This window comes from Sphaeramia orbicularis, chromosome 3 (genome assembly GCF_902148855.1).
Source record: "Sphaeramia orbicularis chromosome 3, fSphaOr1.1, whole genome shotgun sequence".
NCBI classification, from domain to species: domain Eukaryota; kingdom Metazoa; phylum Chordata; class Actinopteri; order Kurtiformes; family Apogonidae; genus Sphaeramia; species Sphaeramia orbicularis.
Window position 1 is genome coordinate 12,869,685 of NC_043959.1, and position 72,089 is coordinate 12,941,773.

At 38.4% G+C, this 72,089-nt stretch overlaps 1 long non-coding RNA gene across 1 annotated transcript; it reads right to left on the bottom strand.

Annotated features, from left to right (window-relative positions):
* Positions 1–40,288: 40,288 nt before the first annotated feature.
* On the bottom strand, positions 40,289–54,839 carry LOC115437403 (uncharacterized). The gene is made up of 5 exons (XR_003937935.1): positions 54,829–54,839; positions 53,956–53,961; positions 45,371–45,636; positions 41,701–41,710; positions 40,289–40,299 (listed from the first exon to the last, which is right to left on the bottom strand). It is a non-coding gene; the product is annotated as an uncharacterized LOC115437403 (long non-coding RNA).
* Between the last annotated feature and the right edge of the window lie 17,250 nt (positions 54,840–72,089).

Sequence of the window (72,089 nt, forward strand, 5' to 3'; positions counted from 1 at the left end):
ATTGCAGTTGTGGCACCAGACTATGACTGGAAGGGCCCAAAGATCAGTAGTCTGCAGTTTTACAAACACATAGCCCATGGTACTGCAGCATTAGCTTTCAGGAAGAAAACTGTGCATTCACAGATTCATTCTATTATTCATACACACAAACGCATCTGAGCGTTAGTGCAGATTTTTGTGTTTGTAGAACAGAGTATGGGCTTTTGGATGGACGTACTATCAGTGATCAGTAGGAACTATACTGATATTTCAAACCATTTCCATGACATAAACTATAAAAATATGGAGCATTAGAAGTAAAGGCAAATTTGTCTTCAATTACAAAATAAAAATGTCTCAAAACTAGGGTTGTTAGAAAATATCGGTTCTGCAATATATCATGATATTTCATTTCACAATACTGTCATGTCGGCTCCCAGACAGTGTCTGGATTTCTGTCTTGTCTGTCTTTTATGTTGTCTGTCATTTCCTGTTTTATTTTGTTAAGTTTCCCTCATGTGTCATGTCTGCTGTCTTTACTTCCTCTCCTTGATTGTTTCACCTGCTCCTGATTACCTGACTCCACCCTGATGTGTTCCACCTGTGTCTAACTGTCTTCCCTCCCTCTTGTGTATTTAAACCCTGTGTCTTCCCCTGTTTCTGTGCTACCCTGTGTGCTTACTCACCAGCGTTTTTGGATCCTGTCTGCCCGTTGTGACCCGTTTTGTCTACCGACCACCGATTCTGCCTGTTCCTGTTCTGCCTGCTCGTCTGTTGTGACCTGGTTCGTTTACCCGACTTCTGATTCTGCCTACTCCCTGTGATACCTCAGCCTCCAACGTTACCTGTGTATTTTGACCCTCGCCTGGATTTTGACCGTGAGTAGCCTTTCCCTCATGTCCCGTTGCCTTCTGTTTTGCTCTCCCGTGTATGACCTGGCCTGTTTTTTGACATCCCTCTGTTTTGCCCTAGTCTGGTTGCTGTTGGGATTACTCCGGCTCGGCCGTGCTGACCGTCCGCTGACCCCGCTCACAGCCTGGACGTCGAGTCCAGATACCCACGCCTTCACAGATGTGTTAACTATTCTGTGTTGTATATTTTCCCCTGTGATTGTGTTTAATAAACACTCAACTTTTCATCTGTTTGCTGGTCTTGCATTTGGGTTCAGGCTTTGTACTCAGTCCGTTACAAATACTGTATTGATATTAAAGAGTACTGTATCGATATTTTTAGGTATTTATTCAAATGCAGATATTATGGAAGTTCATTTTATTTTTTATTACCTCCGCCAAGGAGGTTATGTTTTTGCCAGGGTTTGTTTGTTTGTCTGTCCGTTAGTGTGCAACATAACTCAAAAAGTTATGGACAGATTTGGATGAAATTTTCAGGGTTTGTTGGAAATGGGATAAGGAAGAAATGATTAAATTTTGGTGGTGATCGGGGGTGGGGGGGGCCACTGATCAGCCTTAGCGGAGGTCTGCACTTTCCGAGTACTTCTAGTTTTTGTTTGTTTCTATTTTATTTATTATTTAACACTGTTTTACTCAATGTTTGTTCCTTTGTTGGGATTGAACTAAAATACTGTTCTGATGTTAGTTCTGAACTAACAGAATTTGAACATGCTCTGAAACTGTAATGTCTGTAAAATAGAATTTCAGTTTTAACACAGTTAAATTTTGTGATATAGCATTAGATCCTGTTCTGATCAAAAAAACGTGTTCAGTATTTGTGCAGATTTCTGGCGTAATTCAGTTCTTCCAGGAAATAATCATTTTACAAAAACAAACAAAAAATTGCCTTTTTAACAGTATCATGGTTAGGGATGTAATGATATGAAAATTTTATACTGCAGTTATTGTGACCAAAATTATCACGGTTATCATTATTATCACGGTATTATTGAAATTGTGCTTAAAATGTTCAAAAAATACTTATACACACACTGAAATAATTTAACCAAGTTGTATTTTAATAATGTAAATAACCAATGGAAAACAGATTAAAACTGAAGTATGTTACACATTATTTATTAGTATTTTTTTTTTTTTTTTTTTAAATCAATTACTAGAAATTTCAGGAGACCTCATTTGAATTCCAGGCGACCCCACGTGGGGTCCCAACCCCAAGGTTGAAAAACGCTGATCTAACACAAGAGTTATAAAAAGTGTTCAACATAGAAATAGTCTGCAGATACACTGTAAGCCCAGACTTTGGATTTTCTAAAATGCTTTAATTACAATAAACTTAAATGATTTAACTTTTATTCCATTACTATAAAATGTTCAGTATATTCTAATTTGCAGACATAGTCGAAAGTCTGAATGGAATTGATTTAAATCACTCAGTTTTAATCATGACCACACCTTTTTAATCTGTGCATTGCATTGTGGGTATTGGGCATGTTGTTGTAAATGTGTTCTTTTTCTGTGCAGGGGTTCAGCGGGGTTGTGGTGTTAGTGTTCATTTGGACTGAATGTGTGTATGTCAGTGTTGATTGGCCTTTTTGTGTTTGTTTTTGTGTTTCTGTAGAGCTGCACCATGAGTCAGAGCCAGAGGAAGAATAAAGGATTTACTGTTCATCTGGGATTTGTTCTAGTTTTTTGTAATTCTTCCTGCCTTACCAAATTAAAAGTACTTCCTGTCCTGGCAAATTACACTGAGCTAACTTCCATCCACACTACAATATATAAAGTTGAATAATTATACAAAGCAATTTATATTACACAAGATTTTAATTTAAAACAACTTGGAATTGAGTCCACTGAACTGACGATATTAAGTTAACCCTTTCATGCATAGTGGTCACTAAAGTGGACAATTATTCTACAGCTGTTGTCTTGTTTATTCATGGGTTTTGTTGTTTTATTTACATATCAACCAACACAGTGGACGCTTTCCTGTTCTTGATAAACCTGATCTGCAGTAGGGTCTAAACACGGTATTCGAAATCTCTCTGACGGGACATTTTAGAGACAATTTGACAGATTAGTGTTGCTAAATGACCCACATTTTTACTTTTAAATTAATTTTTGCTTTAGTTGGACCATAAGGGACTACCCAAAACAAGGAGCTACTTTATATTGAAATTAATGTTGGAGTGGCAATCAATTAAAGTTCGCTCTCTGACGGGACATTACTGTGTTTTGACCCAATAACATGTTTGAATGTAAATCAGTTATTACTAATTGTTATTAGTCTGTAATTAACAGTTTTCCCCACACAAAAAGTTTTTGTTTTTTTTTGCATATTATCTCCATGAAGTGAGTAATAACTAGTATCAGAGTATGTTAAAATGTGAGAAAACATCAGATCAACTGCAAGAAAAAATGTTTTTATTTCATAGTTTTCACACAATTTATCACTTTCTGATGATGAGTTTTAAATACATGTTTCTTTGCTTTAAAACTTTAACACACGGTGTCCAAATGAGTAGATATTTTTGTAACTCCATGAAAAACAGGTTAATTTAAAAAAAAATTCAATCACATGGTTTTTTTCATGCCTAAAGAGGAATAAAAATAAAAAATCTTGACTAAGGTTCTCATAATTCATGCATGAAAGGGCTAATAATTATACAAAGGAACTGACATTACAATAAATTTTTGTTAAATTAACTTGGCATTTAGTGTGTTGGACTTAAAATAGCAATTCCATTCAAATCAAGCATTTCAGTTTAATACACTCAAGTCTTCATTACTCATTACTTACATTTTTAAGGCAATGGGTTACCTCAGATTTTTTAAGTAAACTCAACTTATCTGGTCTTACAGTGTGTAAAGTCTTTATAAATATGTATTTAATATGAAACGCGGTTCTTCGTAGGACTCCGTTCTTGTATGTGGGATTTTTTTTTTTTTTTGCCTTTTTTGAGGAGTAGGGGAGTAGGCAGTTAAGACAGATCATCCTACGCCTGCGACTTACACACTCCCAATTCTTTTAATTGGACGGTTAATGGCTCAGACCGCTGCAGCTAATTAAAGTGTGTGTGTTAACATGCATGAAAAATCTAAACTTAGTCCACTGATACTTTATTGGCTGATGTGTCCTGATCTGTGAACTGTCCCACTGCACCTGAATGTCCATCAGTACGTCCAAACACCATGGTGTCACACTATTTATTATGCATTTGTTCTCGCCGCTAATTGTGATGTAAATCTTCAAAGAACAAACAGAGCCGTTATCACATGATCGAGACTGACCGGCCAATTACTTTCAGAGTCATGAGAGGATTAGAGGCACTTCTAAAGCAAACAACAAAACCTCCACATCTAACAGACGAGGAGGATGGAAGTGTGGGGAGAGCTCTAGGAGGAACTCATAGAACAAGGAGAACCTGATAGAAAACAGGTCCGAGGGGCCACATGCACAGGTTCCGGCCTTCTCCAAAACTGCAGAAAAATGGGTGGCAGAGCAGACTGTCCATCACTTAAGCAGCAGCTCTCCCTCTCTCCACGCCATGCAGTTTGGTTTCAGATCCAAGCATTCCACTGAAATGGCTACATGCCTTTTCATTGAGAAAATAAAATCTTTTCTCGATAAGGGTGGAGTTGTAGGGGCGGTGTTTTTGGACCTCAGGAAAGCGTTCGATACAGTAAATCACTCTGTTCTTCTTACCAAGCTCTCTAAATTTAACTTCTCTCACAACGCTGTGAGCTGAATTGAATCTTATCTGCATGATCGAACACAATCTGTATCAGTTAACAACTGCAGATCTGATTCTCTTTAGGCTAACCTCTGGAGTCCCTCAGGGATCAATATTAGGCCCCCTTTTTTTTGTCTTTATATCAATGACTTGCCTACTGTTTGTCCTGATTCTGAATGCTTAATGTATGCAGATGACACAGTTTTCTTTGTTCATGGTCGCTCCAAAGACACTGTTGCTGCTATACTCAGTAAAAAAATGTCCTGTGTTACAACTTGGTTGCAGGGGTGCTGTCTACAGCTAAATGTTTCTAAAACTGTAGGCATGCATTTCACTAAAATAAATAGAGTATCACCTGACCCCGACATACATGTTAATGGAAGAAAAATACAAATTTTCAGCCAATATAAATATCTTGGGTTAGTAATTGATTCACAGCTTTCCTTTAAAGCCCATATTGCCAAATTGTGTAAAAAAAAAAATTAAGTTAAATCTCACCAATTTCCATGCAATTTGAAATGAAATGTCAACTGAAGCAGCAAAAATGTACTTACATTCAATGATTCTCAGTCACTTCAACTATTGCCTAACCAGCTGGTCCCAGGCTGGTCAGAGTGCAAAAAAAACATTGGAAGTTTTGTACAAACAAGCAATTAAAGTTATGGATAAAAAACCTAGGCACTATCATCATTGTGCAATTTAAAACAAAAAAAAAATACAGTCTTTTACACTGGGACAGTCTCCTTACATTTGCAGATTTAAGTTTGTTTTATAAAATACTGCATGATTTGGCTCCAGATCCTCTGGCAGAGTTCATCAGCCAAAGAAACAGCTGTGAGCGTGAGGCTCTGTCAGAGGTGACTGTGTCATTCCTCTGTGCAGGAGCACTTTCAGTAGGTCGGCCTGGTCAGTGAGGAGTACTAGTGAGTGGAACTCAGTACCTGAGGAGGTTCAACTGTTTATAACATACAAGGCCTTCATAAAAAAACTGAAAATGTGGCTTATCAACACCTACAGCTGCCAACACTAAAAGACAAGCCTGTTGTGATGTTTTGATGTTGTGATCAAATGTTGTTGTGATATGTTGTGATGTCTTATTCTCTTTTAATTGTATAGTAAGTGTTCAAATATGTATCTTGTATCATATTGTATAGGTATTGTGTGTTTTGTGCTCCCTTAACAGTCTGTTAAGTATATGTTATTTGTTACATTACTGCCCTATCAAGTGTCTAACCATGTCTTTCTTCTATAAATGTTTTTTTTTTTTTTACTGCCTTTTTAAAACTTGGCCAGGGGACTACAGATGAAAACTAGCCTTCTGGCTAATTCTGGCTTTTTTAACCATGTGTAACCATGTGTTTTATGAAATTGCATTGTCCCCCTTCAAATAAACTAAACTATAAACTATATAAACTATAAACTATAAACATACAAATGTGCACTAAAGATGGCACCTTATGGACATCGTTTGTCCATTTTCCAGATCATGTTTGAATTGTTTTAGTTTCTTTTTCAAAGATAAATAGATAGTCTCTCTCTCTCTCTCTCTCTCTCTCTCTCTCTCTCTCTCTCTCTCTCTCTGTTTTTCAAAGTAATCAAACACGGTTATCATGATAATTAGAATTTAAACGGTAATACTAACCGTCTGCAATTTTACTGTGGTTTATCGTTATACCGGTAATCGTCACATCTCTAGTTCCGACTGTGACCCCATTTTAACATCACAAATGTCTGTCAACCTCAGACATTCAAAACAGACGTTATTTTTTTGCTCAAATTAATTTGTTTTTGATCCTGTAGTAATATTCTATCCTATGTTTCAAATACAGGTGAATTTTAGAGGACTGTAGAAACCAATAACGTAATAACGACCGATAACGTTATAAATTTGCCATTTATTTGCCAGAGAGAGAGAGAGAGAGAGACAGAGAGAGACAGAGAGAGAGACAGAGAGAAAGAGGGAGAAAGAGAGAGACAGAAAGAGAGACAGAGAGAGAAAGAGAGAGAGAGAGAGAGACAGTGACACAGAAAACAAAGGCCAAAGCCTCATACACCGTTGTGCAAATATTGGTGGAGAACATGGAAACTGCGCAAAAACAGAAGATGCAGCTGCAGAAAAGAATGGGAAAATGTTTCTACATGGGTGAAAGGGGTGGGGGATGATTGACAGAGGGTATTCTGCGAACTATGTCCAACTTATTTCTGCTTTGCGCATGAAGGCGAGTATGACCTGAAGCAACACACTGTATGTGATGTTTGGGTAGATTTGATCCAGATTCCCTTTTACTTATTTTTACGTTTGGAGTTTGAACTGAGAAAGTTGAGGTGACAAAATATGCTTTTTGCTTTATTTTTACGAGCAAAAAAAGTTGTTGAAACCTGTGCAAAAAAAAGCAAAAAATAAATGTCCAGTGCAAAAATATGCATATCGTGTGCAACCAAATTAAATTGTTGTTATTCATATTTATAAGCTCAACAATAAGATGCACATTGTTTAAAAATCTAGACTTTGTTTCAGCATTACAGTTACGTGTCCCACATTATCCCAAACAAACATACTCCTTGTCCCACATGTGGCTCATAAGCACCTGGTCAACCCTAAATGGAAAGCAGCATAAAATAAAATAAAAGCACGTGCAACTGGGTTTTGTACTCACACTGTCCGTCCTCAGTTAGCGTGTGGTGTGTGTGGATTAGGGATGTAAGGTATGAAAATTTCATATCGTGGTTATTGTGACCAAAATTATCGCGGTATTGTTGAAATGTGGTCAAAAAGTTCAAAAAGTACTTGTACACACACTGAAATAATAAAAAAAAAACAAAAACAAACAAACAAAACAAATAAAATAATATGCACAATGTACTTTCTGTTGCAGAAACACTCAAATATTAACATGTAAACATCAAAAATACAAATGTGCATTAACGATATGTATTTATGTGTATTTTTGCACATATTTTGTCCACTTTAGTATGTTTTTAGTGTATTTTTGCATATTTTTTGTATACTTTAGTATATTTTTAGTGTATTTTTGCTTTTTTTGTATACTTTACTGTATTTTTGCTTATTTTCAGTATATTTTAGTATGTTTTTAGTGTATTTTTGCATATTTATTGAATACTTTAGTATGTTTTTATTGTATTTTTTGCATATTTTTTGTATACTTTAGTGTATTTTTGCATATTTATTGAATACTTTAGTGTATTTTTGCTTATTTTTAGTATGCTTTAGTATGTTTTTAGTGTATTTTTTTGTATACTTCAGTGTATTTTTGCATATTTATTGTATACTTTTGTATGTTTTAAGTGTATTTTTCCATATTTTTTGTACATTTTAGTATATTTTTGCATATTTATTGAATACTTTAGTGTATTTTTGCTTATTTTTAGTATACTTTAGTATGTTTTTATTGTATTTTTTGCATATTTTTTGCATACTTTAGTGTATTTTTGCATATTTATTGAATACTTTAGTGTATTTTTGCTTATTTTTAGTATGCTTTAGTATGTTTTTATTGTATTTTTTGCATATTTTTTGCATACTTTAGTGTATTTTTGCATATTTATTGAATACTTTAGTGTATTTTTGCTTATTTTTAGTATGCTTTAGTATGTTTTTAGTGTATTTTTTTGTATACTTTAGTGTATTTTTGCATATTTATTGTATACTTTTGTATGTTTTAAGTGTATTTTTCCATATTTTTTGTATATTTTTGCATATTTATTGAATACTTTAGTGTATTTTTGCTTATTTTTAGTATACTTTAGTATGTTTTTAGTGTATTTTTGCATATTCATTGTATACTTTTGTATGTTTTAAGTGTATTTTTCCATATTTTTTGTATATTTTAGTGTGTTTTTGCATATTTTCAGTATAGTTTAGTATATTTTTAGTGTATTTTTGCATATTTGTTGTATACTTTAGTATATTTTTAGTGTATTTTTGCATTTTTTTTATATACTTTTGTATGTTTTAAGTGTATTTTTCCATATTTTTTGTATATTATAGTGTATTTTTTGCATATTTTTAGTGTAGTTTAGTACATTTTTAGTGTATTTTTGCATATTTTTGTATATTTAGTGTATTTTTAGTGTAATGGTGTGAGAAACGTTTGTATTTGTCATTATTTCTAGTTTATTCTGTTCTTATTTGACTGATTCTGATCCACTTTAGCTCATACTGGTCTAAATGTGGAACCTGAACGAACATGAGTCTAAAACAGTGAATACTATGCCAAACATACAAATGTGCATTAAAGATGGCACCTTATCGCCATTGTTGGACCATTTTTCATGTCAAATATGTGTTCAAAATGCGGGATTCAAACACGGTTATCATGATAATTAGAATTTAAACGGCAATACCAACCTTCGGGAGTTTTACCGCGGTTTATCATTATACCAGTAATCGTTACATCCCTAGTGTGGATGATGGGAAAAGGATGAGGAGGTGATGGATGGATGGTGAAGAAAAGAGAAGACCGGAGATCCATGACCGCAACCTTGACACTCTGGCTCGTAGCCGACACGTGCCGCTCACAACTCCGACCAAAACAAGGTTCAAGAAGCGTATGTTGGCCCTGTCCTCTGACAAACACACATACATGTTGTTTAACCCGTCATGTTGACAGTGTCTATGCACTTTCATGAAATCATTCCGAGTTCACATAGCACACCACATTAATACGCATTTAGCAAAACAAGTAGCATGAGGCTACTACAGTTTAGCCTGTGTAAACCACTGTTAGCATGCTAGCATGAGCTAATTCACTAATCGCTAATCCCGTTTAGCTTTACATTACAACATTATCAGCAGTAACACAGTCCGTGATTACCACAATATAAACATTTACCTTCTGTATGCTTTTGTATGACCACGTACCACCGACAAACTCTGCATCCATCCTGGTAGGAGGACAATACTCTGACATTACAGCACAATCACAGGTAGTTTCTCTGACGTTCTCTCAGGCTCTTTTCTACGTCAATCCAACCTGCCTCCCGGATGTCCCGCCCCCATATCTCATGATTGGATGACAGTTAAATGACAACTGAGCAGGAAAACCAATAGAGGGTATGCATGTGACGTCACCACTAGCGGAAGTTAGCGGTTACGCCCACTGAATGGCAGAAAGAAGGACATGAGTAGCGGCTTTGGCTTGAATACTGCGAAAACTTTAGAACAATCTAAACAATGGGGAAGAGCTGTTGTGCCATTGATTGCACAAATAGGTTTAAAAAGCACTCGGAGCTATCGTTTTAGCGGCGACCTAAACCCAAAGACAGAAGAAGCAGATGGATCGCTGCAATTCGTAGAAATAACTGGAATCCAGGCAACGAAACCTGGATTTGTGTCAGGTAACGTTAATTTATGCTGTATTCTTGCGTAAAATCACACCTTAAATTACATATCGTTTTGGCTAACGTTACTTCTTAGTAAAGCTCTTAATGTTAGCATCTGTCATTTAGTTCTATATTTCATACCTGAAACGTTTTTGTCTTCAGTTGTGTGATTCTGAACCTTGTGCTCTACATGATTTGTAAACTAGCTTAAACTGAGGCTAACCTAGTTTTCCAAATAAGGGGGTACTCTAGCACAAAGCTGTTGAATCTGTGTTGGAACAAGTATTTGATGTGAACTCTACTTAAATCTCCACAGTACCAGTAGATCATCCACTCACTTGGGTCAATACTAAGGGTTCAACTCCAGTAAATCAGTAGTGAACTGTGAGCACTACTGCTGGGCCTTTACCTTGGCAATCACCACCAAGAAAATACGTCTGCACTGACAGAAAATCTCCAAAACAATAGTATGTTGAATTAAAGCACTCACCAGCTGTAATCCTCTAATTAACCATGACGAGGATGTCAACAACTCTTTGGCTTTTGTATGCTTTCAGCCTTTGCATTGGGGATTTTCCTGGTGTTGAAATCAGGTTCATATAAATGTAAGGATACGTGATTTCCGTCCACATATCAATGTTCGTAGACCACTTGTTGTTTGGTAGTTGTATGGATCCATGTCCAGTCCAGTTGTCTTTAGTTACATGTTCTATTCCACATTTTTCCCGGTCTCGCTGTAGTTACTGCTATGCTCCGCCATGTTGAGCCGGTTTGTTTTTGCCACTCAGTCTGACTTAGAGGGGCGTGGCCCAGGGGGGAAGTGACGTATGTGCATTCCCTCTATTGACAAGCTTCACAAAATAAATGGCACATCAAAACATTTTCTTACACACGCAAAATCCAACAGACAACATTATTAACCCTTTTATGCATACTGGTCACTACAGTGGACAGTTATTTTACATCTGTTCTCTTGTATATTCATGGGTTTTGTTGTTTTAGTTCCATATCAGCCGACACAGTGGATACTTATGCACCATCCCATACACCGCAATTCATATCATTAATGTGTGTGATAGACTGCAGTGGGACGAATAAGAGTGAATGGTTGGATGTGAAGTAATATTTTATATAGATGGAGTTAGAGAAATGCATTTTTAGGGACCGAGCCCTTACAGGCAGAGGCCCTCTTGTTTTTCGTTCGTTTTATTATTCTTCTCCCTCCGTCACTTTAATCTGGAATTTGACCCCCTAAACATGCTCGAAAACTCACCAAATTTGGCACGTATGTCAGGTCTGGCAAAATTTTTTATAAAATGTAAAAATTAACCCCCTAGGTGTCAAAATTAGCTCTCTAGCGCCCCCTAGAATCACAAAAACGGCCCTAGCGGCCAGTAGGAATCTCATAGAAACATGAAACAAACTCCAAAATTTTCGTCTCATCGAGCCCGACAAATCACGTGTGGACACTCATGACCTAACTCCAACAGGAAGTTTGCAATATGCCTTTCAACAAAAAAAAGCTAAAATACCAACTTCTAGGAGGAATGTCGTAGACACACAAAACCAACGCCAAAACTTTTGTTTAATCTAGCCCAACAAATCACACACCAACACCTATGAGCTAGCTCCAACAGGAAGTTTGCAATATGCCTTTCAAAATAAAATTTCTAAAACTAACTCCTATCACACCATTTGTCATATTGTCTTCTAAATAGTGCCAGAAGATAGAGTGAACCCTTCTCAAAAAAGTGATCTCGCGCTTTTTTGATAACTGTCTTAGTTTTTTTTTTTTTTTAGAAGCCCTGAAAGTTGCGAAGTCTGAAACAGAAAATTCAATTTGTACATTTCCCCCACATATTATATATTGAAGCAATCACAAAACACAGCAGAAGACTCCTGTGAAAAAAATTTTGAGATATGATGTACGGTTTTCGAATGACAGCAATTTATGTGAAAAATGGTGTCTGAGTGAACTGCAGTATTAACTCCATTGAGTCACATGTGTCATCTATAGGAGCCATGTGAGATGAACGTGCGCATGCACACACATGCTGACAGCTGATTGGCTGAAATCTTCCTGCTCAAACAAAGTGGAGACTTTTTTGTGTTTTGGTTTGAAAGTCTAGAAACAACTCATTATAACTCTCATATTTCTGGGGTTACAGGAACAAATTATGCATCAAAATGTAGGAAAATGTCTTTTCTTTCCCAGACTGTTGACATTTGAATCTTAAAGGGTTTAGTTTTTGATCTGTGGGCCTCCAAACACAACAACTGCTGCTTTTTCCCTCCTTCCCTCCTGTGTTCCATTTGTCTCACTCACATGTTTGACTAACTCCACCTTCGTACACTCACTGCTGATTCACTTCAGACTTTGTTTCATCACATTATAGATTCAAATGTTGGTCCAACCTTCCAGAAGTCTGACATGACAGAATTTTTCAGATAGGAGCTACTGTTCTGGATTGACGTCAGTTTGTCTGACAGGTGGTTTTTAGTTCATTTCTCTGAAACTCCTGTCTGCTCTAAAGGTCATTACTGATGATCAGGTGCACCTGCCATGTTTATGCTCCCATAGCAACCATGGAGAGTCCATAGCAACTGAGTGAGTGAGTGAGTGAGTGAGTGAGTGAGACTACTGCTACTACTACTGCTATTACTGATCCAACCTGGATAATATAAAAAACTGATTATAACTGATTCTCTCTCTCTCTCTCTCTCTCTCTCTCTCTCTCACACACACACACACACACACACACACACACACACACACACTGTAGAGTCCATAGCTACCGTGTGTGACACTACTACTACTGCTATTTATACTAATACTACTACTATTACTACAACTACTGCTATTATACTTCTATTACTACTACTATTACTACTACTAGTATTACTGATCCAACTCGCATAATTTAAAAAAAAAAAGATTATAACTGATTCTCTCTCTCTCTCTCTCTCTCTCTCTCTCTCTCTCTCTCTCTCTCTCTCACACACACACACACACACACACACAGAGAGAGAGTAGGGTTTTTCAAAATAAAAGCCTTATTATAAATGGGGAGAAAAAACATAAATCTTCCAAAAAAACAAGAATGGGTGGAGGGAGGTGTAACCGGTAATGGGTGGCGGCATGGGAGGGGGAACCCGGCCAGAGCGCGAGGTCCCGACCAATGCTGCTTGCAGCTTTAATTTTTTACTGTTTTTTAATGTTTTAGTTTTATTAATGTCTTTTTTTTATGACAACATCAGCCTGTCCAGGGACTACATGTGGAAATTAGCACGAGTGCTAGAACCTGGCACACTACATCTGTCCTTTTTAAGGTTAATGTATATTGTGCATTGTCCTTGTCTACATAAATAAATAAAATGGAAAAAAATATAACTTTGCTGTTCTTGATAAACCTGATCTGCAGTAATATGTTTTAGTGTAAACTAATTGCTAATTGTTTTTAGACTGTGATTAACAGTTTTCTTAATCAAAAAGTTTTTTTTTGTTTTGTTTTGTTTTTTTTTTGCATATTAGCACCAGGAACTGAGTAATAACTAGTATTTAGTGTATAATAAAATGTGAGAAAACAGCATTAGTGGCTTTAAAAATATTTTTATTTCATAGTTTTCACACAGTTGATCACTTTCTGATAATGCATTTTAAATACATGTTTCTTTGCTTCAAAAATCAAATGCATGGTGTCCAGCTGAGTGGACATTTTTGTAACTCTATGAAAAATAGGGTCACAAAAAATTTCAGTTGCATTGTTTTTTCATGCCCAAAGAGGGAAAAAAATCACTCAAGAAAAAAATATTGACTAAGGTTCTCATAATTCATGCATGAAAGGGTTAAAGCATTAACATTAATTACTGTCTTATTTTTTCTAAACAAAAACACAAACCAATTCCTTATTACAAATACAGGAATTACAGTCAAATGAACATGTTTTGTTTATACAAACTTAACTTATTTGTTATTTATTCATTTATTGAACAGATTAACTGATTCATATTTATTACTATTTTTTTTAAAGACCAGGCTACATAAGCATTTAGAAAAAAAAAAAAACTAGTAAAAAACTAGCAAACCTGCTCTAAAAACAAATTAAAACTAACTGAATCAGAGAAAAAAGGTCAAAACTAAATAAAACTATAAAACTAAGCTGTAATGAAAAATCCAAAATGATTATAACCTTGGTCTCGAACCCAAGGTAGTAAAACACTGGGTTCCAGGCTCTGTTCTCCTTTGTTATTCTGAGAAATGCTTTTGCTTATGTGGACTTTTACAGATCCAGAATAGACCTCTGTGTCACCACAAAGGTGAGGATTTATAAAGAGGTGCTCCCTCTGCTCAGTTTACATTTGTACGCACTGAAAATTAACAACAGAACGGGTAAAAGCCAAAGCATTTCAGTCCATCTGAAAGCAAAGCCCAGTGATGCAGTATTTCTACACACACATCATCCAAAATAATATGAAAACAACTGAAGCAAATCTTCTTTCAAGTAGCACTAAATCAAACACTGTTCATGTGCGGTGCAGGCTCAGACTGCTGAGCAGGTAACCTCTGATGTGTCATTTTCTGCTCTCCATAATCACATGCTTTGTTTCAGTTTTGCAGAACTCAAATCAAACTGTTCTCATTAACATGTTCCTACTCTTCTTAGACACATGAATGAATCCACAGTAGACACTTGTTCGTTGTGATTCCAGCTGCACCAGGATGTGGAACAGTGAACGGTCACAAAAAGAAGACAAAAACACAGGAAGCTGATTTCTTTGTCTGTTTTCTTTTTATTGTCTTTTTCCTCTGTATACTACAGAGATGAGAAAGGAAATAAGGACAAAGACGGAACAACATCCAACAAAAGGCTCCCACGCCTGGAATCCACTGAGATACTAAACATAATTCAGCACTAAACATGTGCGGGGATAAAAAGGAAGAAAATATTTACAAGATAAGAATGTTCACATCAGTAGATATTGTAAAATAATAATAATAATAATAATAATAACTGGAAAAGTACTTGGAGAGCGCAGACCTCCGCCAAGGCAGATCAGTCCTCCCAGTCAGTGGTAGGATTTAACATCCATCCATCCATCCATCTTCTCCCATATTCGTTACTTACCCTTGTAGTGGATGTTTGCATGACAAAAAAAAAACACACAACATAAACCAATGAATGAATGATAAACCCTAAAGGACCACAGATGCCAGTGTGTTTCTTTCCTTTTAAAATTACAACAGTTAGCTTGAAAACTGGGCACTTCAAGAAATGTCATTAAAAGACTAAATTGACTTTAAATCTGAATATAAAAATGTGAAATCAGAAAACCCTCTGTAACTGGATCAGTGTGACTTACGGAACAGCACCATGAAAACAGACAAAAGTTGAATTTGTAATCTCATTACAGCCTCCAATTTCCCAAATGAAGCCTTCAGCTGATCTCAGACAATACCACATATCTAATGCATTGTGACAGCCAAAAAACAACTGAACGGCAGCTTTATAAAGAAAGACGATAGACTTGCCGACTGAAAGCAGGCTTTCTGCAGCCTTGACGGTGGCCCTGTGTAGCCACATGGAGTTTTGTGAGACCTGTCTAGAGCTCAATTCACAGAGTCTGAGGGTCTTTCATCTCCCTGGGCCTATCACTCTAAGCTGGGAAACAGGAGCTAAGGGACCCTCAGCTCTCAGTACCCCGGCCTGGCTTCCCTGTCCTCAGACCCCTCCCACTTCTGCCCATCGTGCTGGCCCTCTCAAAGGAGTCTTTCAGTATTGTGTTGAGGCCCGGCTCCAGGTCAATAGGAGCCTAGAGAAGGAGAACTGCAGTTTGAGTGGGAACAAATGGATTGTTTAGTGAGCGGTCTAAAGTAGCTTTAGAACGTCCATCAGACTGAAGGCATTGCTGACTTAAGTATTTAGTAATACTGCCACAGAACTAATATGACTGTGATGACAGAGCCACTCGCTCTTGCTTTAAATCCTTTGGCGTGGTCACAAGCAGAGGTTAGGCCTCGGTCCTCATCGAAAGTTCATGTAATCTTTTAGTTTTTTATTGATATCCCAAAACTTATTCAACATTTCAACAAAATGCCACAAAATGTCCGACTTAAATTAAAGCCAGTGACACCTGCTGTGACATTTTCAAAAACACAATTAAAGTGACCTGCGAGGGACTGACATTTCAGAGGAACACATTTACACCCGTCAGTGGAATAACTGTCGCAAATCCGATTTAAGAGACATATGAATATATCCATCACTGAGTAAAGAAACCAAACCAATTAATTTCCAGAGGCGTCAGCGCTCAGACTGGATCAGTATGTGTTTATGGGTGTGTTCATCTGTGCTCTGCAGGAATGCTGGTGCATGTGCAGGGTCGTCTCCTTGTGCGGGGTCGTCTCCTTGTGTGGGGTCGTCTCCTTGTGCAGGGGTCATCTTCTTATACGGGGTCGTCTCCTTCTTGTGCGGGGTCGTCTCCCTCTTGTGCGGGGTCGTCTCCTTCTGCAGGGTCGTCTCCTTGTATGGGGTCATCCCCTTCTTGTGCGGGGTCGTCTCCTTGTGCAGGGTGGTCTCCTTCTTGTCCAGGGTCGTCTCCTTGTGCAGGGTGGTCTCCTTCTTGTCCAGGGTCGTCTCCTTCTTGTGCGGGGTCGTCTCCTTCTACAGGGCCGTCTCCTTGTACGGGGTCATCCCCTTCTTGTGCGGGGTCGTCTCCTTCTTGTCCAGGGTCGTCTCCTTGCGCAGGTCGTCTCCTTGTGCAGGGTCGTCTCCTTCTTGTGCAGGGTCGTCTCCTTGCGCAGGTCGTCTCCTTGTGCAGGGTCGTCTCCTTGTGCGGGGTTGTCTCCTTCTTGTGCGGGGTCGTCTCCTTCTGCAGGGTCGTCTCCTTGCGCAGGTCGTCTCCTTGTGCAGGGTCGTCTCCTTCTTGTGCAGGGTCGTCTCCTTGCGCAGGTCGTCTCCTTGTGCAGGGTCGTCTCCTTGTGCGGGGTCGTCTCCTTCTTGTGCAGGGTCGCCTCCTTGTGCAGGGTTGTCTCCTTGCGCAGGTCATCTCCTTGTGCAGGGTCGTCTCCTTCTTGTGCAGGGTCGTCTCCTTCTTGTGCAGGGTCGTCTCCTTCTTGTGCAGGGTCGTCTCCTTCTTGTGCAGGGTTGTCTCCTTCTTGTGCAGGGTTGTCTCCTTCTTGTGCAGGGTCGTCTCCTTCTTGTGCAGGGTCGTCTCCTTCTTGTGCAGGGTTGTCTCCTTCTTGTGCAGGGTTGTCTCCTTGCGCAGGTCATCTCCTTGTGCAGGTCGTCTCCTTGTGCAGGGTGTTCTCGGTCTTGTCCCCCATCTGCTCAGAGTGCCAGCTCTGCTTCACTTAGGACCCATCCCCTCTCTGCTGTCTCTGCTCAGGCCTCTTTGTGTGAATCTCAGCTGCTGATTGGCCGTATAATGTGACTGATGTTCCCTGGACAATCTGCTGCCGGGACAAGGACGTATTCAGGTGATCCCGGGGCTGATTGGCGCCTGGCACATGTGGAGGACATCCCGACCTCTGAGGCTGTCAGGTGCCAAACCAGCCTGTTAATTATGCACAGACTCCCTCCTGCCTCTGGAACCAGCCCACCCACCGTCTGCACACGTCTAGACATGCACACCACCACAATTCACCAAATTCACAGACTGAACCGGCAAGGTGCATGAGCGCACACGCTGGAAAATATTCAAACATTTGGTCAGAGGATGAGCTATCTGTATGCTTTGTTAGAGTGTTTCTTTCTTTCTGTCTTTCTTTCTTTCTTTCTCAATACATCATGTATTGTGTTGGAACAACGTAAATCTTTGTGATGCTGATCAATAAATATGTTTGACATTACTTTGTCACTGTGTCTTTGAATGTAGAACAAATGCATTGCTCTTGAATTAAAACAAATTCTCGCTTAAAATAAGGAGAAAACATTGGTTGTATATGCTGTAAAACATCGGTGGTATGTGCGGTGAAACATCGGTTGTATATGTGGTAAACACTGGTTGTATATATGGTAAAACATTGGTTGTATATGTGGTAAAACATCGGTTGTATATACGGTAAAACATCGGTTGTATATGCGGTAAAACATTGGTTGTATATGTGGTAAAACATCGGTTGTATACATGGTAAAACATCAGTTGTATATATGGTAAAACATCAGTTGTATATGTGGTAAACATTGGTTGTATATACGGTAAAACATTGGTTGTATATGCGGTAAAACATCAGTTGTATATACGGTAAAACATCGGTTGTATATGCGGTAAAACATTGATTGTATATGTGGTAAACATTGGTTGTATATATGGTAAAACATTGGTTGTATATGCGGTAAAACATTGGTTGTATACATGGTAAAACATCAGTTGTATATATGGTAAAACATCAGTTGTATATGTGGTAAACATTGGTTGTATATACGGTAAAACATTGGTTGTATATGCGGTAAAACATCGCTTGTATATGCACTAAAACATTGGTTGTATATGTGGTAAAACATCGGTCGTATATGCGGTAAAACATCGGTTGTATATGCGGTAAACATTGGTTGTATATATGGTAAAACACTGGTTGTATATGTGGTAAACATCGGTCGTATATGTGGTAAAACATTGGTTGTATATGTGGTAAAACATCGGTTGTATATGTGGTAAAACATCGGTCGTATATGCGGTAAAACATCGGTTGTATATGCGGTAAACATTGGTTGTATATATGGTAACACATCGGTTGTATATGTGGTAAACATCGGTCGTATATGCAGTAAAACATCGCTTGTATATGCACTAAAACATTGGTTGTATATGTGGTAAAACATCGGTCGTATATGCGGTAAAACATCGGTTGTATATGCGGTAAACATTGGTTGTATATATGGTAAACATCAGTCGTATATGTGGTAAAACATCGGTTGTATATGTGGTAAAACATCGGTTGTATATGTGGTAAAACATCGGTCGTATATGCGGTAAAACATCGGTTGTATATGCGGTAAACATTGGTTGTATATGCACTAAAACATTGGTTGTATATGTGGTAAAACATCGGTTGTATATGCGGTAAAACATCGGTTGTATATGCGGTAAACATTGGTTGTATATATGGTAAAACATTGGTTGTATATGTGGTAAACATCGGTCGTATATGTGGTAAAACATCGGTTGTATATGCGGTAAACATTGGTTGTATATATGGTAAAACATCGGTTGTATATGTGGTAAAACATTGGTTGTATATGTGGTAAAACATCGGTCGTATATGCGGTAAAACATCGGTCGTATATGCGGTAAAACATCGGTTGTATATGCGGTAAACATTGGTTGTATATATGTTAAAACTTCGGTTGTATATGTGGTAAAACACTGGTTGTATATGTGGTAAAACATCGGTCGTATATGCGGTAAAACATCGGTCGTATATGCGGTAAACATTGGTTGTATATATGTTAAAACATCGGTTGTATATGTGGTAAAACATCGGTTGTATATGTGGTAAAACATCGGTCGTATATGCACTAAAACATTGGTTGTATATGTGGTAACACATCGGTTGTATATGCGGTAAAACATTGGTTGTATATATGGTAACACATCGGTTGTATATGTGGTAAACATCGGTCGTATATGCGGTAAAACATCGGTCATATATGCGGTAAAACATCGCTTGTATATGCACTAAAACATTGGTTGTATATGTGGTAAAACATCGGTCGTATATGCGGTAAAACATCGGTTGTATATGCGGTAAACATTGGTTGTATATATGGTAAAACATTGGTTGTATATGTGGTAAACATCGGTCGTATATGTGGTAAAACATCGGTTGTATATGCGGTAAACATTGGTTGTATATATGGTAAAACATCGGTTGTATATGTGGTAAAACATTGGTTGTATATGTGGTAAACATCGGTCGTATATGCGGTAAAACATCGGTCGTATATGCGGTAAAACATCGGTTGTATATGCGGTAAACATTGGTTGTATATATGTTAAAACATCGGTTGTATATGTGGTAAAACACTGGTTGTATATGTGGTAAAACATCGGTCGTATATGCGGTAAAACATCGGTCGTATATGCGGTAAAACATCGGTTGTATATGCGGTAAACATTGGTTGTATATATGTTAAAACATCGGTTGTATATGTGGTAAAACACTGGTTGTATATGTGGTAAAACATCGGTCGTATATGTGGTAAAACATCGGTCGTATATGCGGTAAAACATCGGTTGTATATGCGGTAAACATTGGTTGTGATTATGTTAAAACATCGGTTGTATATGTGTTAAAACATCGGTTGTATATGTGGTAAAACATCGGTTGTATATGTGGTAAAACATCGGTCGTATATGCACTAAAACATTGGTTGTATATGCAGTAAAACATCGGTTGTATATGTGGTAAAACACTGGTTGTATATGTGGTAAAACATCGGTCGTATATGTGGTAAAACATCGGTCGTATATGCGGTAAAACATCGGTTGTATATGCGGTAAACATTGGTTGTGATTATGTTAAAACATCGGTTGTATATGTGTTAAAACATCGGTTGTATATGTGGTAAAACACTGGTTGTATATGTGGTAAAACATCGGTCGTATATGTGGTAAAACATCGGTCGTATATGCGGTAAAACATCGGTTGTATATGCGGTAAACATTGGTTGTGATTATGTTAAAACATCGGTTGTATATGTGTTAAAACATCGGTTGTATATGTGGTAAAACATCGGTTGTATATGTGGTAAAACATCGGTCGTATATGCACTAAAACATTGGTTGTATATGTGGTAACACATCGGTTGTATATGCGGTAAAACATTAGTTGCTGCTGTTTCTCATTTTTCCAGCTCATTTCTAGACCATTCTGGACTCAAAATAAGATGCAAATTCTGACAAAAAAAAGGGAAAATATGTGTTTGAAAAACAAGGTCGACATTCTTACACCGCTAAGATATTTTTTTCTATCAGCACTGAAAACTAGGAAAAAAAAGCCGATTAATATCCTCAAAATAAGTACATTTCCTTATTTTGAAAATCCCTTTTTTGGAGTGATTCTTTCTTTTATTTTTCTGGATCGTCTCTTCTATAAGTGTTTTCTAACTCCACCCATTTTCCCTCTTCTTCTATTCCTCATTTGTTTTTCCTCTCAGATGGACTGACAGGCTCATTCCTCCTCCTTTACTTCTTACTGTAATCCGATCGGCCCAGAGGAGTTGCTACCTAACAGGAAGTGCAGTCTGCTGTTCCAGTCCGGGCGGCCAATTGGATTATTGCGTCGTTAAAGGTGCTGGCTGCCAACGCTAGTTTTCTTCGACAGACAAAAGCCTCGTTTTGGATGAGCTCTGTTTATTGTTCATGCTGATGCTGCTTTTATGACAGAATGACTAATGAGTACGCTTTAGGAGTGTTTACGTGTGTGTGTTGGTGAATGAGGGACAGAAACACAATCAAAAACAGCAGTAACGAGCAGCATTCGAATAAAAAGAGGTGTTCAGAAATGGGATGGACGCACTAAAAATGGGTAATTCAGAGACCAGTGAGATAATTCAACTAGTTTCACAAGCTTACTCGAAACCAGTGTTTTTCAACCTTGGGGTTGGGATCCCACATGGGGTCGTCTGGAATTTCTAGTAATTGATAAAAAATTAAAACTTACCAATAAAAATGTACATTATATAGCCTAAATGTTGTCTAAAATTAATGTTTATTTGCAACATGTCATAGGAAACTCTTACATGATCAAAAACAAATTAATTTTAGCCAAAAAAAAAAAGTCTGTGTTTTGAATGTCTGGGGTCGCCAGAAATTTGTGATGTTGAAATGAGGTCATGAGCTAAAAAACGTTGGAAACCACTGCTTTAAACAATGTAAGTCTATTATTTCTAAGCTCTGTCTGTGCCTTTTGAAAGGCAAAGGAAACTCAACAGATTATATTAAAAAAAAGATGGGAGAAAGAATTGAATACTGTTCTATCATGTGAACAATGAGACAATATGTGTGAATCTGTCCTTCTACCTCCTCTTCAGCCTACTGGTGAGAATTTAGATGAAAAAATGTGGTACAGTTCTTTATAACACCAAAACGACAGTTTAGTAGAAACCTGAATGCTCCTACTTGCTGGAGGGGTTGGGGGGGGCACAGAGGAAAAACCGCACCCACATTTTTTGGTCCTGTAAGGAAATTATAACTTTTTGGAAAGATGTTGGAATAAAAATAGAACAGATTTGGGGTTTTAAATTACAACAACCTACTCTTCCACTTCTGTTAGGAGATCTTCCTGATGATTTGACAATAAATGACAAATACCTCCTAAAAATTTTTGGTGCTGCAGCAAAAAAAAAAAAAAAAAAAAATCACTCGAAAATGGCTTCGACTTGAGCCACTGGTTCTGGAGGAAAGAAAGTTACTTTCACTTTCCCACTGCATGAACACTAATTAGGATAATCAAACTGTAAACAAAACGTACCTCAATGGCCGCTTTAACTCTAGAAGAATAAGAAGAAAACTTCTGTGGCAACAAGTTTTTGTATTCCAAATGTCCAGAAAAATCCGCTTTCCAAGAAAGAACCAGGGAAAAACTGTACAGGTGCTCTTCACTAGGGATGGGAATCGAGAACCGGTTCTTTTTTGAGAACCAGTTCCCAGTAGCTCGATTCCTTTGAATCGTTTGCCTGCCTGCTTAACGATTCTGCTTATCGATTCCACCTTCGTTGTGCATGCGCGATGACATCACACGTACGCTGCATTGTTTTGGTCAGAACGTAGCCAAGGCGGAAACAGTCTAAACAGACGACACCAGGTCCACTTACTGGTAACACTGTCAAAGCTTCCATGTCTTCAAAAGGGTGGAATCCCTCCAGTATCCTCAAACATTTGTCCACAGCATGTGAATCATTTACAGGAATGTCACGTATTTGATACTCTACTTAATGGCGCTTGTGAATGTAGCGGCAGAGTGAACGCTGGGACGGTTCCGGTGTGGGCAACAAACGTCGTAACTCCTCAAATACAAGTTTCCGAAGGTAAGAAGGGAAAGGAAATGAGGTACAAAACAACGGGAGACAAGCCAAGCCGAGTCAAACTGGTTCCACGTAGTAGAAATGCAGCAATAGAGGAATTAGTAAAGCATCTTTAGTTTCACCTACACTGTATGCCCCCCCCCCAAACCGGCCTGGCGTCATCTGTTATTATTCGTACATACTGTACATGTTCTATTTTCTGTGCAGAGATGGAAATATAACAGACAGTTAATGCAAACACACCCGTTTGTACTCTTTTATTCCCTCACCCAATGAGAATCGATAAGAGAATCGATAAGGAATCGGATCAATAAGCAATATCGATAATGGAATCAGAATTGTTAAATTCTTAACGATTCCCATCCCTACTCTTCACCGCGTGTCTGTATTAGGGATGCATAGTGAGTGCAGCATAAAGTTTCCTGACCCCACAGCGACACAAAAACATAACACAGGTCTTATTAGACTAATGTACCAGGTTTCATGTTCCTATTTATGTTTATTTATTAACAAAAAATGTCTTTATTATAACATGAAATAATTTCTATATTTGACTCAAATTATATTAACTGAAATTGTATAACTGACCAAAAGCATCCACAGTGTATAATAACATTTATCCATTTGATACATAAATATATGCAGCCCATAGCAAGTGACAAAATCACTTATTATCACAAATAACGCTGACAGTCTGGAGGAGTGTTTTTGCTTTTAGCACAAGCCTGAACATGTCTGTACAAAACTAAAGTAGTGCAGGAAGGTTTGATGAACAATGAGGATGTAACGAGCAGAAGCACTCAAGGGCAGGTGCATCATCAAATGAAACAAAGAGGAGTAGAACGAAGAAGAATCCATTTAAAGGAGGACTTCTGTCTTTGTGTTGGAACTAGAGATAAGAAGAGCAGGGGTTTGGTGTAACGTCTGAAGACATCTGAAGGTCAGTCACATCTCCCAGACACAATGATGTCATGGAGGGGGGGGGCGGGGTTAATGAGGCTGGACATCAGCTGAAGCATCGTCCGTTTATTGGGTTAATTTTATTTTTTTTATTTTTTTTACCTATATCTGATTTACATTTTTTTATATTTATTTTTCCAATCCAGACTTAAAGACTAGTGGTGTGTAGTGGCAAGAATCTGGTGATATGATACAAATCACAATACTAGGATCACCATACGATATATCACGATATATCATGATACTGTTAAAAAGGCAATTTTTTTTTTTTTTAATGATTATTTCCTGGAAGACTTGAATTACACCAGAAATCTGCACAAATACTAAAGGCATTTTTATTTGATCCCAACAGGATCCAATGTTATATCACAAAATGTTCCTGTGTTCAAACTGAAATTCTGTTTTACAGACATTACAGTTTCAGATCCTGTTCAAATGTTCATATTCTATTAGTTCACAACTAACATCATAATATTACTTTTGTGTGATCCCAACAAAGGAACTACCGTCTGCCTCTCAGACAGTAAAAACTGCTTTTAGGATGTTTCAAATAACCATTATTTAATAAAACAGTGTTAAATGATAATAAATAAGATATAAACAATAAAGAAAACCAAAACACAAAAATGAACCTCCATCATATCTGCATTTGAATAAATACCTAAAAATATCAATACAGTACTTTTTAATATCGATACAGTATCATGAAATGAAATATTGCGATATATTACAGAACCGATATTTTCTCACACCCCTATTAGAGAGTGGTACAAAAAAAGTGTTTCCAGACACTGGTTTTATTTCCCTAAAAATAACAGCCATAGAAAATTGGGAAAACACCACAGCTCCAACACAGTATCTGTATACATCGCCGCAGCTTTATATTTTCAAAATGTACCAAGGGCACACAGTGGGGGGGGGGGGGGGGGCTGCAAAGATTAGAAAGGAACTCCCAGAAAACACAAACTGTGAACAGCATCAACAATGATGAAGGTGGAGGTGCGAAACAGATAGATGCCCTTGAGGAACGGAGGAACCGTTTGAATCCTCCTTTAAAGGTGCAGAAAAAGCTGATCACATACAGACACACAACTGTGTTCACGTCACAGAAGGAGCACGGAACTGAGTCTGATGAGGAACGGGAAATAGAAATGGAAAAGTTTTAGTGGTTAAAAAGTCCCTTCACTTTTTTTTATTTTATTTTATTTTATTTTTATTAGTGATAGTTAACAAGACAATGTGGACAGAAAAACAACAACACATAAAGGGAAAATCAAACAAATAAACAAATAAACCAAAAACAACAATGACAGAGTATTGACAAACAACAACGATAACATCATATCATTACACTGAAAAAGATCATAAATTAGATTAGGTGCTTGAGGTGAATGCAAAACTTCCCGATTCGATTAATCGACTCAAACTGATTGAAGGGAAATATTCTATTGCAGTTTTCCTGAATTGAAGCTTCTTCGTGCATCACAATAAGCATCCGTGTGAAACACAACAGTGGAACCAATGTTTAACAGCAGAGAAATGAAGGAAACAAAGCTTTGATTCAGGAGAGTTGTGGTTGAATGATTCCTTTGGATCACTTTGAGTCGATTAATCGGTTGCAGCTCTAGTAGACAGGATCGGACACCCCTGAGTTCGACTGTGTGAGTTCAGATTATGACTGTGGACACAGAGTGGATTCAACACAGCTGTGGTTTTCAGCTCCATAATACCAGAGGTAAGACACCGTTTTATTTGGCTTTTGCATGAAATAAATATTACATATATTCATAAATAGATAAATAACTAGATGTTCATAGAATAATTTACAGATTAAACAAGAGGACGTGGTCCAATAGGAGCAGGAGCCAAGCAAAGGCCAGAAATATACAGTATTTAGTGCATCTGTGTTTGTTGTTTTTGTTGAATATGTGGTAGGCTATATGGAAGTGTTTGTATAAAAAGGCTAAACTAATATGTGAACGACTCACCTAACATTTTGGGAAATGTTGGGATACCTTAGAACTGCTCATTATTATTATCATTAGTAGTAGTAGTAGTAGTAGTATCATCATCATCATTATTATTATTATTATTATTATTATTATTATTAATAATAATAATAATAATAATAATAATAATAAAAATAATAATAATAATAATAATAATAATAATAATAATAATAATAATAATAATAATAATAAACCAGGGCTGCAGAGTCTAACCACCGTTGTAGACTCTGCTGCTTTTCTTTTGAACCTCACCTCAGAGTCTTAGATGCGTTCTTCAGACTCCGTAAAGCCGCTCTAACTCTACCTGTCAGCACAGCTGTCTGTGAACGCAGCCTTTCGACCTTGAAGCTGATAAAAACCCACCTCAGGATACAACGGCAGAGGATCGACTGAATGATCTGAGGCTTTTAAGTACAGAATGCAAAAGGGCAAAGTCTTTATGTCTGGAGGAGTTTGTGGATTTATTTACTAAAAATCATAGAAATGGTAGAAGACAGTTTCTGTATCCAGCCTGTCATAAATGTTCATTCAGTTTTATGAATAAACATGACTGGAGACAACACCATGTGCCTTTAATTATTCCCTTTTAAATGGATTCACTCTAATATGTCAGTCTGTGGTACACAAGTTTTATTTAATGCACAACTGCCACCCCAGGAACATAACTGGACCTTGTTGCCCCCCGTGCTAATGCTAACGTGCTAAGTTAGCCTGTATGCTATCCTTTGGTTAATGCCTTATTGTGTGTGTGCTAACACTAACATGCTAAGTTAACTTCTATGCTATTCTGTGGTTAATGCCTTATTGTGTGTGTGCTAATGCTAACATGCTAAGTTAGCCTGTATGCTATCCTTTGGTTAATGCCTTATTGTGAGTGCTAATGCCAACATGCTAAGTTAGCCTCTATGCTATCCTGTGGTTAATACCTTATTGTGTGTGTGCTAACACTAACAAGCTAAGTTAACCTCTATGGTATCCTGTGGTTGATGCCTTATTGTGTGTATGCTAACGTTAACATGCTAAGGTAGCCTCTATGCAATCCTGTGGTTAATACCTTATTGTGTGTGCTAATGCTAACACGCTAAGTTATCCTCTATGCTATCCTGTGGTTAATACCTTATTGTGTGTGTGCTAATGCTAACATGCTGAGTTAGCCTGTATGCTATCCTGTGGTTAATACCTTATTGTGTGTGTGCTAATGCTAACATGCTAAGTTAGCCTCTATGCTATCCTGTGGTTAATGCCTTACTGTGTGTGTGCTAATGCTAACATGCTAAGTTAGCCTCTATGCTATCCTATGGTTAATACCTTATTGTGTGTGTGTTAATGCTAACATGTTAAGTTAGCCTGTATGCTATCCTGTGGTTAATACCTTATTGTGTGTGCTAATGTTAACATGCTAAGTTAGCCTCTATGCTAGCCTGTGGTTAATACCTTATTGTGTGTGTGCTAACGCTAACATGTTAAGTTAGCCTGTATGCTATCCTGTGGTTGATGCCTTATTGTGTGTGTGCTAACATTAACATGCTAAGGTAGCTTCTATGCTATCCTGTGGTTAATACCTTATTGTGTGTGTGCTAATGCTAACATGCTAAGTTAGCCTGTATGCTATCCTGTGGTTAATGCCTTATTGTGTGTGCTAATGCTAACATGCTAAGTTAGCCTGTATGCTATCCTGTGGTTAATGCCTTACTGTGTGTGTTACCAGAGTAGAGCTTGGCAGACACACAGTGTTCACAGATAAACGCTGTTTTCTGATTGGACCACAGTTCCATAATAGTCAGGCTTAAACATGGTAAATTCGGTCTCCGTACCAGTCCAGTCCAATTACAGAATGAATGAACTTGTAAAGTTAGCACCACTCATGTAAGTAGCCTATCCACACTAACACCAACCTTTGCCTCCTAAATGTAAGTTTCCGCAGTAATAAAGTCAGTCCTTTCAGTGGTCAACCCCACTACTCAGAAATAGAACACACACAACAGTACACACAGTAGTGACACAACAGGTGGGTGGGGTTTGTTTTAGATTTGCTCACTGCCGTTTGTCCCATTAAACAACATGGGAGCGCTTAGTTCATTTGGAACAATTTAGGCTTACATGAACCATGTGATGGCTGGAGCGGCGACATTAAAGCGTGTTGTAACTGTCTTTATAAGGTTCTGATCTGATGCTCCTGAGTTTTAATTGAGTTAAAACCAGTCCTGCCAATCCTTCAATCGTGCCACAATATTAATTCTGATATTTGATAATCCAGTATGAACTACATTCTGTTATAGACATTAAGTAAATGTAACAGATTTGTTTTGTTTAATAATAATCTCATTTTCAGTTACACATACCTGACTAGAGCCGACTATAACGTTTCACCAATTAATCAACATCGGCCAATATGTAGCCAGTGTGGCCGATGTATTAACTTTTCTGCTGCGCAGAGATTCTGTTGCTCACTGCTGCTATGTGTGCGTGCGACACGGAGAATTAAATGCTATCACCCCCCCACACACAATCACATTATCACGGAGCTACTGCTAATCCCCCCCAAAAATCACAGACCCCCTGTCTTATGAAGTGTTCACCCCCACACACACACCCATGTCCGTGCACTTCCTGTCTACCTTACAGTTTCATTCTGCCAGCAGGCCTGGGTGTTAATTGCGTAGGGGAGACCGGGGACAGTTGTAACACAGGTCAGTTGTAACTCTTGCTATTGCTCCAATCAGAAACAACTTAGGACTCACCTAATTCACTCTGCACATGCTCAGTTTAGTCCTTAGTCCACATGGGAAGTTGTAGTGCCATGAGGCAGACACATCCAAATTTGTGAGTGAAAACATAATTGTGTGGTCAGTCATATTTTTTGCTGTATTTATTTTTGTGATTGCATAGTTTGCATTTGAAAGTTGTGTCAATTACCTTTGTGAGATAAACAAAGATTTATGCAACTGTTTATCCACCTGTCCACAATTATCTAATATAAAATTATTATATCCTGTGTAGATCAGTGTTCTTATTTCATATATCGGTCAATATATCGGTTATCGACCAATATCGGATATTGGCTGATATCGGCTTTTTTTAGCCCCCAATATCGGCATCGGCCCAAAAATCCCATATCAGTCGGGCTCTATACCTGACATTTTTTTTTAATATCTACTCATTTTTATATTTAACGGTACTCAATGTCGTTATTCAGATTGCCTTCATTTTTTTAAATTACATTTACTTAATTCATAAGGTAAATCTAAATGATTTCACAACTTTCAAATTTACTTAGTATTTTTAAGTGTAAAAATGTTCCACAGGTTAAATTGAGTAGAGCATAGTTAAAGTTTTTAGAGTGTTATACCGATGAGGCATGTCACAGGAATAAAAACATCCCTCACCTCTTGCCCTCTCCCCTGTTGCTTTTTCCCAAAATTAATTCCTTTCATAGATTAGAACTGTAGCAGTCCCTCGGATTAAACTTCCAGATGTAGGGAGTTTCAAACAGGTGTTTTCATTTCTTCTTGGAGTCATTTCACACTCAGCAACACTGTGAAAACTCGCTCTGCTCGCTCCGCTCTCCAAGGGCGCTATTTCATGTCTAAGACGAAGCTGTCCTTGCTAGCATACTCTTTAGCTTCATCTTCGAATCCGCGGGTTTTACAGCACGAGGGAAAAGCAGGAAGTACAACTTAATAAAAACACACAAAGAAGAAAACCTGAGACCTTCAAAATGAAATTGCACACTGTAGGACCACAAGTCTGACTCCGACTCAAGGAACAATCACTGTACATTCATATCAATGCTGCTTAAGAGCCATTTCCAAAAACTGTAAGTACTGTGAGTGGCTAACAACTAGCACTGAGCACAACAAGCTATTCGACCAGGAACTTTTTCAGTTTAATATGAGTAAGGGGACATGAATGAACAGCTTCACCTCGGCAGGTCTGAAATCCAAAACTCTGAGCTCCATTTAATGTCAGCGCTGCATCTGAAAACAGGTGCTGGTGGGTTTTCAGCTGAATGTGAACAGATCAGCGAACAGTAAAGGAGTCCAAACGAACTGGGACATCAACGTGATGTCATGACTCACATAAATATACACACCACTTTAACTGTTGTGTTTTCTGTATGCATTATAAGCTTTCCGTATGTATGTTCACATCGTTATTAGCCCCCTGTCCAACCTGAACTAATGCGTGAAATACCACATACTGAGAGTTAAGGTTACGGTTGTGTGAACTGGTCTTGGCGTAAATTGACATGTGATCAAATGGCGTTGAATAACACGCAAAAGGTTGAAAATGCATAGGTACAGGACGCCAAATACCAAGTACTGATGTGACATATGTTTGTTGAGATCAGTCTGGGGACATTATGAAGCACCTTAGTGACTGAATCTTATTTTTGGGACAAGAATTATCTTTCAGGAGGCACAAGGACTCCAGAGACTCACTGATTAGAGCAGTGTTGTTCAAACTTAGGGTCACGACCCCATGTGGGGTCACCTAAATTTTTAGTAACTGATAAAAATTTAAAAAAACACAACTTACTTATGAAAAAATATCTGTTGAGTTGACAGAGCCAATCCCAATCCATATCAGACAAACTGTGGTTGTGACTAGGGATGAGAATCGAGAACCAGTTCTTTTTTGAGAACCAATTCCCAGTAGCTCGAGTCCTTGGAATCGTTTGCCTGCCTGCTTAACGATTCTGCCTTCGTTGTGCATGCACGATGACGTCACACATACGCTGCATTGTTTTGGTCAGAACGTAGCCAACATGGTGTTGAGGCAGACTCGGTCTAAACAGACGACACCAGGTCCACTGGAACACTGTCAAAGCTTCCATGTCTTCAGAAGGGTGGAATCCCTCCAATATCCTCAAACATTTGTCCACAGCATGTGATTCATTTACAGGAATGTCACGTATTTGATACTCTGCTTAGCAGTGCTTGTGAATGTAGCAGCAGAGTGAACGCCGGTTCTGGTTCTGGTGTGGACAACAAACATCATAACTCCTCAAATACAAGTTTCCGAAGGGAAGAAGAGAAAGGAAATGAGGTGCACAACAACAGGAGACAAGATGAGCCGAGTCGAACCGGTTCCACGTAGTAGAAATGCGGCAATAGAGGAATTAGTAAAGAGTCTTTAGTTTCACTTTCACTGCACCCCCCCCCCAAACTGGCCCTGCATCATCTGTTATTATTATTCGTACATACTCTATATGTTCTATTTTCTGTGCAGAGATGGAAATATAAAAGACAGTTAATGCAAACACACCTGTTTGTACTCTTTTATTCCCTCACCCAATGAGAATCGATAAGGAATTGGATCAATAAGCAATATCAATAATGGAATCGGAATCGTTAAATTCTTAAACAATTCCCATCCCTAGTTGTGAAACTGCAGCACTGTGGTTCTGTTGAGCTGTCAGATGTTCACTGTGGTCGGTTTCAGATGCTGCAGCTCTGTCATAATTTCATAGAGGATCTAAGGCTGTGTGCTGGCTCATACTTAACTAGCATGTCCATTATGTAGCTAGGGGCCAGGACCATTCGGGCTTTAAAAGTGATCAATAAAATCTTAAAATCAATTCTAAAATGCACAGGAAGCCAGTGAAGTGAAGCCAGGACTGGGCTGATGTGATGTCTGTTCAAACCAGTGAGAAGCTAATGGAAGAAAAAAAAAAAGACATCAATCTGTGAACAAACGACCAGCTTCTCAAGGACTGTTCCAGGCAGAGCCACTCAGTCACAGGTTTAACATTTATGACACACACACACACACACACACATACACACACACACACACGTTGACACAGTGGGTTCAGTGTGAGTCGCAGATCTGTCACAGTCCGAGCTGTTTTTCAGTGTGAATATATGAAATATGGAGGACGGCTGTGTTCAGGCAGCCGGAGCAGGGATGAGGGTTCAGGTTTGTTTTCAGAGGACGCCCTGGCCGTCGCTGTTGTTTTGGCTCTGAAGACCTGCTCGGACCCACGCTACAATAATAACTCACTCTTAAGAAAACTTTCAATATTTTTCACCTTCGCTGTAGAATAGCAAACAAATGAGAGACACGTATAAGGTGTCGCAGCGTGATCGCAGTCCAGCGCTGTTTTGGAAGTCAAGAGTTCAGCCGCCATTTTAATGAAATCCAAACCATTCATGATTCACTCCAGCAGACGTTGGATAAGCTCCACTCAGAGGTCCGACAGAACAAATATGGACACCAGCGTCACTACTGTCAGGTTCTTACCATCTGTATAATATGACTGTGATGAATGTAGCGACACCTGCAGTTTAGGAGACGAAAGGGTATTGGATACAAATGGAATTTTTAAAAAATCCAAATTTGTTTATTAATGAGGAAAAAAGGTAAATGCTTAATACCTAAGACACTCTAATTAGTGTAATGCAGACTACGCAGACATAAACTGTGGAAGTAACACTGAGGAACTGTGACGTTTGTTCTATTTCAATGACATAAAGGTCGGATAAATGGACGTTCAGACTGAAATCACACTGGAAAATATCACATCTGGGTCAGATTTAGGACCACATATGAAAGTGGTCTGGGTCAGATGTAGGACCTCATATGAAAGTGGTCTGGGTCAGTTTTAGGACCCCGGGTCAGATTTAGGACCACATATGAAAGTGGTCCGGGTCAGATTTAGGACCCCAGGTCAGATTTAGGACCACATATGAAAGTGGTCCGGGTCAGATTTAGGACCACATATGAAAGTGGTCTGGGTCAGATTTAGGACCCCAGGTCAGATTTAGGACCACATATGAAAGTGGTCCGGGTCAGATTTAGGACCACATATGAAAGTGGTCCGGGTCAGTTTTAGGACCCCGGGTCAGATTTAGGACCGCATATGAAAGTGGTCCGGGTCAGATTTAGGACCACATATGAAAGTGGTCTGGGTCAGTTTTAGGACCCCGGGTCAGATTTAGGACCGAATATGAAAGAGGTCCGGGTCAGTTTTAGGACCCCGGGTCAGATTTAGGACCGAATATGAAAGAGGTCCGGGTCAGATTTTTTATGAACAACCTGAAATGTCTGAAGAAAATTAAATGCAATTCTAACAGTTTTGTTCCTGTTACTGAATGTTTTGTGCCGTTGTAGATCTGATCTGTAATGCATATGTATAAATGATAAATTGAGGCATAATATTGATAAAACTGTAATCACATTTCTTAACAAATTGCATTTTTTTCAGGTTATTCACATCCTTTTTGTTTGGATAGTTTGTAAATGTATATATTGCCATAATTGAATGTTATTTTTTGCACTAAAACAATTCGTAGTTGTCATTATTTATTGGCTATCATGTTATTATTTTACTGGTCCAGCCCGCTTCAGATTAAATTGGGCTGAATGTGGCCCCCCTGGAAGAAAATGAGTTTGACACCCCTGGGTTAACATGTGAACCTTTACCTGCAGTCAGGACTCAGGGGTTAAAGGGTTAATACATGCACTAAGGTTGATGTCTTGTGCGTTGTGTCTTCTCTTTAAGGGTGAGCTCTCAAAGCTAAATGTAAGGTCAAACCTTTTGATTACATAAACAGCCTTACGTAAAGCTTGTAACCTGCTAAAAATACAAAAGCCCATTGGGTTCGACCCTATATATAAGTCTGCTGCTGAATTATTTAATAGAGGCAAAGCTAACAACAACAAAAAAAAGTCACCAATTTACGCAAAACAATTCAAGTACCTTACCTGTCTGCAGAGATTTGAAGTCAGCGCTGTGAAGTAAAGAGGTCTGAGCCAATTCTGCAGCTGTAGTGTTTAGTCAGAGGCGGGGGTGGGGGTTGGGGGGGTGCAGAGATGAAGATAAGTAAGAAAGTCTGAGCTATGGAACAAGAAAAAATAGGACCAATGGCCCTGTAGCTTACCAGCCAAATTAAAAGCTTTGGGAAATGTGTCCAGTTGCCATTTATTATCACCCAGTTCTGTGTATTTATTCTATTACAGAAATAGTCCATGTTTTGGTCATATTCCAATCAGAGCTGTAAAAAATTCAAATTCCAACTTCATATCATTGATACTGATTTATTGGATCAATCCACTTCCTATCTGTTATAATGGGGAAATTTGTCAAAGTTGCACCAAATCCAGAATCAGATCCAGATCCAAATAATTTCAATACCTTGTGTTGACATCATCATACAGAAGCTGTATACCAAGTTTGAAGTCAATCAGAACTGGAGTTTCAGAGAAGACAATTGAAATTTTTTCCCCATAAGAGCCCATGTTAAATTTTCCGTAAGTTCTCGGATCCAGAAGAAGATCCTGATCAGCATGTGGTCATTATGTTTTGGTCATCTCCCCATCAGGGCTGGACTGTAGAAATTTACACTGGATATCATTTATATTTACTGAGTTATTGCATCGATCCACTTCCAATGTCTTTTAATGGGGAAATTTTTCAAAGTGGCACCAAATCCAGAATCAGATCCGGATCCAAATAATTTCACTAACTTTTGTTGACATCATTATAAAGAAGCTGTAGACCAAGTTTGAAGTCAATCGGAATTGTATTTTTGGAGAAGAAGACGATTGAAATTTTGTAACAGACGACGCCAACAGACGCCACATGACGACCATAGTTTACAGCCTGTCAGCCCATGAGCTAAAAACACAGATGCACGTTCAGTTTTTATACGGTCTAGGTTTTATATTTTATAAGGTGTTGATGTGAAAAGCCTTTGTGATTCCTGGGATAATAAGCGTTCATACATGTGCACGTTTGAAAATGTAATTCTGATAATCAGAGGAACAGACGACAGCAAAGGCAGAAGTATGACTTCCTAAACCTACTGCTTGACCTTGGTGCACAGGGGCAGAATTCATCAGCTGGCATTTTCTCAGCAGGAGCTCTTTCTTTTATGCAAACATGAGGCAGTGCCCGTAGACCGCCATGACACCAAACACACACAGAGGAAAACAGTCTGTGCGTGTGAATGTGGACAGGGCAACCAAGGTTCGAATAGTTTGGGATTTTTCATTCTAGTTTAGTTTTATTTAGTTTTGACTTTTTTTTTCTCTAATTCAGTTTGTTTTAATTCGTTTTTAGAGCAGGTTTGCTAGTTTTTATTAGTTTTCATTTTTTTCTAAATGCTTAGTTTTAGTTTAGTTTTAGTATTAGTATTAGTTTTAGTTTTGTCGTATCTTTTCTCTTCTTCTCCGTCGTATTCAAATAAATCCCAGACAGGACTCTGCTGCTTTCTCCCAACTTTAGTCTCCATGTTTCCAGGTAGAGTGGGGACCAGAAGACGACTGGAAACCACAAGTGACGGACCGTCAAGTGTCATATGGTGCTGCTAGCTAAAATTGCTAGAGTGAAATAAATCACTTTTGTATCAATCCGACATTGACAAAGATGAAAACGAAGGGAATTTTATCCATAATTTTTATCTGTTTTAGTTAGTTTTGTAAACACACAGTACAGTTTCAGTTAGTTATTGTTTTTTACTTTTAATTAGGGATGGGAATCATTAAGAATTTAACGATTCCAATTCCATTATCGATATTGCTTATCGATCCGATTCCTTATCGATTCTCTTATCGATTCTCATTGGGTGAGGGAATAAAAGAGTACAAACGGGTGTGTTTGCGTGAACTGTCTTTTATATTTCCATCTCTGCACAGAAAATAGAACATATACAGTATGTACAAATAATAAGAACAGATGACGCCGGGCCAGTTTTGGGGGGGGGGGGGGGGGGGGGGGGGGGGGGGGGCAGTGAAAGAAACTAAAGATGCTTTACTAATTCCTCTATTGCCGCATTTCTACTACATGGAACCGGTTCGACTCGGCTTGGCTTGTCTCCCGTTGTTGTGCACCTCATTTCCTTTCCCTTCTTACCTTCAGAAACTTGTATTTGAGGAGTTACGACATTTGTTGCCCACACCGGAACCAGCCTGGTGTTCACTCTGCCGCTACATTCACAAGCGCTGAGTAGCGTATCAAATACATGACATTCCTGTAAATGATTCACATGCTGTGGACAAATGTTTGAGGATATTGGAGGGATTCCACCCTTTTGAAGACATGGAAGCTTTGACAGTGTTCCAAGTAAGTGGACCTGGTGTCGTCTGTTTAGACCGTTTCCGCCTTGGCTACGTTCTGACCAAAACAATGCAGCGTACGTGTGACGTCATCGCGCATGTGCAACAAAGGCAGAATCGATAAGCAGAATCGTTAAGCAGGCAGGCAAACGATTCCAAGGAATCGAGCTACTGGGAACCGGTTCTCAAAAAAGAACCGGTTCTCGATTCCCATCCCTACTTTTAATTATAGTTTTTATTTATTTCAGTTAATGAAAATGTTTTTTCAATTCTATTTTTTTTTTCATTTCGTTAGTTTTCGTTAACGATAATAACCTTGACACACACACACACACACAGGTACAGCTCTCCACACAATAAGTCAAACGACATGAATCTGGGATGAAAATACTTTTTAGAACCACTAGTGCACGACTGCAAAAAGTGAGTCACCCTATAAATGTTCGATCTAGATTCATTCATCTGACTGTCCTTAACTCCTCTGACTATGAGAGAAAAAAAGGAAAACGCATTTGAGTTTCATTTTTGGAACCATAATGGTTCGCAGAGTGGGCATTTCCACTGCGAATTTCCATCTGGATCTCATCACAGTGAGACACAGAGTGGCCTGAACTCACCACACACACACACACACACACACGCGCACACACACACACACACACACACACTGGATGACTCATCCTCCACAGGAAAGGGAAGTGGTATGTAGCTCAAACATGTAGAATTGGACCTAAATTTAATCGGTGCATTCTACAAACATCAGTCAGAAGTTGGTTTCTTACTCGTTACCCGTCGTGTCCCCATCGGTGCCCCCCCCCCATGACTCATGTTACCGTGGTTACAGTTTGACTTCCATCCGTCTGAACTCATTCAGATCTGAGATTCCATTTTTAGCTGTTTACATGGACATAGAGTATTTAAAGCAGGGGTGTCAAACATGAGGCCCGTGGACCAAAAACAGGCCCGCCAAAGGGTCTGATCTGGCCCACAAAGATGAATTTACAAAGGGCCAAAAATGACTCTGAAGAAATGAACAGTGTCGAACTGGTTTTAGTTCAGGTTCCACATACAGACCAGTTGGAACCTCCAGTAAAATGATAGCATAATAACCGATAAAACAATAACTAAATTAAAACTAAACTAAACTAAACTAAACTAAATAAAACTAAATTAAATTAAACTAAACCAAACTATACTAAACTAAACTAAACTAAACTTATTGGTTTAATCTGGAAAAAAATAATATAAAATTTTGCCCATAGATAATGACTACTCAAAATTTTTCTGTTTCAGTGCAAAAAAAACCCCATTAAATTATGAAAATATTTACATTTACGAACTACCCTTTAACAATAAAATCTGAATAACCTGAACAAATATGAACAACCTGAAATGTCTGAAGAAAATTACGTGCGATTTTAACAATATTCAGTCTGTTCTTAAATGTTTTGTGTCTTTGTAGATCTGACCTGTAATGCACATGTAGAAATGATAAACTGAGGCAGAATATTGTTAAAATTGACCTTATTTTTCTTAAGAAATTTCATTTTTTTCATGCAGTAAAATCAGTTCACTAGACAAAGTTTCTTGAATTCAAATCCTTATCCTCCTCAGACCCAGCTATGGGTTTTCTGTCCCCATTTGTGGACAAGAGTTTCACAACTTCATACAAAAAAAGAAGAAAAAAAAAAAAGAAAAAAAAGGAAACTGTCCACCACAAAGGAATTTCCATGAAAATTTTAAAAACTGCATCTGAAAAAACTGTTGCATCATGATGTTTCCAATATAGGCACTTATTTAATAAAAAACACAAAAAAAGCTGGTACTTTGCTGACATTTCCTGGAGGTTCAATCTAGAAATAAGCATGTTTACAGATGTACGAACATTTATAATAAGAAATTAACTCTTAAAACAAAATCATCAAATCTGAATCTAATTTTTTTTTTCTATCTTGGTAAGAACCAAGATTGAAAAAACGAAACAAAAACAAAAAAAACAGACAGACTAATGGATTAATGCTAACTAGGATATCACTGGGGTTTACAAATGTGAAATAAAAGTTGAGATGAAAGTCACACGCTGCTTTAAGATTCGTCATGACACAATTCTAGGTGGTTTTATATTTGTGTTTGTGCACACAGGTCCTCAGGGACACTGCTATATATGCACACAGTGGTGTAGATCCTGTGCTGCCAGTCCTGTGAATACAGGTTATTATTGTTAACGAAAACTAACGAAATGACGAAAACTAGAATTGAAAAAACATTTTCATTAACTGAAATAAATAAAAAGTATAATTAAAAGAAAAAAATGATAACTAACTGAGACTGTATTGTGTGTTTACAAAACTAACTAAAACGGATAAAAATTATGGAAAAAATTCCCTTCGTTTTCGTCTTTGTCAACATCGGATTGATACGAAAGCGATTTATTTCACTAGGACAATTTTAGCTAGCGGCACTATACGACACTTGACGGTCCGTCACTTGTGGTTTCCAGTCGTCTTCTGGTCCCCACTCTACCTGGAAACATGGAGACTAAAGTTGGGAGAGTCCTGAATGTGAATACAACAGCAACGAAGATAAAAAATAAAAATAAAAACAAGTGTTCAGAGAACGCAAACCTCCGCCAAGCACCCCGAATGGTGTGCATGTGTGGATCGACTATTTCTTTTTATATTCAACAGTTTCCAGGTTGTTCCATACAGCAGAAAAAGTTGAAGCTTGGTACCAGTCATGTGTATGTCCAATTATGTTCAATTCCAATCAATATTTGTTGAGTTCTAATGAAAAATGTGTGGTAAATGGGATTTTCAATGTTAAATTGAAGTGTCCACAGAGTCCACATTCCACAGTGGATGTGGACAATTTTGTGCCAGATACAAGATATTGTTCTAAGCTACGGGTGGATCAAATTGGAGGCTAATTGGAGTCGTTTTGAATTTTTTTAATGAATTTTCAAAAATTGCTCAATGATGACAGATAGGAAAATTGTAGATTTTGTGACCTTGCTGTGACCTTGAACTTTGGCCTACTTGGCCCAAAACTTAATGGGTTGGTCCCAGAGCCTAGGCGTATCTGTGGGGACAATTTGGTAAAGATGGTTGGAATAGTTTTCCCCTTAAGTTGCTAACAAACAAACAAACAAACACACAAACAAACAAACACACAAAGCAAAGTGATCACAATACCTCCTGGCAGAGGTAAAAAACTAAAATGACAATCAACTGAACTAAAACTAAGCATTTAGAAAAAAACAAAAAGTAATAAAAATTTGCAGACCTGCTCTAAAAACAAATTACAACTAACTGAATGAGAGAAAAAAAAGTCAAAACTAAATAAAATAAAACTAAACTAGAATGAAAAATCCAAAACTATTCGAACCTTGTTCTGAATACAGGTTCAAAATCCCTCTAAACATATTTATTAAAAACACCTGTGATTCATTTCTCTTTTGATTGCAAAGACCAACTTCTTTCTTTCAGTTCTGTGGTTGCAGCCATAAAGTGGAAACAACCATTTATCAGCAAGAAATTAGAGAACGAGGAGGGAGACAGGTGGAAAACACGGATTCTATTTGTTCTTGAAGCAGCCTCTTGACTTAAAGCAGCGCACTCTGTCCTCTGAGCCCTTAGAAAAAAGATAAGACAGGAGATAGTGAGGAAAACACCGCCTTAAGCTTACAAAGAGGACCAGTGTTTAGAAAAAAGAGGAAAAAAAGAAAGGAAAAGAGATGCTCACTTCCTCTCCCAGCACATTTCCCTTTCCTTTTCTCTACTTTTATGGCTCATAAAAGGCTTCCTTCCTTCCTTCACACTCACTTCCTGCCTCCTAGAATTAGACCTGTGCTCTGTCTGGCACTCACCATACATTTTTGGAAGCTGTTTTTGTCAACACGGGGCACCGACGGCGGTTCGGGGTCAGAATCAGAGCTTCCCCTCCAGAGGCTGAGGAAGTTCTTTGAGGTGGGAGCTGTGATGCAGCGTCTCATGCCTCAGGCGGTGTTTATTTATCTGTAGTGTGGAACCGGCCCGCTGATGGGAACTTGAGGGACTGCAGATCTGGACAGCAGTCAGTATGAAGGTAGCAAGGTCATTATCGTTAACGAAAACTAATGAAATGAGGAAAACTAGAATTGAAAAACATTTTCATTAACTGAAATAAATAAAAACTATAATTAAAAGAAAAAAAACAACAACTAACTGAAATTGTATTGTGTGTTTACAAAACTAACAAAAACGGATAAAAATTATGGATAAAATTCCCTTATTTTCCTCTTTGTCGATGTCGGATTGATACGAAAGCGATTTATTTTGCCCTAGCAATTTTCTCTGCTGGCACCATACGACACTTGATGGTCCGTCACTTGTGGTTTCCAGTCGTCTTCTGGTCCCCACTCTACCTGGAAACATGGAGACTAAACATTTCATTACAAACTGATTCGGTGAAGGATCAAGAAGTTGAGTGTTAGAAACATGTAGAGAAAGAACTTTGGAAACAAAGTCCGAACTTTTTCACCTGACTGAATGTGAGGCACGTGTTCTGAAACTGAACTAAAGACACTTCATAAAAAGTCATGGTCTTATTTGATAAATAAATAATCAAACTCATTGAATCACACTGCGTATTTTTTTCCCAGAATGAATGTGTTCAATCAGAATGTGCTTAATTGCTCTGTATCGTGATTTGGGTGTGAATCGTATTGCATCGTATTGTGAGATGCCACACATGTATCTTTAATATATCGGAGATGCGTATCGTTTCGGCCTTACAACTAAGATTCCCAACCCTAACACATGCACATGAAGCAGGCGCTTTAACCAGGGCAGAGCTGCCCAGCACTTCACAAAAACAACTGTGTGAGCGGCAGACCAGTACATTCCCATGTATCAAGTGTGACTCTGCATGCGTGTGTGTGTGTGTGTGTGTGTGTGTGTGTGTGTGTGTGTGTGTGTGTGCGTGTGCATGTGTGTGTGTGCGTGTGCATGTGTGTGTGTGCGTGTGCATTCGCTTGTGTGCAATGGAGAGAGGTGGAGTTGAAGATTTTCTATAGAGCAAAAGCAAACAGTCCATAAAGGGGCCCTGCCACTCTCCCATTACAATGTAAATGAGTCTGACTCTGTTTGGGGTTAAAGAACTCTCTAGGGGCCTGGCGGCGATCACTGCTGGGGTCACGCATGTACGTATACACACACACACACACAAACAGAAAATATACACAAACAGAAAACACACAAATGCACAGGAAAAAAAACACACACACGCACACAAATACACATGAACTGTGAGACGGGAGGCCCAGATAAAGAGCTCAGAGAGGCTGTCAGAGTGTCAGCTCCCATTAGGCCCAAGAGAGTGTGTGTGTGTGCGTGTGTGTGTGTGTGTGTGTGTGTGTGTGTGTGTGTGTGTGTGTGTGCAAGCAGCCATACTACTTTTTACATTTCATTCAGCGCACTCACACACACACACACACACACACTCTTTTCTTTTTCCTCTCAGAGCCGACCCGCCTGGCTGACATGCTGTTTCAGACAAGACGCACAAAAGACAACGGAACCCGCCTGAAAAGACAAACATCTCGTACATTTCCTACATCACACACAGCAGGAGAAAAAAAAGAAAGAGAGGAAACAAAACGAGCTAAATGATTTTAGATGAGCAGAGGTTGAAGGAGGACAAACACGGATCTGAAGGATTCAGTACATGGTACAAGCTCTGCAGCAAACACCTAACAAACAAGTGTCTACAAAAGATAAGATAAGATTAAGATAAGGGAAGAAAAGAAAAGAAAAGAAAAGAAAAGATAAGATAAGATAAGAAAAGATAAGATAAGGAAAGAAAAGATAAGAAAATAAAAGATAAGGTAAGATAAGATAAGATAAGATAAGATAAGATAAGATAAGGAAAGAAAAGATAAGAAAATAAAAGATAAGATAAGATAAGATAAGATAAGATAAGATAAGATAAGATAAGATAAGAAAGGATAAGAAAGGATAAGGTAAGGTGAGGTAAGGTAAGAAAGGATAACAAGAAAAGAAAGGAACGAATATGATAAGATAAGGTAAGAAAAGAAAAGATAAGATAAGATAATAAAACTAAGCATTCAGAAAAACTGACAACTAATAAAAACTAGCAAACCTGCTCTAAAAACGAATTAAAATGAACTGCATTAGAGAAAAAAAAACACTCCAAACTAAATAAAACTAAACTAGAATGAAAAATCCCAAACTAGTAGAACCTTGCTCAGAGTGTGTTCCAGCCTGCAGCTCCAGTTTTACTCCGGCAGCCATATTAGTTCAGCCTCATAATCAGACGTGTCAATGCAAAACAGAACGCTGGAGTGACTTCAAGTGTCTTGTACAGTCTGATTTCAGGTCTGTAGATGTTTTTTTACGTTTCACCTCCCGTTTCTGCCTTTCATGTCTGCAGGTCCAGCTGTCAGCTGTTGGTAAAAACAGTCCTCTTAGAACATCTCGGGGGAATTCCATCCACCACAAAACATTCATCCTATACTGGTCCATAGCCTGTAATGCTACTGACACACTGCGCTGGGTCTGCCTCTCCTGTCTAATCACTCGTTGTGTTCAAAAGCTCCAAACCACAGCCCAGACCCCCTTAGGCAAGAGGCTGCATGGTAAGCATACAGTCAGAATGCGTCTTGTAGACTTACTCATAGCGCTCATTACTGAGTTCACTTTTCACCCACATACATCTTTCCCAAGTCTGGGGATTGGCAGAGCATCAGTCATGGATCTGTGTGTGCATACAAGCTCAGACTGGCAGAAAACACCGACACAAACACTGCACACACGCACAAAGGGCTGATTACAAAATAACTGATGACTACACGCACACATGACATTTCATATGCGATGCATTAATTCATCAGAATCCCACAGGATTTACCCAAGAACTCAGGAACGGCCGGAAGTTACCTTTGTTGGATCATATGTGCTCATCAGAGGTGATTTCTCATAGACTGCAAGGGAAGCTCAGCTTCCCCGAAAATTATGAAAATTAAATGCTCAAATCTGTACGGTTGTGTTGACATTTCATTGACTACAAATGTGTTAGAACACGTTCATCTCTCAGACGAGTTCGTTCAGAATCAGCTGTATCACAAATCATCAGACTCGATGTTGTTCACTTCTCCTCCATTCCGTGTCTCTGTTTTCTCATTCGATCTCTGCTCAGTGCATTTGTCCGTAGACGCTCAGCGTCCATGCACCTCAATGGGACTGAGTGGAACAGTTTTTTTCATTGCCTCAAAACTGGACGGTAATTGGATAAATGCCACCGTGTTGTCCCGCCCCCGGACGCACGGCGTCTCTGGGGGTGAATGGAGTTGTGGGCGGAGCTCAGCCGGGCCAGACGCTGAGCTTCCATGTGCTGATTGGAGGATCGGTCAAAAGGCTGAATCCCGTTTGATTGACAGCTATTTTCAGATCTCCTCCTTCACTGACACAGTTCACTTTAATACCGTCACGCATTCTGCTGTGAAATCGAGAGAGAAACCACTACAAAATTACTTGTTCATTTCTCGCTGTAAATAAAACACACTCATTGGACTTCCTTGTTTCAATTTAACATAATTTCAGTGTTTTCTTGTTTCAGTTACATAATTAAATAATTTCTTGTTCAAGTCTAATATCATTTTGTAGATAGTTAAATCAGTCATACTGTTGGTTGGGTCAGAGTGAACTAGCTATCAAGTCCCTGGAAAAGACGTCTACTGGTACGATAAGGTCACTGACCATTTTCTTAAAACGGAACGGAGGGCCAAATTTATGTTTAAATAACAGTTTTTTTTTATGTAAGCCGACAATGAGCTTCCCCTGTCTGAAAGACGAGCAGCCGCCACTGGTGCTCATGGAGTTAGTTGTATAAACCTAACAGGTACAGGATTTCAAACAGTATCGGCTCTGACTGAAACTCTGATACCTGCAGTAATAATCCTGACAAGAGCTCACAAACAGTCGAATGACATGTAAAAGAAACACTAAACCAAATCAGGCTTGTGTCAAAAAAAAGGGAATTTATATAATTAAGAAACAGAAAAACAAAACATAACAACCAGTAAAACATAACCAGTATAAGTTAGAATGGTAATGGTAAGGTTATCATCGTTAATGAAAACTAACAAAATGACAAAAACTAGAATTGTAAAAACATTTTCATTAACTGAAATAAATAAAAACTATAATTAAAAGAAAAAAACGATAAGTACCCGAAACTGTATTGTGTGTTTACAAAACTAAAATGGATAAAAATTATGGATAAAATTCCCTTCGTTTTTGTTTTTGTCAGTGTCGGATTGATACGAAATAGATTTATTTCACTCCAGTAATTTTAGTTAGCGGCACCATACGACACTTGACGGTCCATCACTTGTGGTTTCCAGTCGTCTTCTGGTCCCCACTCTACCTGGAAAACTGGAGACTAAAGTTGGGAGAAAGCAGCAGAGTCCTGTTTGGGATTTATTTGAATATGACGGAGAAGAAGAGAAAAGATACGACAAAACTACAATTAATACTAAAACCAAACTAAAACTAAGCATTTAGAAAAAAAACGGAAATTAATAAAAAACTAGCAAACCTGCTCTAAAAACAAATTAAAACGAACTGAATTAGAGAAAAAGCAAGTCAAAACTAAATAAAACTAACTAAAATGAAAAATCCAAAACTATTCAAACCTTGGGTAATGGTAACAGCTGTTCCAGAAAGTGAAAACCACCTCCATGGCCTGCCTTTGTATGGGGTCCTGTCCACAGTTTAAGGGGGTCGTCCTTGGCCCTTGCTCTGCACCACCAAGTTTAATGAAAGTCAGAGGAGTAATCCTCTAGAATGACAGATGAATAAACGGACAAACGGGAGGTACCATGTCAAAGCTAGGATTTCATCAACAATAGTTCAAAGCACCAGGGCTATGGAGTCCTCAGAAATGCGATAATTAAAGATTTCAGACATAAATAGGGCCCATAATAATAAATCTGAATTGTGTAGATTTTGTGCGTTTCCAAACAGACTCTGGGCCGGTTCACTTCTGGCATGAATGTAAGATAGAAGATCTAAGATATAAGAAGATCCAGACCCACAGGCAGATCCAGACCCAGAGGAAGATCAGAGACCCAGAGGAAGATCCAGACCAAGAGGAACATCCAGACCCAGAGGAACATCCAGACCAAGGGGAAGATCCAGACCCAGAGGAAGATTCAGATCCAGATCCAGATCCCGATCCAGATCCCGCAGTTGTTTTGTCTGTTTTGTTCCGACAGCAGCAGAAGAAGACATTCTAAAATGCTGAACGTCCAAACAGCTGATCGTAGCTTAACGCCCCCGGACAATGACCAATCAGCACCAAAGTAGGTGTGGACATCTGTAGCCACGCCCACTTTTACCTCTGCTAAAATCCCACCCCAAGTTTAATGGCTGTTGTCCACGTTCAGCCTTTTCCTCTCCATATGGACACATTCTAGAAACAAAGAACTGAGCAGAGCTGAATGTGTGAAAACAGCGACAGTCGATCATCAGCAAATTCAGTCTGAGACACAAATAGAAGTGAAAACCCTTGGACTACTGTCCATCTGAAGCAGACACAGGCTTTAGGTTCTGGACTACTGTCCATCTGAAGCAGACACAGGCTTTAGGTTCTGGACTACTGTCCATCTGAAGCAGACACAGGCTTTAGGTTCTGTAGAAGCCTTTATTGGACTATTAACAGAGTTTAACACTGACTGGAAACAAAAAGAAAACAAGTGGAACTATGGGAACTGTTGGGGTTTAGTTTGGTATCGGTATCGGTTATGAGAAGCAGGAAGTTATCGGTTATATGTGTTGTTGTAAAAAACAGTTATGGTGCATCCCTACTTTGACGTGCATGTATCTACAAATGCTGACATGTAGTATTAGACACAACAGAAGGAGTGGAAAGGCAAAGTGCATTTACTCAACAGCTCCACCCACTACGTCTCAGATGCAAATACTGTACTTTTTTACTCTATTACATTTGTCTTACAGCTTTAGTTAGTTTAAAGATGAAGAGTGTACAAAAGCTTTTAAATCACAAAATGTCATTGAAGATTAAACCAGTGGTTTACAAACTCTTCTTTAAAAAGCAGCATGTAGTCGCCTTTTAAATGTCCAATTATGAGCTCTTACTGATGTTGGACTTAAAGTGAGCACCAGTTCAATTTTAAACTTGAATTCTCCATTCAGTGTTTTTGTGAAATGGACAGTTGCTGCTACTCTGCTCTCAGTGCTACGTATGAATGCAGTACTGTGTGATGCATAAACCATATGGAGCTTCTTGAGGACATGAGTTTTTGAGTCGCCTTCATTTGCTCTCTGCTGTTTAATCAGTGTCAACTTCAATTGTCCTGATTCCTCTGAAGATTTCTCCAAATGTTTCCATTTCTAGTTAAACTTCTTTCCATTGGTTAGCCTACAGTAAAGTAGAAAATATCACAAGTGTGTTAAGCTCTTTCATCGACTGCACTATGTATTTGTACCAGTTTGAGTTAACTCGGTCTGACAGCAGAAATGTGTTGGTTTAGTTACAAAGGTCATGTGATCTGTGACTTCAGCACTAACAGGTCTGGGTCCATGATGCAACAGGAAGTATGGGTCAGAGGATCGTTAAAGGTAGGCTGTTCAGTTATGTTCTACTGATGAAGATGAGGGACAGTGTTTGTTTGGACTGTGTTCAACCTGAGTGTCTGCTGTGACGCTAACAGAATGAGCATGCTCAGTGAGGTCAGACCAGCTGAGGATCATTTCATCAGCAGAGAAGAAGAGAAGAGGTGGAAGAGGTGGAAGAGGTGGTGATTTTGTCAAATGACAGTTCACTGTTGAGAGTCACTCTTTTGGATACTATCATTTTTATATATGTATAATATTGTTGCTCAGATAACACCGTGTGTTTCAGCTGTAGCTGATAGTTTCTACTGAGTGTCTATCTATCTATCTATCTATCTATCTATCTATCTATCTATCTATCTATCTATCTATCTATCTATCTATCTTCTGTGTTTGTGCAGTTATTGGAACTTCAATTTCCTGAGGGCTCTGCCCATCTAATCTGATCTACTCTAATCTAATCTGATCTATTCTATTCTAATATACTCTAATCTAATTTAATCTAAACTAGTCTAATCTAGTCTAATATAATCTAAACTAGTCTAATCTAATTTAATCTAATTTAGTCTAATTTAATTTAATCTCATCTAATTTAATTTAATCTAATCTAGTCTAATCTAATTTAATCTAATCTAGTCTAATCTAATTTAATCCAAACTAGTCTAATCTAATCTAATATAAACTAGTCTAATCTAATCTAAACTAGTCTAACATAATGTAATATAATCTAATCTAGTCTAATCTAATTTAATCTAATCTAGTCTAATCTAATTTAATCTAGTCTAATCTAGTCTAATCTAATCTAATCTAATCTAGTCTAATCTAAACTAGTGTAATATAATTTAATCTAATCTAATCTAGTCTAATCTAATTTAATCTAGTCTAATATAGTCTAATCTAATATAATATAATCTAGTCTAATCTAATCTAAACTAGTCTAATCTAATTTAATCTAATCTAGTCTAATCTAATTTATTCCAAACTAATCTAATCTAATCTAATCTAATTTATTCTAATCTAATCTAATCTAAACTAATCTAATCTAGTCTAATCATAGACTGACCAGATGTATAATTGTTTGTTCTAATGTCAATGGTGTTCCACTGGGTTTCAGTCACAGCTTTCTTTAATCCTAGTGAACCTCAGATCCAAATCGGACACACCCTTGGTACAGCCACTGCAGATTCATGCAAATAATGCACATTTTTACTTGCAAACCACAATGTGTGTGATACAATACACACAAGTCACTGTAAAGTCCATGTGTGTGACAAAGCGGTCAATAACATGTTCATTTTCCCTTCAGTTCAGTCACCTTTTGTCTGTCAGTCCAGACAAAGGTCAGAGGTCAAAGGGCACCGCCATGTTTGTCCATTTATGATCCATGAATAGGTTTGAATCTGTCTGAGCCAAAAACGAACACTCCACAGACACTGGGACTGGGACTGTTCACACACTGGGACTGTTTCAGACACTGGGACTGTTCAGACACTGGGACTGTTTGGGACACTGGGACTGTTTCAGACACTGGGACTGTTTGGGACACTGGGACTGTTTCAGACACTGGGACTGTTTGGGACACTGGGACTGTTTGGGACTGGTCACACACTGGGACTGTTGGGACACTGGGACTGTTTCAGACACTGGGACTGTTGGGACACTGGGACTGTTTGGGACTGTTCAGACACTGGGACTGTTGGGACACTAGGACTGTTTGGGACTGTTCACACACTGGGACTATTGGGACACTGGGACTGTTTCAGACACTGGGACTGTTGGGACACTGGGACTGTTTGGGACTGTTCAGACACTGGGACTGTTTCAGACACTGGGACTGTTCAGACACTGGGACTGTTTCAGACACTGGGACTGTTTGGGACTGTTCAGACACTGGGACTGTTTCAGACACTGGGACTGTTTGGGACTGTTCAGACACTGGGACTGTTTCAGACACTGGGACTGTTCAGACACTGGGACTGTTTCAGACACTGGGACTGTTCAGACACTGGGACTGTTCAGACACTGGGACTGTTTGGGACTGTTTCAGACACTGGGACTGTTCAGACACTGGGACTGTTTGGGACTGTTCAGACACTGGGACTGTTGGGACACTGGGACTGTTTGGGACTGTTCAGACACTGGGACTGTTGGGACACTGGGACTGTTTGAGACTGTTCAGACACTGGGACTGTTGGGACACTGGGACTGTTGGGACACTGGGACTGTTGGGACACTGGGACTGTTTCAGACATGTGACTACCTCCAGTCGGTCACATGGTCTGAAAGGCCTGTCCTCAAACACCTACAGCTCACTTCTACTTTTCCTGTCAAAGTTGGACCAGTCGTGTCGGACTTTTGGTTCCACTTTTAGTTCAGGTCCAACTGTGTGCTGCAGCTCTTCTTCAGATGCTGGAGCTCGGTCTCTGGAGACGCTGCTTGAATTTTTCAAACTGTGGCTGACAAACCTCATCCAGTATTTTGGTGCATTTAAGAGAAAGAGTAAAAAATTCAGATAATCCACAGAGATTTGCAAAAAGTGTCTTGCATTCTTAAATTTTTGATGTTCCCTGGGACATCACTGGTTCAAACAATGCCCATACAGAGCCCATGGGATTTAGACCCAGTCCCAATTACCCCTTGGCCCCTCCCCCTCCATTTTGCACGCTCACATGAAGGGGTGGGGGTGTCCCGATTATCGATGAGTTGGAAGGGAGGGGCTAAGGGGGAGGGGCTGTTTGACCCTCTAAATGGAGATTTTTCTGGACCACGCTACAAATGGAGGGGTCTGAGAAATTTCCCATAATTCAGTTCCAATCATCAGTCAGATGGAGGTAAACACAACAAAAAAGAGCAGCAGTGATGAAATAAACACACAAATGTACGTTTTTTTCTTTGTAAATAACTTAATCATTTGATTGACTATTTTTCAATATGTTCTAGATCACATTTCTGCGATTTGCCATCAAACAGAAGTCCAAAGCCCATGGAACAGAAACGGTTCTAGCTGCTGACGACATGGAGAATTCTGTCAGAACCAAAGTTATAACATCTGTTTATAGTGACATCGATGACTGATGATGACGGAACAGGTCTGGAAGGGTTGGACCATTTCATAGGAGAATGTTTCAACCACTACCCCATAGAACTGGGTTTAAAGGGGGAGGGGCAAGGGCCAAGGGGGAGGGGCCAAGGGGTAATGTGAGTCTTTAGTCCATTTAGCCCCCATACCATTACATCTGATCTGATCCATAATGCACATGTAGAAATGATCAATTGAGGCAGAATATTGTTAAAATTGCACAGATTTTTCTTAAGAAATTTCATTTTCTTCAGGTTATTCACATCTTTTTTGTTTGGATCGTTTATATAAGTAAGTATTTTCATAATTTAATGAGGGTTTTTTTGCACTAAAATGAAGACAAAAATTTGCAGTTGTCATTATTTATAGGTTCTTCTGTTATTATTTTACTGGTTCGGCCCACTGCAGATCAAATCTGACTGAATGTGGAACCTGAAAGAACATGAGTTTGAGAGCCCTGTTCTAGTGGATCATTCTTCGTTTGCTGTTTTGTACTTTGACTGATGTAATGGATCTGAATTCTTCTTCTTGGATTGTATGGTATATCATGGCTTTCACAGCAAGGTTATTAACATTAACAGAAACTAACGAAATGACGAAAACTAGAATTGTAAAAACATTTTCGTTAACTGAAATAAATAAAAACTATAATTAAAAGAAAAAAAACTATAACTAACTGAAACTGTATTGTGTGTTTACAAAACTAACTAAAATGGATAAAAATTGTGGATAAAATTCCCTTCGTTTTCGTCTTTGTCAATGTCGGATTGGTACGAAATCGATTTATTTGGCTCTAGCAATTTTAGCTAGCGGCACCATACGACACTTGTGGTTTCCAGTCGTCTTCTGGTCCCCACTCTACTCTGTAAAAAAAAAAAAAAAAAGTAAAAAGAACAGCATTATTCCGGCATATATGTGTGTATATCTATCTATCTATCTATCTATCTATCTATCTATCTATATATATATGTATATATATATATATATATATATATATGTATATATATATATATATATATATATATATATATATGCAGGGTGGGGAAGCAAAATTTACAATATTTTGAGGCAGGGATTGAAAGACAGTGTATGACCAATTAGTTTATTGAAAGTCATGAGAATTTATTTGCCACAAGAAAATTTACATAATAGAAAATGTTTTTATTCTATGTGTCCTCCTTCTTTCTCAATAACTGCCTTCACACGCTTCCTGAAACTTGTGCAAGTGTTCCTCAAACATTCGGGTGACAACTTCTCCCATTCTTCTTTAATAGTATCTTCCAGACTTTCTCGTAATAGTTTTGCTCATAGTCATTCTCTTCTTTCCATTATAAACAGTCTTTATGGACACTCCAACTATTTTTGAAATCTCCTTTGGTGTGACGAGTGCATTCAGCAAATCACACACTCTTTGACGTTTGCTTTCCTGATTACTCATATGGGCAAAAGTTTCTGAAAAGGTATGGATAATAGTGTTAGGTATGATTATGACATCAATGTATGTTTGGTTTCAAAACAATTGACATACTGACTGCTGAGAAAAAACAACTAAATGTTCATTGTAAATTTAGCTTCCCCACCCTGTATACATACATATATATATATATATATATATATATATATATATATATATATATATATATATATATATATATATATATATATATATGTATAAAATTTTCAATGAGACCAAGTTGTATAATCCACTGATAAAAATTGTATTTGGACAGTTTATCAGTGCTTATACATGTTACACATTCACAAAAATACATTTATTCAACATTTTTGTTGTGAAACCTCCAGTAATTACACGAGATATTTGTCAATTAACAAACAAGTCTAGTTAAACTTACAGAACAAATACTTCTTTTATGGTTAATTGTCAGTAATTTTATGTGGTTTTAATATTTTTTTTTTACAGTATTAAACTTTAAATAAACAGTTTAATATCATAAATGGAAAAAAAATATTTGTGAAATTACATAACATTTGTAAATGTATTTTAACTGTATTTTTCTGTGAAAAAAGAAAACATTTCTTTTTAAAAAATTGAAATTTTATGCTTATTCAGTTGCAGTTTTTTTCATTTTTTTTTTTTACATTTGACATGTAAAATCACAGTCTATTTTTGTAATTTCATTGATATCTTAAAAATACAGGAAAAATCTGTAAAATACACGGTAAAAATTCTGTTAAATGACAGATTTTTTTTTACAGTGTACCTGGAAACACAGAGACTAAAGTTGGGAGAAAGCAGCACAGTCCTGTCTGGGATTTATTTGAATACGACGGAGAGGAAGAGAAAAGATACGACAAAACTAAAATTAATACTAAAACTAAACTAACACTAGAAGCACTCGGAGAGTGCAGACCTCCGCCTAGGCAGATCAGTGGGCCCCTGTGGCCCTCCCACCCTCCCCATCCCCGATCACCACCAAAATTTAGTCATTTGTTCCTTGTGCCAGTATCAACATTTCCTGAAATTTTCATCCAAATAACTTAACTTCTTGACTTATCTTGCACACAGACAGTCAGACAGACAGACAGACAGACCAACGCCGACAAAAACATAACCTCCTTGGCGGAGGTAACTAAGCATTTAGAAAAAAATGAAAACTAATAAAAACTAGCAAACCTGCTCTAAAAACAAATCAAAACTAACTGAATTAGAGAAAAAAAAGTCAAAACTAAATAAAACTGAACTATAATGAAAAATCCAAAACTTGGAACCTTGGTTCACAGCCGTACAATGACCACATGTCATTTTGGTGCCAGTGTTGGGGCATATACATATATTCCTCTTCTGGTCCACAGTCCTCTGTTCTGTCCTGTTCTGTGTTATTTAACTAAACCAACTCGAAGCCCCCAGCCCCCCACCGTCTACCCCACGTCACACAATACCTGTTGTTTCTGCCATTTGGCTGCAAACACAAGGACGAGCTGCAGCAGAAAGGCTTCCATTCAACCCTCTGCAACAAGGGAAATGCTGGTGCTGTGAGAAAGCAGCAAGTCAGCAACATTGAGCTCTTAGAGAAATGAGAAAGCTGAGGGTGCTGGCCCATGGCCCAGCTGCATCCCTGCATCCCATCAACTACAGATAAGTGTTGGAGAGCCCCTGTTGAGAGCTGATGTTTCATTTCCATATCTCCATTGTGGTGGTGATATGATACGGTGCTGTGGATACTGTGAACCAACAGAATGGCCGAGCGAATAAAACCCCTCTGACAGCTCCAGGCTGGTTGGATGAGACCGAGCAGAGAGGGTCCGAGCCCCAAAAGGAAGAAAGAGAGCGGGGGGGTCCAACATGTGGTCCGGGGACCAAAACCAGCCCACCAAAGGGTCCAATCAGGCCCCTGGGATGAACTTATGAAATGCAAAAATTACACTGAAGATATTAATAATCACTGGTGTCAAAAGCATTTTAATTCAGGTTCTACGTTCAGACTAGGGATGTAATGATTACCGGTATAACGATAAACCGCAGTAAAATTGCCAACGGTTAGTATTACCATTTAAATTCTAATTATCATGATAAGTGTGTTTGATTACCGCACTTTTCTGGAGAAAACGCCTACGTAAAGATCTGCTTTTATGTCACATATTTGAGTGTAGTTTTAATTTATTACAATTTTAATTTTCTATACCTAATATTTGGAACCAATATTCACTTTTAAAGTCTTTGAAAAGGTTCGTTAAGCATCTGTGTGTTATTTATGCAATGAAGTATATACATTTTTCAAATCAGATTTTCTATATTTTTTGTGTGTTTTTGTCCTTTTATGCTTTTATAGTAGGTTAAAGTGAAAAAATAATAGACAGATGATACAGATGAAGTTGTGCTGAAAAAAAAAACAGATCCCAAACATGGGTATAGTAAACATTTGTTTATAGAGTATATAAAGGCCAAATTAAAAGGACTGAAAAACAGACAAAATAGGCTCAGACCACTGAGGGTTAATATTTGAATGTTTCTGCAACAGAAGGTACATTGTACCAATTATTTTATTTGTTTTTGTTTTTGTTGTTGTTTTCAAAATAGGTGTTCCCAGGCCAGCCCACAGACATAGTCTCTCCAGCGTGTCCCAGGTCTTCTCTGAGGTCTCCTCCTGGTGGGACATGCCCAGAACACCTCCCCAGGGAGGCATCCAGGAGGCATCTGAAACAGATGTCTGATCCACCTCAGCTGGTTCCTCTGGATGTGGAGGAGCAGCGGCTCTACTCTGAGCTCCTCCTTGGTGACTGAGCTCCTCCCCCTTTTCTCTAAGGGTGGGCCCAGCTCCCCTACAGAGGAAACTCATTTCGACCGCTTGTATCTGGGATCTTGTCGTTTCGGTCATGACCCAAAGCTCAGGACCACAGGTGAGAGTAGGAACGTAGACTGACCGGTAAATCCAGATTTTTGTCTTTTGGCTCAGCTCCTTCTTCACCACAACCGACCGATACAGCGACTGCATCACTGCAGACGTTGCACCGATCCACCTGTCAGTCTCATGCTCCATCCTTCCCTCACTCATGAACAAGACCCCAAGATACTTGAACTCCTCCACTTGGGGCAAAGACTCTCCACCAACCATCTTTTTCCAGTCCAGAACCATGGCCTCGGATTTGGAGGTGCTGATCCTCATCCCACTTGCTTCACACTCAGTTCCAAACCGCCCCAGTGCACGCTGAAGGTCCAGGTTCGATGAGGCCAACAGGACAACATCATCTGCAAAAAGCAGAGATGAAATCCTGTGGTCCCCAAACCGGACCCCCTCTGGCCCCTGGCTGCACCTAGAACTTCTGTCCAAATAAACTATGAACAGAACTGGTGACAAAGGGCAGCCCTGCAGATCATATTGGACTGAATGTGTCCCCTGAACTAAAAGGACTTTGACAGCCCTGTTTTAGAGACACAGAGAAATAAAAAGAAGCACTAAATATGAAGTACAACTACCTCAGATAAGGCTGAGTGGAAGGATCATGGATTTATCATCTATCCTCCTGTGGTATCCATGAGTGCAGCTGGTACCTTTGGTAAATGGCTGAGCTCAGTCTGTGACGTGGCCACATAAAGTCAACTTTGTACGACACTGAGCTGGAACACACACACACACACACAGAGGACAAGGTTCATTATTAAGGCGTCCACAGATAAAACCGTCACCACTGTATCTGTCTTTACACAACCTTACTTAACATACCAGTATAAAATGTCGTATGATATAGATAAGTTGGATATTAAAATGTAAGAAAAGATCCCATTAACAACTGCACGGCTGAAGAACGACGACAGCAGAGAGATCTGAAGCGTTTGACGTATGTGTAGGAACAGGGGAGCGTAGAGGAGGGGCTCCGACCGAAGGGGAAGGAGTGTATTTAACATGCAGGATAGCACCTGTCTACAGCCTCAGGTGTGACAGAAGCACAGAGCCAAGCAACAAAAGTGCAGACAAAGGATTTTCCCTCTAATGGAAGTCATTCATTAACATATGCCCTTACATTCAACACTCATCATAATCTTACATGAAATCCTGTACAAACAGTAGGTACGATCAGAAAAGGTTTGTGTCCTTGTGTCAGTCTGTGTTTCTGTCTCTCTGCAGCAAGGTTCTAATAGTTTTGGATTTTTCATCATAGTTTAGTTTTATTTAGTTTTGACCTTTTTTTCTAATTCAGTTAGTTTTAATTCGTTTTTAGAGCAGGTTTGCTAGTTTTTTTTACTTTTAATTTTTTTCTAAATGCTTAGTTTTAGTTTAGTTTTAGTATTAACCCTTTCATGCATGAATTATCAGAAACTTATTTTAAAAAATTTTCCTGAGTGTTTTTATTCCTCTTTAGGCATGAAAAAAAACAACAAAAACAAGTCAATAGATTTTTTTATTAACCTATTTTTCATGGAGTTACAAAAATGTCCACTCAGCTGGACACCATGTGTTTGATTCTCGAAGCAAAGAAACATGTATTTACTGATATACTGTGTGAAAACTATGAAATAAAAGCATTTTTAATGCTGCTAATCTGATGTTTTCTCACATTTTAACATACCTGCATAAAAAAAAACATAACTTTTTGCTTAAAAACAAAACTGTTAATTATAGTCTAACAACAATTAGCAATGCTTTTCACTCAAACATGTTCGTGCAGATCAGGTTTATCTAGAACAGCAAAGTTACAGTAATGGTATGAATGTCAGTGTATGAGATGATGCATAGGCGTCCACTGTGTTGGCTGATATGGAGCTAAAACAACAAAATCCATGAATATACAAGAGAACACCTCTGAACAGCTGTCCACTGTAGTGACCACTGTGCATGAAAGGGTTAATTTTAGTTTTTTGTTGTCATTGTACGTCTGTGAAACAAGGTTCTAATAACTTGGGATTTTTCATTATAGTTTAGTTTTATTTAATTTTGACTTTTTTTTTCACTAATTCAGTTCTTTTTAATTTGTTTTTAGAGCAGGTTTGCTAGTTTTTATTAGTTTTTATTTTGTCTAAATGCTTAGTTTTAGTTTAGTTTTAGTATTAATTTGAGTTTTGTCGTATCTTTTCTCTTCTTCTCCGTCGTATTCAAATAAATCCCAGACAGGACTCTGCTGCTTTCTCCCAACTTTAGTCTCCATGTTTCCAGGTAGAGTGGGGACCAGAAGACGACTGGAAACCACAAGTGATGGACTGTCAAGTGTCGTATGGTGCCACTAGCTGAAACTGTTAGAGTGAAATAAATCGATTTCGTATCAATCTGACATTGACAAAGACGAAAACGAAGGGAATTTTATCCATAATTTTTATCTGTTTTAGTTAGTTTTGTAAACACACAACACAGTTTCAGTTAGTTATAATTTTTTTCTTTCAGTTATAGTTTTTATTTATTTCAGTTAACAAAAATGTTTTTACAATTCTAGTTTTCGTCCTTTGTTAGTTTTTGTTAACGATAATAACTTTGGTCTGGTGGACTGCTGATGGCCTGCACACATTGGAGCTGTCATATGTTATCAACAGATGAATGGCCGTGCAGGTCAAAGGTCAAGTCCAGCTCCACTGTTTGGACTCTAAAACCTGTGTGTGTGTGTGTGTGTGTGTGTGTGTGTGTGTGTGTGTGTGTGTGTGTGTGTGCGCTCAGTCTGCTTCCTCAGCTCTAATCCCCACCAGCTGTGGGTGAGTGTGGACATGGACGGACATGTGTGAAGCTAATGGAGAGGAGTGTGTGTGTGTGTGTGTGTGTGTGTGTGTGTGTGTGTGTGTGTGTGTGTGTGTGTGAAGGACATGGAGCTGGGGTTCCTTCATTTGAATATAATCTACCACTGGGAGACATAAGATGTTATTTTTATTCAGTGACAGCAGGAGCACACACATCTATTGATGTTTTCATTTGGCACAACAGGAAGGAGAAGTCAATCCCATAAAACGCACTTAATAGAGTTCCATTAAACCGACTCTTAGAGCTGTACAGAAATGAACACTTCACTGTCAGGCGAAGGGCGGAGACTGAGAGGGTACGCTGTTTTCAGCAGGATGATATTTAAATTAGATTAGATTAGATTAGATTAGATTAGATTAGATTAGATTAGATTAGATTAGAAAGTACTAGTAGAAACAAGTGGTAAAGTAGTAGTAGTAATAATAATAATAATAATAATAAGTAGCTTATTATGTTATAATATTATAAGGCCATGTCAACTGCCAAATTAGTGTGGCATGAAATATGGGCGTGTCTATTTCCACAGAGCCAATCATAAATACTGTTCCATGAAGCGACTCCTATTTCTTTGGGGGGGCGGGGTTACATCCTGAATCACTGATGTGTTGTGTTTGATGTGGCTTCTTGTGTCCACGCTGTGTCATAATCAGGTTATCGTCAAACCCTAACCCTAGCACGTAGAACAAAACCAGGGCCCTGGGCAAAATGCCTCCAAAACCAGGCCTTTGGTCACATGACACCGGTGTTGACGGTGCCTGAAACGGTATTTTTGTCAAACGGGTCCCAGAGCGTAAACATGTCCCAGCTCCGCCCCCCTGGTGTTGGCTCCACCCCCCTGGTGTCGGCGCATGGATCGGACCAACACCACTGTATGGAAACCATGACGACCATAGGATCATGTGACCAGAAGAAGAAAACCAAGGACGGAACCTCCTGCACATGCTCAGTGCGTTCTTCTGTGGTTTTCATGTCTCCTGCCATAGGCTGTGTCTGTGTGTGTGGACAGCGCCACATATAGGTGTGGACTACGTATGACACCGTTGAACCCAGTTGGACCGGTTCCACCTGGACGCACAGATTTATGGAAACCATACGAGTATGGACCACAAACTGACAGAATCCACTAAAGACAAAGACCAGGACAGGAGTGGAGTGGACAGAGTCTGGGGAACTGGTCCACTGTCCTGGTCCTGGACCCGGATAGACCCGTGTGTGATGGTTCTGTCCACAGTACTGTGTCCACAGGGGGACAGGGGACCAGTCTACAGAGGACAGAACCAGGACACTGACTGGACCGGAGGGACACAGACACAGGACAAAGGTAGTCCAACAGGACTGAGGACACAGACACTTCAACAATATACACTATATGCATATATATGTATATGTATATAGTTTAATAATCACAAAATAAAAGATACAATAAAGTGATAACAGTAATCATAGTCATAACAACAATATATAAAGAAGTATGTGAGTAATAATAATAATAATAATAATAATTTCAGCCAGTCCTGATGACTATGTTTTTTTAACGCCATTAGACACCCTCACACCTTGAATGCCCACACCTCATTTATCGGGGGGGGGGGGGGGGGGGGGGGGTGATGACAAATGGATGAGTGGTGATATGGTGGAGGGTTTAGGGGTTCGGACTCTTGGGCAGACACCAGCTCACAGAACCAGAGGAAGGAGGAAGGTCTCTGACTGAATCCAAACCTTCATTCATTATGTAAAACTCCAGAAGGAAACAAAGAGTGTGAATGTGGAGGTTAAGGTGAAAGTTTATGTACTTTATTAATCCTGTAGGGATGTTGGATCTGCATTTTATCCATTCTAATACAGACACAGCACTGAGAATTAGAATTAACAATTAGCGTCAGCATACAGTAGGAGCACTGAAGTGCCATGGGGTACCGACCCTGGACCTTCCCCAGTCCTGAGGTCAAGGACACTGACGGCAGAATGACCCCAAACGTACCCCTAACAGTGGTGAAGAGCAGAAGACCCACAGGAAAAGAGCACAGACGACAGTCCAACTGCTAAACCACCAGTAAAGCTGTAAACTGTGTCAGTTCAGCATTTCATAAATCTGTTCACAGGACTTAGGATTACTCCTATTCCACAGTTTGGGCTGTAATTCACCGTAAACACACACTCACAACTTTAAAGGCTGAGCTCTGACGGTGTCTTTAAGTTCACTTTCATTTTATTTCACAAATCAGAGGTGCATGTCAAAAGGCTCTACAACCTTTACAAACATACAACACCCTCTGAGCTTCAGTTCAAATGAGGAAAAACTGTCCAACAAAAAAAAAAGGTTTTGTCATGAAGAACAAATGGTCTGTGTGTGGAAGTCAACACAAAAACCAGCATCATTCATCTGAACCAGAACCGCTGCTGAACACAGGTCCACTTCCTGTTAGAAATACAGGTATTTGACAAAATAAAATACACAATTTGCACTGAATGTTAAACATTTCAGCTTATACAGTTATGCTCCGGTCTAAATGCTCATGATGCTTTCAGATAAAACTCATAGAAATGACATTCACATGTTCAGATTATGGGATGTACCAGTCATTGTTCATTACGCAAAACTGAACAAGTAAAGACACATTCATGTGGAGGCTCAACATTTCATAAATGTGTCCACAGGAGTGTAACTCTAAATATTAATTCTATTTCCACAGTTTTGGCTCTTCTTTATGGTCACTCTGACCACACTTTACTCACAGCTTTAAAGGCTGAGATCTGCTGATGTGATGACCAACACCACCATTCAAAAACACACTATCTACAGTAAAATATTACTACGTATGCAGGTTATGAATATACTGGTGAAATCCAAATGTATTTGTGTTCAGTTTGACTGTGTCTATTCACTAACAGCACCATGTTCAGGACACGGACAGAAAACAGGACTAGACAGAGTTAATACAGAAAACATCAGCCCAGATGTGATGAAAAAGGGTCTTAAAATACATTTAAAACTATTTAATTCATACCTCCATTTTTTCCTCCAAACCAACCAAAGCCCCTTTTTTACTTCTAAACATGGAAGTCAGGATGCAAATTCCAGTCTGTGGTGGAAAAAGGCTCGGATTGTGCACAAATAGATATTTTCATAATATGGATATACACACATACAGCTGATATGGGATGTTGTGACTTCACAAATTGTTCTTACTGCTGATTGGAACAGGACAAATGAGAACATCTGATTGGCTCTGTGAAAATGGACACACCCATATTTGGTGCCTCAGTACTGTGGATGTAGACAGTGGCTTATTTTATTGATGATCATATGTGTTATCTGTGTAAACGTTTCCTACAGGAGACACTGGAAGCAGTTAAAAACTTCACACATTTATACAAGATAGTTTTTAGTAAAAATGTTTTCAACAGACAGAGTAGTCCAGGTGAATATGCCTTTTGTTTTGAACACATGTTACTTTTTAACCTTTTTAATTAGTTCATACAATTTGGGAGAAGAAACCATTTCATAAACGACACTGAGCCTATTTACATCCACACTAATACTCTGATCATTACCTGATTTTTCTGGAGTTATCAGATGATTATTGATCATATAATCAGTCTAATCGGATCTGTTGGATCTGATAACAGCAGTAATCTGATTACAATTAATCAGATTGACACACCTGCATTTGTCCTAGTCCTCCCATGTCTTCCTGCATGTATACAGGTTCATCTGATTTATTTAGTTGAAGATAATAACAGGAAGTTTGATTCTACCATCACTATGTACAGCAGGGCTGTCTAACTCCTTTTAGTTCAGTTCCACATTCAGCTAAATTTGATCTGCAGTGGGCCAAACCAGTAAAATAATAACATAATAATATATAAATGATGTCAACTCCAAACTTTTCACTATGTTTTAGAACAAAAAAAGTTAATTTACATTATGAACAGGTTTACATCTACAAACCATCCTTTCAAACAATGTGAATAACATGAGCAAACTGAAAAAATAAGTGTAATTTTAACAATATAATGGCTCAGTTTATCATTTACACGTTCATTATAACTTACAGATCACAGTGGATCTACAAATACACAAAACATTTAATAACAGGCAGAATATTGTTAAAATTACACTTACTTCTCTTAAGACATTTCAGGTTGTTCATATTTGTTCAGGTTATTCACATTTTTTTGCAAAATTATACTTCATTTTAAGGCAGCCATACACTGTGCGATTTTAGAGACGATTTCTCATTCGTGCGACTCTTTCTGGGATGGGGCCAGATGTGCCTCTAATCGTGTGTGGTGCTTTGTGCAGTGGACATGGGGTAAGGAGAAGTTATTAACACCTCATGACCACCTCACGACCAGCAATCATGTGTTCACAAGGAAAACGGAGCTGTTTGAAATCCTGCTCGCTCCTCGTGAGGGTATCGTACTGTCAAAGCAGTGCCATGAGCCCATGTGCCTCAAATTTTCACACCGTGCATGCGCGAATACAATAATAGCCAGCTACTGTAAGCTAATTCTTAGCTTACAGTAGCTGGCTATTGGCCTAGTGCAGTTTAGCTTTTGAAGCTTACCTCTAGTTCTGCTGTTGGACTGACAGCCCATACTGTCCACGTCTGGACAAACAACTCCTGCACCAAACATGTCGTCGTCTTTTCTTCTCTTTTGATTCCTCACAGATAATGGCACATATTACCAAAGCAGCTCGTTGGTTTTTGTTTAGCACTACCATTTCGTGACTCACGCCAATACACAATTGTCTATGCACTTCCAGATTCCTTGGTATTTTAACGTTGTATTTCTGGATACGACACTCGAACGTGTGGTGCGTCCTGTGGTGTATGGTCGTACAGTGTGAGCAGTCAGGTCGCATACGAGCATCGGTCCATACAGTGTGAGAACATGAATCGTGAGCCTGACTTTACAATTGATTCATACAGTTTGAGATGGAGCTGCGTGCAACGATTGAAGTAATCACACAGTGTATGGCCGCCTTTAGTGTAAATACACGAAAATATTTCCATTTACAAAGAGAAACATTTGGAGTTGTCATTATTTATATGTTATTATGATCGTATTTTACTGGTCTGACCCACTGGAGGTTGAATTGGTCTGAATGTGGAACCTGAACTAAAAGGATTGTTCATATCTTCAGTGTAATTTTTGCGTTTCACAAATTCATCCAAAGGGCCGGACTGGACCCTTTGGCAGGCCAGATTTGGCCCCCGGGCCGCATGTTTGAGACCCCTGATCTACAGTATGTATGTAATAAAGAACCCCAATAATGGACTGGAGCGTCTATCTAAACCAGCGTTTACGATTATGGCATTATCATAAGTGCATGTAAATGCATCAGATCTGATTATTCCTCCAGTTATCGGACTTTTATGGACATGGAAACAGGTTCAGTGTCTGTGAAGGACATGTAAAAACAGAGGAGGCATAAACCCACAGAACAGATGAGTCCATCCTGCTCTTTGGTGTGCAGAACATAATCCCATCTACTCATCTGTCTCATCATCCCCTGGAGGAGGTGTGACACAGAAGCTGTTGGCCTGTTGGAACTGGTCGAATCCCTGAGTGCACAGACTGGAAATTATTAACTACACCCATACGACCGGCTGGAAAAGTGGGTGTGCGGTGTAATGGGTCTGAGAAGTACAGATTTCCCTGATGGTGTGTGTTAATTAGGCTGGAGTTAACGGGGCTTGCTGAAGCTTGTCTGACGGCTGACCTGGAGGTACGGGAATGCCTTCTGCGTTAAAGGGAAGGTGACGCTGCTGCTGCTGCTGCTGCTGAGGCGCACACTGATCACAGCTGGGCCCTTTGGTAAGAAGGTGTGTCACAACCACTGCTCCAGATAACAGGGGGGTGGGGGGTGGGGGGGGTGAGGGGGGTGTCATCCCCCTGAAATATAAACAGTCTAATTCAGGGGTGTCAAACTCATTTTCTTTACATTCAACCCAATTTAATCTGAAATGGGCCAGACCAGGAAAATAATAGCATGATAGCCAATACATCATTTCAGGTCTGATTTGACCCAAAAATACAGCATAAATGAATGTTAGCTGACACCAAACAGGATCCACAGATCTAGGTTTGGTTTCCTGGAGTTGTGGATCCATCTACTTCTCTTTTCTTTGTCTTTCGGTGTCTGTAAAACGACAGGATCAGGTAAAACAGAATTTCAGTTTGAACACAGGAACATTTTGTGATATAACATTAGATCCTGTAGTGATCAAATAAAGATGTGTTTAGTATTTGTGCAGATTTCTGGTGCAATTCAATTCTTCAAGGAAATAATCATTTAAAAAAAAAAAAGAAAACAAAAAATTACCTTTTTTAACAGTATCATGATATATTGTGATATATTGTATCGTGATCCTTGTTTTGTGATTTGTATCATATCACCAGATTCTTGACAATACACACCCCTAGGCACAACCCCCCCCCCCTCCAAACCCACAAACCCAGAGCAGGGTGTACGCTAAATGTCAAGAACAGGAAAATAAATGAAGTCCTCATTATTTCACACAACATTCCTGGTAATGGATCGGACTGAGAAACAGTGGATCTGCTCCGATGGTAAATGGAGGCGATAGAACAGGCAGAGTTTATAGTGGGGGGGGTAAGTAAACATGAAGTGGGTGTGGGAGTATAAAAGGCTCTGCAGTTGGCAGTATCTGCATGAACAGTTGATGTGAATGTGATCAGAGCCCATGACGCTCCAGTGGATTCCAGCGGACTCGTCTTCCTTGTAAAGCGCAGCACGTATTAATGTCATGAGGGCGGGGCCGTTCTCCTCATTCCCTTTGTTTCAGACACACATACCCCCCCCCCCCCCCCCTCCCCCCCTCCAGCTGACTGTGTGTGGAATGGACACTTGGTCTGGGTCTGGGAGCCAACTGCATTCCCAAGACCTGGGAGTTTAATTCCCCTGGATTAGCCTATCCAATCCACCCAAGAGTTAATCAGCATGGAGCATCATAAGCCACCGGCCCAACCTTTAAGTCCACCCACACAAGGGGGGGGGGGGGGGGGGGCACATTTACAGACACATAGAATAAGAACAATTAGAATAGGGATGGAACGATATGAAAATTTCATATCATGGTTATTGTGACCTAAATTATCACGGTTATCATTAGGGCTGTAAGAAAATATCAGTTCTGCAATATATCGCGATATTTCATTTCACAATACTGTATCGATATTCAAAAGTACTGTATTGATATTTTTAGGTATTTATTCAAATGCAGATATGGTAAAAGTTCATTTATATTTTTTGTTTATGTTTTCTTTACTATTCTTTAACACTCTTTTATTCAATAATGTTAGTTCCTTTGTTGGGACTGAACTAAAATATTGTTCTGATGTTAGTTCTGAACTAACATAATATGAACATTTGAACAGGATCTGTAACTATAATGTCTGTAAAACAGAATTTCAGTTTGAACACAGTAACATTTTGTGATATAGCATTACATCCTGTTTGGATCAAATAAAAATGTGTTTAGTATTTGTGCAGATTTTTGCTGTAATTTAATTCTTCCAGGAAATAATCTTTTATAAAAAAAAAAAAAAAAAACAATTTAAAAATTGCCTTTTTAACAGTATTGTGATATATCGTGATATATCGTACCGTGATCCTAGTATTGTGATTTGTATCGTATCACCAAATTCTTGCCAATACACAGCCCTAGTTATCATTATTATCACAGTATTGTTGAGATTGTGCTCAAAATGTTCAGAAAGTACTCACTGTAAAAATAAAAATAAAAAAATCACATAATCATAGCTATCACAAAAATAAATAAATAAAAAGCAGAAAAGCACAGATCTGTGGTGTGAGTGTGTGTGGGGGGGCATCAGTAGGACAGTAGGTGGGAGCAGGGCTGTGATTGGTGCTTCGGCTGGAGCGTTGGCTCAGATGCTAACCCCTGTGGTTGGAGGCGCTCTGGTCCGGCTGAACATTCCTTGTGACCTCTGATTGATTAAGAGGCCGTTTGTGGCTCTTGGCGTTTGCGCCTGCAGCACCATTTGTCAGCTGACTGTGCGGTCGCTCCTGCGGAGAAGCCTCTGGTCGTCCAATCTACACGCAGACCTTTTCTCTAAATCCTCCGGCTCAGTGGGCTCCGGCGGGGCCACCCATGTCAAAAACCTGTTCAGTCACTCCGGTGTTCAGCCTTTTGGATTACACAGGAAACGCCAAATGGATCTGAACCCACAAACACCCACAGCTCCTTTTGAGTCAGTTTCCACCTTTATTATGTGATTTATCACCATTCATCACTGTAAAAAAAAAATCTGTAATTTAACAGAATTTTCACTGTTCATTTTATAGATTTTTCCCTTATTTTTAAGACACAGGAAAATATCAATGAAATGACAAAAATAGACTGTGATTTTACATGTCAAATGTAAAATAACATGGAAAAAACTGTAACTGTGAATAACCAAAAAAAATCAATTTTTTAAAAGAATTTTTTTTCTTTTTTCACAAAAAAATACAGTTAAACTACATTTGCAAATGTATCGTAATTTCACAAATATTTCTTTTCTATTAATGAGATTAAACTGTTCATTTAAAGTTTAATATTGTAAAAAATAAAATAAAATGAGAAAATTACTGACAATTAACCGTAAAAGAAGTATTTGTTCTGTAAGTTTAACTAGACTTGTTTGTTATTTGACAAATATCTTGTGTAATTACAGGAGGTTTCACAACAAAAATGTTGAATAAATGTATTTTTGTGAATGTATAACATGTATAAGCACTGATAAACTGTCCAAATACAGTTTTTATCTGTGGATTGTACAACTTAGTCTCCCTGAAAAATTATTTATATATATATATATTTATTGGTCATTTGATTGTTTTAATACATGTAAATATTCTTTATTGAACATTAAAAAGTAAAAAAAAAAAAAAAAAAAAAAAAAGCAAAATGTCATGTGAAGTTAGAGCAAAAAACTGTATTTTAATTATGGAAAATTACCGTATTTTTATGAGATGGTTATTTTCTGTTATTTAACAGTATTTTTTTCGGCACCCCTGCTGCCAGAATATTACCGATTTTTTACTTTTTTTTTTTTTTTTTTAACAGTGATTATAATACTATCCTCTGTTTTTTGCATTTGTTTCAGTGTAAATCATGTATTTTTCTATATTTAATTCACTGATCATGTAGATCACAGGTCTCAAACTCATTCTAGTTCAGTTCCACATTCAGCCCAATTTGATCTGCAGTGGGCCAGACCAGTAAAATAATACCTGTGAAAAAAGTAAAATTCTATTATGTTCAGGATTACATCTACAAAGTTTCCTTAAAAATCTGAATAACATGAACAACTTGAATTGTCTTAAGAAATCAAGTGCAATTTTAACAACATTCTGCCTCAGTTTATCAGTTTATCATTTACACATGTGCGTTACAATCGCACAAAACATTCAGTAACAGGCAGAATATTGGTCAAATTGCATTTACTTTTCTTAAGACATTTCTGTTTGTTCATATTTGTTCAGGTTATTCACATTTTTTGTAAAAGTATAGTTTGGTAATGTAAACATTTTCATGTAATTTTACTTTTTTACACCAAAAAAACAAAGAGAAAATGTGGGGTTGTCATTACTAATAGGTTATTCTGATAATATTTGACTGGTTCTGACCCACTTGGAATCTAGTTGGACTGTATGTGTGTGTATGTGGAACCTGAATTAAAATGATTTTGACACCATTGATTGTTAATTTCTTCAGTGTAATTTTTTGCATTTGACAAATTCATCCCAGGGGTTGGATTGGAACCTTTTTTGGGGGGGTTGGGGGGGTGCATTTGGCCCCCTGGCTGCATGTTTGAGACCTTTGTCCTACAGTGACCTGCTCTACGTTTGGACATATTGTCATTTCAACTACTTTGTTTTGATGATCTTCTTATGACAGAAGCTATAAGTTGTTTTTCTCTCTGAAGTGGAAAAAATAACTGTATCTCATTGACGTTAATATAATCTTGATGACGACCACATTTACTCAAGGAAATGCATCGAAAGGCATGAAATACATTTGGATGTAATGTGATTGTATTTATTAGGGTATTCTGGGGGAAAATGAGAACGGTAATCATATTCATAGGCGCCGCTGTGGGTAATTTGCAGCCTGCGATAAGCCGCCGTATCACTGCGAACTGAACTGCCGATGATTGAGTGGCACATGTGACATTTTCCACTCATTATTTATTGATCCTATTTCATTTCCCATCTTAGTGTCTTAATCTGCTCGGCCATCGAATCACAAACACGGGATTTGTAGATTTGAGTTTATGTCGATGCGGTCGCTTTCTCCGCCTTTCAGTCGTACGCAAAAAAAACCCAACAAAAACAACAACAAATGAGTCACAGTGTTGCTGTTTTCTAATGTCACTTTGACACCATTAAGATCATATTTCCCCCCATTTTGACGCCAGTGTTCGTGGCCCGGCCCTGACACTGATGTGGGAGGGAGCCCGTTGTATGGGGGGGGCCAAACTTTTATTACTTGTGATAATGAAACTAAATGCATCCTCCCACACACTCTGCCCTTCATTACAGCCCTGATCCCTGAACATCTCTGCAAAAATCCATCACCGCAGCTTCGTTAATGAACGCTTCAAACATCGCAGTCGACCACAGGGATGATCCAAAGCCTTGTCAGGTTTTTCAGTAATGAAGTTAATGAGCTAACAGAGAAGCAGGCCATTTTCAAGAGGGGGGGAGGGGGGGAGGGGGGTATGACTTTATTTAGGTTTGGATGGAAGCAGGATTTAGTGGGTAGACGCTGAACTGTGAACAGGAAAGCACACTGTAAAAAAATAAAAATAAAAACGGTAATATTCCGGCAGCTAGGGCACCAAAAAAATACTGTAAAATAACAGAAAATTACCACCTCATAAAAATACAGAAATTTTCCATAATTAAAATACAGTTTTTTGCCCTAACTTTACATGAGATTTTGCATATTTTTTGACTTTTTAATGTTTAATAAAGAATATTTACATGTATTTAAACAATCAAAGTACCTATAAATATATATATAAATAATTTTCAATGAGACTAAGTTGTACAATCCACTGATAAAAACTGTATTTGGACAGTTTATCAGTGCTTATACATGTTATACATTCACAAAAATACATTTATTCAACATTTTTGTTGTGAAACCTCCTGTAATTACACAAGATATTTGTCAATTAACAAACAAGCCTAGTAAACTTACAGAACAAATACTTCTTTTACGGTTAATTGTCAGTAATTTTATCTTGTTTTTATTTATTTATCTATTTATTTACAGTATTAAACTTTAAATGAACAGTTTAATCTCATAAATAGAAAAGAAATATTTGTGAAATTACAATACATTTGCAAATGTATTTAACTGTATTTTTCTGTGAAAAAAGACAAAAATTCTTTTTAAAAAATGGAAATTTTATGGTTATTCACAGTTAGTTTTTTCATGTTATTTTACATTTGACATGTTAAATCACAGTCTGTTTCATTGATATTTTCCTGTATCTTAAAAATACAGGAAAAATCTGTAAAATAAACAGTGAAAATTCTGTAAAATTACAGATTTTTTTTTTTACAGTGCAGGAGTTGCAGAGGTTGCTTCCTTCACACGCTCTCGGCTGAAGGTTTATTCTTGTGGGTTAGTCTGACTGGCAACAACACACACACAGACAGGTGTGTGTGTGTGTGTGTGTGTGTGTGTGTGTGTGTGTGTGTGTGTGTGTGTGTGTGTGTGTGTGTGTGTCAGACTGCACAGTGAACAGCTGTGTGTAGGACAGCTATGACTTACACATTCTCTGACCTTACCACCGGACGCAGCATTTGACACAGACGGACAGACAGACAGACGGGTGGACAGACAGACAGACTCTCTCTGAGGTCTGGGGCAGCTGTGAGGTGCTGTTCAAGGGCCCCAAAGCCAACTGCACCCACCCACGCACTATTACATCCAACCTTTTGCACTTACAGTAACTCGTACCGCTGCTGCTCACAGCTCACATATTTGCTCTCCTCTAGAACTAAATTGCAAATCCATTTATATTTTGTCATAAATGTAATACCACCCACATTACATTTTTCTACAATCACTGGATTTATTTTATTTGCAAAGGAATGTAATATCTCATCGAAGGATCTGTGACATTTTTATTTCTCCTTAATTGACAAAATGGATGTCAGATCCACAAAAATCTTGGACTTTATATCTGAGCTTCTGTTTGAGCAGTAAAAGCACCTCTTTTTTTATTTATTCATGTATTTATTAGAGACTAGGGCTGTGTATCGGCAAGAATCTGGTGATACGATACAACTCACAAAAGTAGGATCACGATACGATATATCATGATACTGTTAAAAAGGCAATTTTTATTGGTTTTGATTTGTTTTTTTGTTTTTTTTTAATGATTATTTCCTGGAAGAATTGAATTACACCAGAAATCTGCACAAATACTAAACATTTTTTTATTTGATCCCAACAGGATCTAATGTTTTATCACAAAATGTTCCTGTGGTCAAACTGAAATTCTGTTTTACAGACATTAAAGTTTAAGATCCTGTTCAAATGTTCATATTCTATTAGTTCAGAACTAACATCAGAACATTATTTTAGTTCAATCCCAACAAAGGAACTACCATCCTCCTCTCAGACAGTAAAATGTGCTTTTTGGATGCTTCAAATAATCATTATTTAATAAAACAGTGTTAAATAATAATAAATAAAATATAAACAAAAAACAAAAACAAAAACAAAAAATGAGCCTCCACAATATCTGCATTTGAATAAATACCTAAAAATATTGATACAGTACTTTTTAAAATCGATACAGTATTGTGAAATGAAATATCGTGATATATTGCAGAACCGATATTTTCCTACAGCCCAATCCAGCTCACATATTTGCTCTCCTGTAGAACTAAATTGCAAATCCATTTATATTTTGTCATAAATGTAATACTGCCTGCATTACATTTTTCTACAATCACTGCCTTTATTTTATTGCAAAGGAATGGAATATCTCATTGAAAGAATATGTGACATTTTTATTTCTCCTTCATGAACAAAATGGATGTCAGATCCACAATAGCTAGTGCTATTTATTGTTAAGTATTTTTTTATGGTTGCTGTGATTGTTATTGTTATTTGTTGTTATTTATTTTTCAGTTTTGGGCACAGACAGAGCCAGGGTACACTGTGTTTCAGTGCCATGGTACTTGTACCCTGAATGCACATGACAAATAAACTTCAAACTTGAAAATTAAGACATTTATATTTATCCAAAACAATGCAGTGGTGGAAATGAAATACTTTTTGTCAAAGATTTTTATGGCTTTATTCCATTTTTGTGAACTTCCTCTGACCCTTGCAAGTATTTATGGATTTATTACCTTTTATTATTGGGTGTAAAAAAGCTGGAAAAGTGCCAGATACCAAAATAAACCCAGTTTTATGGAAAGAGTTTCTATAGACTGAAAACAGAGTCCAGAGAAGGTGATGGAAATCTTGTTTCCTCACAGAATTACAACACACTCTAAGGTAATTTTTGGGCAGTGATTAAAAAACAAACAAAAAAAAACAATCAATCACTGCAGCTTGAAAGATCAGCGTTTAGCTTTTTTGTTCAAACATACAGGGGTTGGACAAAATAATGGAAACACCTTAAAACATCAACAAAATATAATTTAATATGGTGTAGGTCCGCCTTTTGCGGCAATTACAGCCTCAATTCTCCGAGGTATTGATTCATACAACTTGTGAATTGTTTCCAAAGGAATTTTAAGCCATTCTTCAGTTAGAATACCCTCCAACTCTTTTAGAGACGATGGCGGTGGAAATCAACGTCTTACTTGAATCTCTAAAACTGACCATAAATGCTCAATAATGTTGAGGTCTGGGGACTGTGCCGGCCATACGAGATGCTCAACTTCATTAGAATGTTCCTCATGCCATTCTTTAACAATTCTAGCTGTATGGATTGGGGGATTATCATCTTGAGGTGAAGGTGTTTCCATTATTTTGTCCAACCCCTGTATCACACACGTCATTGGTGTCGAATAAATACTATTTCCAGTCACAGTTTTGATAGATAAGAGCATCATTCACATTCACATCTCCAAACTGAAGGAATGTCCCACATCTGTACATCTGAAACATCTGAGCCCCTCCTCTGAGTCCAGGCACCCCCCCAACAGTCACCAAAGTCAACCCGACTGCTGCTCCACATATGTACCTTCCACCTTCCCCAACACCTGCTCCAGCTGGAAGACCCCAAATCCTAAACCCCGTCCCCACCTCCTTGCATTCAGGGGCTGGTTAAGTCCTCCTCAGAGCTCTGAGGTTATCAGGGTTGGGCGAACAAATGTGTGATGTCAGCACAACAGAACGAAAGATGCAAACGGCATCTGTAGCCATGTCAAAGGAGGCACCGAAATCTCTGAGAAAGTAAGACCAGGGTAGTTATGAGGGAAAGGAAATACTGGAAACACTGAGAAAGTAGAGCAGCTTATATTATCATTATTATCATTATTATTATTATTATTATTATTATTATTATTATTATTATTATTATTATTATAGGCTTGTGCTAGCCTATCGCTACATTGCCATTGGCGATGCATTTTCCTGGTTGGCGAAGTTGTTTTCAACCCATGTAGCCACAGTGCCGAATGTATTTTTTAGTAAAATCAACCAACTTACATCTCTGATTGAAAATGTAAGAGCGATAACCAAGGAAAATAAGAAATGCGGGGGAGTGTGAAAAGTGTGGAGATTTTTCAAAATAAATGACGGTGATAAAAGTAACGCTAACTGTAAGTAACATTACAGACACAGACAGATACGGACGCAGCGTTCTGTCCGTCCTCTGTGTACATTCCATCCATTTTCCAGGTACTGGCGGATGCGTACCCAGACCGAGAGGGGTATGGAGCAGTGCGGACCGCCACCAGCGGAAGTGAAAACCAAACTTCTGGCTCATTTCTCTTTTCTCTTCCTGCTGAAGCTAAGCTTTTAAACCTTACCAGAGAAAACGCTGCAGCATTAGTATCACATTAGTGTTACCTCTGTCGTCTCCATGTTTATTACTGACTTTCTTCTTCTTCTCAAAAAACTTTCCTCTTCTTCGTGGTATTTGTCCAGTA